At 35.4% G+C, this 53,104-nt stretch overlaps 5 protein-coding genes across 5 annotated transcripts; 2 read left to right on the forward strand and 3 right to left on the reverse strand.

Moving 5' to 3' along the window:
• The first annotated feature begins 1,383 nt into the window (after positions 1–1,383).
• On the forward strand, positions 1,384–8,606 carry LOC110930930 (PHD finger protein At1g33420). The gene is made up of 5 exons (XM_022174318.2): positions 1,384–1,851; positions 4,372–4,498; positions 5,225–5,440; positions 5,960–6,577; positions 7,603–8,606. The coding sequence occupies exons 1-5, from the start codon at positions 1,548–1,550 to the stop codon at positions 8,414–8,416; spliced, it is 2,079 nt and encodes a 692-aa protein (XP_022030010.1). The 5' UTR covers positions 1,384–1,547; the 3' UTR covers positions 8,417–8,606.
• Positions 8,607–10,882: 2,276 nt separating this feature from the next.
• Positions 10,883–13,933, forward strand: LOC110932634 (probable polygalacturonase At3g15720). The gene is made up of 9 exons (XM_022175956.1): positions 10,883–10,969; positions 11,042–11,176; positions 11,782–11,937; positions 12,044–12,070; positions 12,204–12,411; positions 12,564–12,645; positions 12,766–12,874; positions 12,987–13,109; positions 13,631–13,933. The coding sequence occupies exons 1-9, from the start codon at positions 10,883–10,885 to the stop codon at positions 13,931–13,933; spliced, it is 1,230 nt and encodes a 409-aa protein (XP_022031648.1).
• A 4,042-nt stretch (positions 13,934–17,975) lies between these two features.
• On the reverse strand, positions 17,976–27,030 carry LOC110930931 (ATPase family AAA domain-containing protein At1g05910). Its single transcript, XM_022174319.2, has 10 exons — positions 26,645–27,030; positions 25,098–25,196; positions 23,175–25,010; positions 22,370–22,558; positions 22,125–22,267; positions 21,131–21,376; positions 20,190–20,376; positions 20,044–20,109; positions 19,091–19,340; positions 17,976–18,486 (listed from the first exon to the last, which is right to left on the reverse strand). Exons 1-10 carry the CDS (start codon positions 26,900–26,902, stop codon positions 18,125–18,127), a joined length of 3,636 nt encoding a protein of 1,211 aa, XP_022030011.1. The 5' UTR covers positions 26,903–27,030; the 3' UTR covers positions 17,976–18,124.
• A 4,142-nt stretch (positions 27,031–31,172) lies between these two features.
• Positions 31,173–32,211, reverse strand: LOC110930932 (ethylene-responsive transcription factor 1B). The gene has a single exon (XM_022174320.2). The coding sequence runs from the start codon at positions 32,145–32,147 to the stop codon at positions 31,572–31,574; it is 576 nt and encodes a 191-aa protein (XP_022030012.1). The 5' UTR covers positions 32,148–32,211; the 3' UTR covers positions 31,173–31,571.
• A 12,693-nt stretch (positions 32,212–44,904) lies between these two features.
• On the reverse strand, positions 44,905–51,214 carry LOC110930933 (VAMP-like protein YKT61). The gene is made up of 6 exons (XM_022174321.2): positions 50,922–51,214; positions 48,132–48,229; positions 47,843–47,947; positions 47,677–47,742; positions 47,286–47,372; positions 44,905–45,122 (listed from the first exon to the last, which is right to left on the reverse strand). The coding sequence occupies exons 1-6, from the start codon at positions 51,115–51,117 to the stop codon at positions 45,072–45,074; spliced, it is 603 nt and encodes a 200-aa protein (XP_022030013.1). The 5' UTR covers positions 51,118–51,214; the 3' UTR covers positions 44,905–45,071.
• Positions 51,215–53,104: the final 1,890 nt, after the last annotated feature.

The raw sequence follows: 53,104 nt of genomic DNA on the forward strand, positions 1-53,104 counted from the left end.
TTTAATAAAAAAATGTTAAAAAAATAAAATAAAATAATTTGTGTGTTTTTTTTATTTTTTTAGATTTTTTTAGGTTTTTTGGGGGGGTTTAGTTTTTAGCATTTTAGCTTGGGTGGGTGGTGGGGGGGGGGGGGGTTAGGTTTTTTTAGGTTTTTGGGGTTGGGGGGGGGGGTTAGGTTTTTTTAGGTTTTTTTTTTTTTTTGGGGGGGGGGGTAGGTTTTTTTTAGGTTTTTGGGGGGTGGGGGGGGTTAGGTTTTTTTTAGGTTTTTGGGGGTAGGGGGTTAGGTTTTTTTAGGTTTTTGGGGGTGGGGGGGGGGGGGTTTAGGGTTTTTTTTAGGTTTTTGGGGGGTGGGGGGGGGGGTAGGTTTTTTTTAGGTTTTGGGGGGGGGGGGGGTGGGGGGTTTAGGTTTTTTTTGGGGGTGGGGGGAGTGGTTAGGTTTTCTTTAGGTATATTTGTAGAGTAACTTTGATAGTTATTGATACTTACAAAAATGCCACCTTGTCTTTTTGAGTTTTCCTTCAATTTGTATGTTTAGTATGTTAAGATTATTTGTACAAGAACTTTACCCTTACTCTTTAATATATAACAATGAGAAGTTACAAATACATTAAGCGAGATTTTTTTTTCTTTTAGTGTTCTTTTGTTTTTTTTTACTTTCACACTTCAACATTTAGCATTAACACTTATAACCCCTCAATATTTAGCATTAACATTTATAACCCCTCAATTTTCTAAAGAGTTTCTAATAAATTTTTACGTGCTTATTTTTATGTACGTATCAGTGTAAATTTAAGTTGTTTTACGTTTTAATGTAATTTATTTAATTTTTTTTGAAATGGGTAAGCTTAAATATAATATAATATGTTTATGTGCTTTTTTTTTACGTTTTTAGTTGGTTTACATTTTTAACATCAAATTCAAACAAATCAGGTCAAATATAAAACGTTTTCATTAGATAGTAAAAATTTGAGTTACTTTACGTTCTGACGCTACGACAATGCAATGTATCATTCTTTAACATAAAAAAACTTAATTTTCTTATGTACTTATTTTTATGTATGTGTCGGTATAAGTTAAAACTGGTTAACGTTTCAACGTAAATTTCTTTCGCAAATAAATCGGATCAAATATAACACGTTTCCGTGCTTATTTTTATGTACGTTTTTAGTTTCTCCACGTTGTAACTTAACTTTTGTTCAGAAAAAATCGGATCAAATATAATATGTTTTTATCATTAGACAGTACAAATTCAAGTTACTTTAAATTTCAAACCCGTCACAACGCTCCGGGAAACACAAAACATAAAATAATTATAAAATATTGATGTGATACATTAAATGTTAAACACAATCATTAATTAGTCACCAGAAATTGTCAAAACAGATAGATTCCAAACCAACCCCTCGAAAATATCCTTTTGACTCACTCTCTCTCTCTCTCCACATCCGAAACCGACTCCACTCCATCCAAATCTCACCATTCAATCATTTCACAAATCCCCTTTTCACTCACAAATCCTTCAGATCTGACGATCAAACCACAAACAATGGTCGTTAACAACCGGCCATTCAAAAACATGAAAAGGAGAGTAACCGCCGATCTCAACGACTTTCTCACCTTCCCTTCCGCCGAACACGCCGCCGGTAAACCCTTCAGAACCACCGTACGCGAGTTTTTACTCCGCCACGCGCTGCTACCGCCGCCGTCCTCGGTCCTACCGCACCTGCTGACGTGGCAGGTATTGTTTAGGGTTGGTGAACAGAACGGTGATGATTCGGTTTGTCTCGATGTGGTGGAGGAAGATGTGATCAGATCTAGATCTGTTTATTGTGATCAGTGCCGAGTTGTTGGTGAGTTAACTCAGTTTGACTCGGTCGTGTTGTTTTGGTTGTCTTCTAGAAATGTCTATTTGACAGCTGGCATGACGTGGATGTTAATTAGTTATAGTTATTAAGATGACGTGGATAATTTATTAATAGTAATATAATGGTTTTTTAATAGTTAATTTAATATATTAGGCAATTTTAAAGGTTATTGACATTTTAATGAAGATGATGTGATTAATTTAATAATGTAATATATTTTTTTAATAGTGGATTTGATATACTAGGCAATTTTAAAGGTTAGTGACATTTTAATTAAGATGACGTGGATAATTTAATAGTTAATTTGATATATTAGGCAATTTTAAAGGTTATTGACATTTTTAATTAAGATGATGTGATTAATTTAATAATAATCTAATATTTTTTAATAGTGGATTTGATATATTAGGCAATTTTAAAGGTTAGTGACATTTTAATTAAGATGACGTGGATAATTTAATAATAATATAATAACTTTTTTGTAGTTGATTTGATATATTAGGCAATTTTAAAGGTTAGTGATATTTTATAGAGTTAAAGGTAATTTGATGAGTACTATTTTAAGTAATTAAAAAAAATATCAATAATTGAGCAATAAAATAAGAATTAATGGTGACTCATATTACTTGGATATGATATGATTGATGGTGACTCGTAGTGGTGGGGTTAACCACATTCGTGTGTGTTCTTTTTGCTATGTGTGTGTCAATCACTTTCAATAAAGTGTAGAATATTATTTGTTTTTAATTTTTACAAGCATTAATTGTTTAATGTTATTCATCATATGATATGATATTTTTGTCAGAGTTAAATGTCATTTTGGTCCGTCCGTTTTAACAGTTTAGTTCAAAGGTTTGAAACGTTGCCATTTTAGTCCAAATAGTTTCAAATGTTGTCATTTTAGTCCATTGGATTAACTCAATCCCTTTATTCTGTTAAGTAACTAGAAGGGTATTTTAGTCGTTTTATATGTAATTCTGTTAACTAGAAGGGCAATTCGACCGTACAAAAGGATCGGATTACCCTTCTAGCTAACAGAAAAAATGGACAGAGTTAACCCAGTGGACTAAAATGGCAACGTTTCAAACCTTTGGACTAAACTGGCAAAATGGCTCAAACCATAGGGACTAAAATGGCGTTTAACTCTTTTTGTAAATATCTAACATGGTTCATAAGCTTTTTGAAGGCATTAAATTTGTATATGATATTTTGATAATATCTAAAATGATTCATAAACTTTTTGAAGGCATTAAATTTGTTTGACAAGGAGTAATTTCGTTGCGGACCACAAAAAAGTGGGAACCTAAGAAACGCTAATTTTACATGTAAAATTTTTTAGAGTGAATTTCAAGTTTTGTCCTTTATCTTTAGGCCACTTTGCAAGTTTTGTCCTTTATGTTTAAATTTGACGAGTTTTGTCCTTCATGTTTAAAAATCAAGCACGTTTTACCCTTTATGTTTAAAAATCAAACACGATTTGTCCTTTATGTTTAAAAAATCAAGCACGTTTTGTCCTTAAAAATCAAGCATAAAGGACAAAACGTGCTTGATTTTTAAACATAAAGGACAAAACTCGTCAAATTTAAACACAAAGGACAAAACTTGCAAAGTGGCCTAAAAATAAAGGACAAAACTTGAAATTCACTCAATTTTAAAAAAAAAAATGTTTTTTACATAGAAAAAAATCAGTTTTACATGATTTATTCGGAACTTTTTCATGTAAACACATATAGAAACCGTTCGAATAAAAAATTATTGAGTAAATTACTTTTTGAGTCCCTGTGTTTTAGTAGTGTTAACTAGAGGTGTACAAATCGGTTTTTTTTTGAAAACCGGTTACGGTTATTAACCGGACCGGTTTTTTTCGTTCAAAACAATAACCGGTTTTTTTAATAACCGGTTTCGGTTACTAACCGGTTTTTCAAGTCCAAAACACTAACTGGTGTAACCGGTTGGGACCGGTTTTTAACCGGTTTTTTTCAAAAAAACCGGTTTTTTACCGGTTTTCTTAAAACCGGTTTCGGTTAGTAACAGCGTTTTTGGGATCAATAATAGTAACCGGTCACCAACCGGCGGTTCGGTTATAAAACCGGACCGGTTATAAAAAAAACCGGTTAAAAAAAACCGGTTTCGGTTTTTTTTCCGGTTTCGGTTCTAAAACCGGTTTTTTTGTACACCTCTATTGTTAACCACTTGAGTCCAAAATCAAAAAGATTAACGCCCTGAGTCCCTAACCGTTTATTTTATAACGTTTTGAGTCCAATTTTTTACATGTAAAACGATTTTTATGGGGTTTTTTTTCATGGTTCTTCAGTTCCGCATTGAACCTTACACTTGTTTGATATTCATATATATTTTGTTTCTAGTTTATTTCTTTGTATATTTCAATGCTACGTCGTATTGATGTTTTTAAAGTTTAACCCTTGCGGCCTTACCTCTCCCCTGTTTTTTTTTTTTTTTTTTTTTTTTTTGTATATTATTAATGAATATACTTGATATATGAAGGATGGAGTGGGAACCCAGTATGTGGGAAGAGATACCATTTCATAATAAAGGCTGATGGGGCTTCCATTGGTGCCTACAATAAGCCATGTGCTGCTTGTGGTGCTTTTCTTCATTTGTCTGACCCAAGGTCTGCTCTTATTTTTATCCAAACTATATAAAGTAGAGTAAACTTCCGTTTTGCTCCCTGTGGTTTGGTCATTTTAACGGTTTTGCTCCAATAGTTTAAAAATAGCCATTTTCCTCCCTGATCTTTCGAGTTTGTCGCCAGTTTGCTCCCTAATCTTTTGAGTTTGTCGCCAGTTTCCTCCCTGATGGAATTAGAGGCTGGGAGCAAAATGAAGATAAGTTAGAAAAATCAGGGAGGAAAATGGCTATTTTTAAACTATTGGAGCAAAACCGTTAAAATGACCAAACCACAGGGAGCAATACGGAAGTTTACTCTGTAAAGTAATAGGCTTTAGAATGACATGTGGTGTTAAAGGTGTATGTAAAATTTTGGAATAGAGTAAACTTCTGTTTTGCTCCCTGTGGTTTGGTCATTTTAACGGTTTTGCTCAAATAGTTTAAAAATAGCCATTTTCATCCCTGATATATCAAGTTTGTCGCAAGTTTGCTCCCTAATCTTTTGAGTTTGTCGCCAGTTTCCTCCCTGAGGGAGTTAGAGACTGGGAGCAAAATGAAGATAAGTTAGAGAAATCAAGGAGGAAAATGACTATTTTTAAACTATTGGAGCAAAACCGTTAAAATGACCAAACCACAGGGAGCAAAACAGAAGTTTACTCTTTGGAATACAAAGTAATGGATTTGATGCCAAGCATTCGCTTTAATACGCATGAATCTTGAACATTTGCAGGTGCAAGTCATGTAACCATGTCATGACTACTGAAGATATCGAGGATTGGATGTATAACCAGTTGGATTATACCACTCATCTGTTACATGGTGTGGTCCATATGAACGGTTATGGTCACATCCTCCGTGTCAATGGTAGAGAAGGCGGATCTTGGCTCCTTTCAGGCCGTCATATCATGGACTTCTGGGATCGCCTTTGCAAAGTTCTTGGAGTCAGGTTAGGGATATTTCCATTACTAAAGGTTATTTTTGCGACTTTCGCGAGGGTTGGTTACTTTTGTGACTTTCGGCCAAAGGTTTGTTTTTGACTTTTTCCGCATTTAGATCTAAAAGGTTTGAAACCTTGCCAATTTCGTCCGGCTCGTTAACTCCATCCAATTTTCTCCGTTAACTGAGGGGCATTTTCGTCTTTTTAGACATTTTTTGTGATGATTAAAGGGTTTGGGTGGGGAGAAAGTCAATAGAGGTGGATCTTTATAACTGATAGTGTTTTTTATTTTAATAAAAATGTTTAAAAAGACGGAAATGCCCCTCATTTAACGTAGAAAAATGAATGGAGTTAACCAGTCGGATGAAAATGGCAAGATTTCAAACCTTTTGGATCCAGATACAGAAAAACAAACCTTTGGACGAAAGCCGCAAAACTGGCTAAACCCTCGGGGACAAAAATGGCATTTTATTTTATCATAAATTCATTGTTTCTAATATGTTTTTTTTTATTTTAATTTCTAAACAGACAGGTGAGTGTTATGGATGTATCAAAAAAGTACGGTTTAGAGTTCCGGTTGCTTCACTCAGTAATTAAGGGTCATCCATGGTACGGTGATTGGGGTTACGAGTTTGGTGGCGGAAGTTACGCGATTACTCATGAAGCGTACGATAACGCAATTGAAACCCTTGCAAACATGCCATTATCTACCTTGTCTTCTCAAGGGCGTAAACCTAGAACACGTTTACACGACTTGATTGCGTTTTACCAATCATTGTCGGATCAGGAACTTGTAACTAGTAGAGATCTTTTCCGTTACTTAACTACATTATTACATGACGCGAACAAAAACCGGACAATGGTTGATTATAGGACAGCCAAAAAGGTTAAATCGAGTGATTCGAGGGTGGTGTGTGTTTGGAACATGAGTGATATTGTTCGTGTTGAAGAAGCAATGTTTAGAGTGTTGAAAGCAGTTAGTGGGTCTTGTTGGGTGAGCTGGGGGTCCCTACGTGGGGCCGTTTGTCGAGTGGGCCGTCCTGAGCTTTTGGATTATTGTCTTAAGGAACTTAAAGGCAAACGGGCAGCTGATGGGATGGTGGTTAATGCACGATCTAATCCGGATTCCGGTACTCTTGAATACAGGTTAACACTTCACTCTGATATATGTTTTCATAACCAGCTTATGTAAGTCCAGCAAAAAGCATTAAAGCTCAAATCTTGTTCATTATTATTATTACTAATATTATTAAGAGTAAATTACGTTTTTGGCCCCTGTGGTTATATCACTTTTACTATATTAGCCCAAAATAAGAATTTTTAACATATCTGCCCCCATGGTCTCTATAACTAACCATTTTGGCCCCCATGATCTCTAAGACTTAGGGGCCAAAATGGTTAGTTATATAGACCATGGGGGCAGATATGTTAAAAATTCTTATTTTGGGCTAATATAGTATAAGTGATATAACCACAGGGGCCAAAAACGTAATTTACTCTATTATTAATATTAATTAATATAACAAAAGAGTGTGTTTTAGGAATAATACCTAAGACACAACTCTATTTTTATTGTTTTTTATTTTGCCAAATTTACAACAATGCCGTCTAACCCATGGTTTTTTTTTCTTTTTGTTTACCCCCCCCCCCCCCCCCCAAACTTTGGGTCAAATATAATACGCTTCGTGTTTATGTACGTTTTTGGTTGGTAGGTTTTGTTTGGAAACGAGTCGGGTCAAATATAATACGTTTTCACTAGGCGATATAATTTTAAGTTACTTTACGTTTCGACTCCGCTGGAACGCGTGGTACCATTCTTTAACGTAAAAAAAACACTATTTTCTTACGTGCTGAGTCATGTCAAATATAGTACGTTTCCGTGCTTATTTTCATGTGCGTTTTTCAGTTGGTCTACATTTGACGTACATTTTGTTCGAAAACTGGTTAAATATTTAATGATATAAGTTTGAGTTACTTTAAGTTTTGACGCCGCCGCAACACGCGGCAGGTCCAAATGCTAATTAAAACTATTTGAGGGTGAATGTGACCTAGCCCATGAGCCCGTATTAAAAGTCAACTATTAACAAACTTGTCTGACCAATCCATTTTGCTTGCTATATCCTAAATGTGTATCGTGGGTCTAACTGGAATAATTTCGTCGATCAACGCAGGCTTGAACCTGGTAGCAGTATAGATTCGAGCGATGACATGAACAATTGCGCACTCACAAGTTGCCCATCTGAAGATACGTTAATGCGAGATCTAAAATACTTATACGAAGCTCTCCTCCACCCTCAGTTAATGGTAAATTATATACCTTTAACAAAGAGGGGTACGATGGTAAATTCAGCTAGCAAAATTCTAGATTGCAAGCAGTTCGTGAAGAACTACCACCCGGAAAAGTCATTTTCAGAAGCCAACCCGTATTCCATCATACTGTCATGTAAACCCGTACTCAGTGAACAAACCGAAGAAAATATTATAAACGCACCTCCTGAACACGTAATCCTCCCCCCTGATGCGACTGTTCAGGACGTAAAAGTTGAAGTATCAAAAGCTTTTCAAGAAGTTTATTTGATTCTGAGACGGTTTCAAGGGGAAGAGCTTGTTGAATATAGAGGTGTTGATGAATCCACCCAAATCAAGCTTCTGGTCGGGTCAAACACGGAGACGGCGGTCAACGTTCTCGGGAAGTGTCTAGGGAAGAACGGGTTAACTAGGTTTAGAATGGAACGAGGGGAGGAAACGTGGACGTTGGATTGTAGCTGCGGGGCTAAAGACGATGATGGTGAGCGGATGTTGGCATGTGATGTGTGTGGTGTATGGCAACATACGCGATGCGCTGGTATTCCTGATTGTGACGTCGTGCCTGCGCAGTTTGTTTGCGGCAAATGTGGTGGCGGCGGTGGTGAGATTTGTGGTGGTGGCGACGGTGATGTGGTGGATTCGGTTAGGGATGGTGGTGGTTTGCATTTTAGTGGCTGATTTTGTATATGTTACCGATGGTTTTGTGTTATTTTGGTGTATGAGGCTTTATATGTTCTAATGTGGAGTGAAATGGTGTAAATATTTTAGGTTAGGATTGATTAGCCTCTAGAATAAAACACTAGCCGTTGATCTTCTTACCATATTATCAGAAACAAATTAATAAAAAAAACTTTAAAGAGCATGAAAATGGTTTATTCTAGATTGTAGATGATTTTAGCTTTTGAAAATACGTTACTGTCACCCTTCGTCGCCGATCCTCCAGTCATTTCCCCCCACCCCCCCCCCCCCCTCCGTCCTCTGCTGCGGCGTCCTCTCCGGCTAGAAACGGACGATGGTGACGCCCCTCCCCCTCTCTCACACACCTATGCATACAACTTATATATATACATTTTACGTCTCCATCCTCTTTGCTCCATTCTCACACCCGATTTACGTGACGTCTACGTAGTAGATCATCCTCCAAGGGAGGACCATCACCATACCGCATAGCCTAACTCCACACTCATTTTCCCTCGCACTCATTTTCATTGTGATAGCTACAATACACTGTCCAAATTACAAAAATGCACTTATTTTAACTTAAATTATTATATAGTAAATACAAAATAAGTGCTTCAAAAGCTATTTTAGTAGTTTCACAACTTTTATAAATAAACATTTTCTTACACAACTTCTAGATTAGTTTACAAGTGTTAATTCACTAGTTTTAATTCGCTACATATAGGTTGTTTATCCAAACTTTCTCTGACTTTTGTAATTCTAGATTAACATTATTTTGTTATTATGTTCATTACATTTTATGTATTTAAAACTAAAGTAAACAAATCACAATTATTAAAACTATATGATATACTTTTCTTTAATATTATTTTTGTTCTTTACGGTGACGAACCAAAGTCAAGGTCTTAACAATTTCAGTAGTGGTATTCATACCGTTTTACGATAAACTATATGAATTGTATTCACGATGGGGAATATTTTTTTACATCGCAAACCATAGTGAATATTAATATTGTGACACCGAATTGCTAACATCCTAAGAATATTGGTACAACAAATTAGAAACTCGATATTCTTTTTAACACAACACGACTTTTTTTTCTCTTTCGATTATGACAACTTTATGCTTTTGGGTTATATCTTTCGATTGTCATACCGAATATTGCTTTCATACTGAATCGATTAGATACCAACCGAATTACCGTCGCGAAGTACGTTGGAAACCTACTAGTTATAGTAAAAATAAAACAGCATTTTTAATTAAAAAATAAAGGTAAAATATTTGTATTAATTTTTTTAGTAAAACAAAACTGAAAAAAAATAAAATATCTCAACAATTAAAAAATATATTCAGTACTTTAAAGGTTTATTTTGAATGAATAATGAATTTAAATAATCTCAACTACTAACTGTTGGTTGACAACGGACCTAACTTAAAAAATAACCAGTGTTAGACTGGTAGTCCCACATTTTCATATATTCTAAACCAGTGGACTTTTAATAAGAGAAAAAGAAAAGGAGACAAAAAGAAATTAAAGTTTTGTTAGTAAAAGTCCATTTGTTTACAATATGTGAAAAGGTAGAACCATAACTAGTTGTGTTTGAAATTGGAACTCTTGCCGCCCAACAGCTACAGTTGTAATTATTAAAATCAATTATTCATATTTTGAAAATGATATACGAATTTATCTTGTTACACAAACTAAATAATTTCTTAATAGAATTAGTTTGTATGTTAAAACAATCTTATCCAATATTATAAAAGGTAACTCAATCGATTATAAATATCTTTCCAAATTTATTCACTAAAGTCGGTTGTTATTACATGGAATACAAAACGATGCTTATTATATTATATAAAATATTAAAAGCCAACCAAAATTTATGTTATTATGTGCAGTTGCACATATATACTTCAATCACAAATATACGTACATATATGCATAATTTCCTTGTACAAATATACATACTAGATATATTTCTTTTATCTCAATCTTGTCATTTATATATGTTTTGAAATTTTATCTCTTGTAACTTTGCAAAAATTAGATAAAGAAAAGAATAAAAGGAAAATGGATCTTACAATTTTTAGTCTTAAAGATTTTTTTTAACGAAAATAAGTTTTATTACCATTTTTAAATGTCTCTCCATAATCTATAAATGTCGGAACCAATTCATATTTTTTCATCAACTCAAATCATTCTCTTTTCATACTCGATCTCTCATGGTAATATGTGTTTCTGTTCTTCATAGCTTCTTGCTACGTTAATTTAACTAGTTTTGTTTTATTAAATTAAATAAATTGTTGATTGTGTTTCTGTTCTTCTTCGTAGCTTCTTGCTGCGTTTCCGTTGCCGTTAAAAAAAAAATAGTTACATGTTTTTGTTTATCGATCGAATGTAGGCTTCTTATAACTCAGCAGTCGCGGTTACATTCATTCTCAGTCTCGTCACAATCGGATACATGGTTTTCAAGCAGCCTCGGATTTTTTCTACCATAAAACATGAATTTGATGTTAAGGATGTTGAAGGTGTTGGAGGTGTTTCTTTGGTAATAAATTAAGTTCTGTTTATTATACATACTTCCAACTTTAATTTATTTAATTTCAATGTGTATTTGTAGGAGCAAGATCTGCTTAGTAAATGGTATGCAGCATGTCATTCAACCAACGGTCAATTTACGTTGTCCAACATTCATATTGGGCCTGTGACTTTCCAAGGCCCATGCCCTGCTAACAGAAACAAGATGGTTGTCAATGTGAGTAAACAAATATCAAAATTCATATACACGATATTATTACGGGTAAATTACAAAAAAAAAAAAAAAAAAAAAGTCTCATGTTTACATCAAATTGCAAAGTGTGTTCTTTATTTTAAAAAATTACAAAAAAAAATGTATTTTATGTTTTAAAATTCTTGCATGGTATGTCCTCTAGCCATAGCTCTGATAATTTTCTTGGTTAATTCTGACCAAGTAAACCCCACATGAGGGTATTTTGGTCTTTTCCCATCCTAATACAAGAAAACAAACAAAACTCACATGAGGGTGTTTTGGTCTTTTCCTATTCAAAATACCTTCATGTGGAGTCTATTTGGTCAGATTTAATCAAGAAAATTAACCGAGTTATGGCCCCAAAAAACATAACATGCAAGGGTTTGAAAACATAAAGTAATTTTTTTGTAATTTTTGAAGGTAAATGACACACTTTGCAATCTGGTGTAAACACAAAAAAACGTTTTTTTTTTTTTTTGTGTAATTTACCCTATTATAATTCGTATACTATGAAAAACAATATTAATTTTCATGGGTGCGCTTTTTTTTCTAACATGTGAGATTTGAACTTGAGACCTACGTGATAATAGGTTGTGGGGAGCGTTGTAGCGAAACCGAAGAGCGCATGGCCACCTAACAACAGCGATACATGGATTAAGTTTGAACATGTCGAAAACCTTGTTATAACTGGAACCGGAAATTTTAATGGGCAAGGGTTAGATTGGTGGAACTCATGTGGGGGGAAGGTATTTAGTACTTAATTACTTTAATTTAAATCAATCTTCTTATAAATTAATCATAACTTTAACCATGGAATTTTTTTTATTTATTCAATCTTCTGTTGATTTGCAGCTTCGCTCTTGTGAAACTAATCCCACGGTAAGAGATTAATTAACATTTAAAGTTAATAACTTTTTATTATAATGTTGATGAAATCGGTTTATTATTATTATTCTTATTATTATTATTATTATTATTATTATTATTATTATTATTATTATTATTTTTGTAGGCATTGGCGTTTAATGATTGTCGCGGGCTGTTGCTCGACAGAGTGACCTCAATAAACAGTCCGAGAAATCATATATCTATAAACGCTTGCAACGGCGCTACCATCTCGAACATCAATATAATGGCACCAAATAGTAGTCCTAACACCGATGGCATCGATATTTCGAATATTAATGGTGTTAACATTAACGGTGGACACATTGGGACCGGTATGTATGTACACTCTTTTAAGATTTTTTTTTTCTTTTTTTTTTACTTCAAATATAAATATATTTTTTAAACGGCAATTTTCTTTTTATTCTAGTGGTATGTGGGACTTGAACCCACTTCAAATATATAATTTTGGTTGTTTAATTTTCAGGCGACGATTGCATTGCAATCAATGGTAATAGCTTCAACATCAACATTACTAATTTAAATTGTGGCCCTGGCCATGGCATAAGGTTAGTTTTATTTTATCACATTAATTTAGTTGTAACTAATTAATCTTTTAGTTATTATGATTTTATATCATTAACAAATTAAACTATATATTATGCTTTGGGTTTTTTTTTTTTTTCAAGTGTTGGAAGCCTAGGAAGGAACGGTGCCAAGGATGTTGTACGTAACATCAGGGTCATCGGCGCAACCTTTAGCGGTACTCAAAACGGAGTTAGGATCAAGACCGTGCCGGTATATTAAATAAAGGGTATTTTTACATATTTCCCCGTCTTAAAAGGGCTCTTTTAGAAAGGGGAAATGTGTAAAAAAACCCTTAAATAATTAATTATAATTATTCTTTCAGGGAGGATCGGGTTCTGCAAGCCAAATAACATTTAGCAACATAACAATGGTGAATGTGCAAAATCCGATCATACTTTCTCAGTTCTATTGCCCTCATGTCGATCCTAAAGATTGCAAAAACAAGGTGTGTGTATATATATATGTCGTATATCTTGTTACATGTACATTAGTATGTGCATTTCAACTAGTAATATGACCTCACGCGTTGAGGCGATAACTTGATTGTATTGGTCCGTTTTATTACGGTACCAACAGTTTGTATAGTGACAAAAAGAGACAACGCAACATACGTAACTTTGTATAAGAAAAACAAAAAATAAACAGCGTTGATAACCTTTGTAGCTTAAAGCGCAGAGGGTGTAGGTAACTTTATTAAAATTTAGAGGATGTAGTGTAAATTTGCAAAAAAACGAAAATATATTTTTATTAAAACTGAGGGATCGTTTAATAATTTATTAAAATTAAGAGGGTGTAAATGAAATTATGAAGTAAAAGACAAAAGTTATTTACTACTCTGAACACATAAGAAACAAAGGTTGTACTCTACGCTTATAAAATTATAAATCACAGTTAACAAAAGTTGATAATTGTATGTTAGTTAATTAACGTTTTTTCTTATAATAATTTTTTTTAATGAAATTGCAGCGACAAATGGTTCATATAAGTGGCGTTTCGTTTGAAGATATCCATGGGACTTGTACCACACCGAATGCTATTGACATCAACTGCAGCGAGAATCTGAATAGTTGCGTTGGCATCACTCTCAAGAAAATCAACATACAAGCTGCCAACGGGTCTTTCAATGCTGGATCGAGATGCGTAGATACTAATGTCCAGATCATCGGAAGCGTGTTTCCTCGTGTGACTTGTATTCGAGCACCACACATTATTGAGATGCCACTGGATTATGACTACATCGAAAGCGAACCAGCATTAGCAACAAACTAGTTCTAACTAGTAGACTAGAATTAAGCATACATGTTTTTTAGTTATGTTGATACATTGATTGATGATTAGCCTATGTAAATAGATAATAGTCTCTTATAATATATTTATTAATTGGTGAAAGAAAGCAGTTCAACAATATTATTCTGTTTTTACCCTTCCTCAAATCAACAAAAAACTTTTATGGTTTTTCTTTACTTGTTGTAAAAATACCATGCATTTTATTGGGGCAAAGTGGATTTTAATAATTCGAGCTGGCTCTTTTTGGCCGATAATAATCCCAACTCAGTTAATTATCCACAATAATCTGAACTCTTCCATTTTGTTTATAAAATAGTCCACCGTTAAAAAAACATAACGGAGTTAAGTTTTTTTTTTCCAAATTACAAACCTATGTTTTCGGATTTTTTATAAGAACGAGGATACGAGTCGATTGATGTAGACTTACCTCAAGACAATGCTCTAAACAACGAAAATGGTGCTTCAATTCGGGTGTTTGAACTTCTAATTAACAAAAATCAAGTTCTTTAGAGCACTGTTTCGAGGTAAGTTTTACATAATCGACTCATATCCTCGTTCTGAGCAAAAGGCCGAAAACATTGGTTTGTAGTTTAGAAAAAACTTAACTCCGTTATGTTTTTTTTAACGGCGAACTATTTTACAAACAAAATGGAAGAATTCGGATTATTGTGGGTAATTAACTGAGTCGGGATTATTATCGGATAGCCCGTTCGAATTATTAAAATCCAATTTGTTATTTTATTTTAGTATTTTTTTCTTAAATATTGCTTTGTTATTCTTAATTGTATAAATATTTTTTGTTTCTCACTTGGTTTTGTAAAGTAACATTTTTTTTTTTAAAGAAGGAATTATTAGTAAAAAAGATTTAAGTTGAAAAATTTATCACCGTACTTGCAATGTGTTCAACATCGACAATTCGACCTCAATCTTTGATATTACGACTTGTTTCAGGCTTAGTTTTTGTGGGGTTTTGACTAGTTGGACCCTAGTCTAGAGTTGCCAGCCCACAAGTTGACCTCACGTAACCCAAACACGACCGGTGAGCTAAATAGGTTCACAAGTCAACAAGTTTTAGAGAAACTAAAAAAACATATGCAAATGACTGGAAATTCGATAAAAATTTAACTGAGTTTGAAGTAATGCGTTCGGGCTATAAACAGAAACGACATGTGACTAACACGGCTAAAATTGTGTCTTAATTAGTTCAACCCCTCTACCCATTTATGGAACGCATAACTTATATAACTAAATGTGTTAAATAGGTTGACTTAGACCTTTACGTGTATATGCAGGGGCGAAGGATTTAAGGGGCGGGGAGGGGTGCCCGCCCCCCGAACTTTTCGGTCAGTAGTATTATATGTGTACGTTTCGTATAGGATTTTGTAGGTATATACGTTTTCGACCCCCCGGTTTTATAAAAAAAAATTAGGTATTTATGTTTTCGACCCCCTCGGTTTTAATTTTTTTTATTTATATAGCCCAAATAAAGTATTTAATTAGTTCAAATATTATAGCCCAAATCATTATATTTGGTAGAATAGTAGAATATATAATATATATATAACCCAAATCAAATCATTATATAGCCCAAGTTTTAAAGCCAACCATATCCAAAAAAAACCAAATTCATTTAATTTAGGACATCGACCAGAAGAACAGAAGCCACAAGCCAGAACTACAGAAGGGGGGGGGGGCGTAGGTTTCAGAACTGTTCGACTTCAGCTTCCTGTTCGAGAACAAAAGCCAAAACACTGCTCGTTGTTGTGGTATTGTACTCTTGTTCGACTTCTTCAATCTTTATAACGTTAAAGGTATGTGTTTTTTTATCTTTCGGTTTAATTTAAGGCTGCAATTTATGTGATTTAGGTTAAAATTATGGGTGAAATTTGTCCGAAATTTTTGCCCTAAACTTGTTGAATCTTTTTGTAACTATGTCTGATTTTATTTGTTTAATCTTATTGTAATTTAATTTAGATAGAAATTAGAGTTTGAAATTTAGGGTAATTTGTTAACTTGTTTTGTTATCAGATTATGCCATGTGTAAGAATAAAATGATAACTATTTTATGTTTGAGAACGTTTTTTATTTGATATTAATGTTTGACCCGACCCGAATCGAATCACCGACGTCCGACCCGAACATACACCTTGAAACTACGCGATAGAAAATTTTTTTAGGTCTGTTACTTTCCGACCCCCCGAACTTTTTTTTCAAGCTTCGCCACTGTGTATATGGGTGGGTGTATGTTGTATCTAGCTCCTTGTTAGATACTTTTTTTTTTATTTTGTAAAATGGGACACCGTCTTTTAAAAGATAAAAAAAAAAGTGATGTCAATAATTGGGAACGTATTGTTTAGTTCATGTTATTGGCCATTAGCTGGAGCCTGCATGATAGAGGCTCTTGCATCTTAGGAAGAAAAACAATGTTCAACCTCCTAGCATGCTAATAAAGCGTGTAGTGTTTGGTTTAAATAAGCATGTTAAATGTATCGTGTTTAGCCGTTTAAAATGTGTCATGTTTAAAATGTGTCTTGTTGAACATAACCCGTTTAATATAAGATAAAGTGTTTTCAAGCCAACCTGAAAACAGATATACCATTAGCTTGACTCGCATATTTTGCTACCTCGAGGATTTATCTAAAGAACCAGAATGAAATTTCAAATAATAGTTTTTGATATCTTATCACTCAACAACCCACATAGCAATCATGTGTTGAATTGTATTTCTTATTTTGTTAAGGTTTATAAAGTAACATGTAAAACAAAAAAAAAAAATATAGAAATTTCAACGCTACTCAAGTTTTGATAAGTATAAAGTAACATGTAAAACAAAAAAAAAAAAAAAAAAACAATTAAAGAAACATAGATCCACAATTTAGGGTTGTTCACAAAGCTCACGGCTCGCAGCTCGCTCGAAAGAAGCTCGAGATAAACTACCTAAAAAACTTGAGTTTAAGATGACGTGAGCTGAGCTGGCTTATTTTGAAACCGAGCCAAGCTCGGCTCGTTGGCTCATTCTTAGGCTCGTTTAACTCCAAGCTAGAGCTTTAGCCGAGCCAGCTCAATTAATTTCAAGCTTGAGCTAGAACCCACCCTGGCTCGACTCGACTCAGCTCGTTTACAACCCTAATCCACATGTTGTGGCGTTCGTTAGCCGTTTGTGTGAACTGCATTTTTTCTTCAACTGCCATTGTGGTGCTCTTATAAATCCAAATTTTGTGTTATGAAGTGTCAACATTAGTTTTATATAGGGCTGTAAACGAACCGAACGAACACGAACGAGACCTTGTTCGTGTTCGTTCGTTAAGGAAATAAATGTGTTCACGAACGGTTCATGAACACTTACCGAACGAGATTTTATGTCCGTGTTCGTTTATTAAGGAAATGAGCCTGTTCACGAACGGTTCACGAACACAAATAAATTTGGCGAACGCGATGAAGGATAAATGTGGATGGCCCAGAGAGTAGCACTAGAACTTGAATCCCTTATTGTGGAACGGAGGTAGATCATATTCGTCGATGTAAATAATGAGAAAAGAAAGGGAAATGGAGCATAAACAAGGTGAAAGAGGGTTTCCTAGTTTAATTGTTAGGGTAATGAAATAAATAAAAGTTTAATAGTATAAAAAATATAGATAAAATATATGAAAGTATAAAAATATTTAATTAAAACACGAACATACAAACATAAACGAATGCAAATGAACGAATGTTCACGAACACCTTACCGAACCTTCACGAACACAATTAACGAACGAGACCTTTGTTCATGTTCGTTCATTTAACTAATCGAACGGAATTTCTTGTTCATGTTCGTTCGTTTATTAAATGAATGAACATAAACGAACTTCCCGCCAAACGGTTCACGAACTGTTCGCTGAACGTTCGGTTCGTTTACAGCCCTAGTTTTATAGATCAGGTCTCATACTCATACATAACATTACGTTTTTCTAACCATAACGGCAAAACCTATGGTATCAAATAATTTTAGCTTGAACACTTCAAAGAGAGAAGGTACAAAAAGCCATAAATTTAATAATGAATGAGAAGTCAAAAGACAAAATGTAGTAATTGTAATATCCCACTTCGGATTGGATTCATATTAAAAATTTCCAATTGTCTGTTAAAACATGCAAAATCTAACCAGCAAGAAAGAAAAAATGATGGTTCGCTTTAAAAATTAGCCTCGTTTTCAGCGAAGCGTAGCAGAAAGTTTGAAACAGCGGGCTTGAGATTGTCGGTTTCAACATTTTTCAACTCAAATACACCTTTTACAATTCGGGTATACAGCCTTTCTAACTCTGGAATCCCATAATCGGTAGTGCGCTCCAACAACAGCTTCTTTGCGGATTCTATTTTGCCGTCACTTTCAACATCTGCCATGATGGTATCTTGTGATTTTGGTTCGGTAACCTCGTTGGAAGGAGTGTTGACGTCAATGCAAACAGGCGGTGAGCTTTCACCAGGGTTTGGATCATCTTGAACTTCGGCTGCTGGTTCTTGAGGCTGTTGAGATCCTTCTTCGGCTGTTGAAGCTGAAAAATCACAGTGTAGATTAGATTAGTCCAAATGAACGAACATGAAGAGAAGTCGGGTTCGTTCATTTATATTCGTGAACGTTCGATAACACGTTCGTTTATGTCCGTCCGTCCATTTATGTTCGATAGGTAATTATGCTTTTAGATTTTATATTTATTTTTTATTTTTATTTGAGGTATCTGACACAAATAAACCCCTATTCTAGTATTCCCATGTTCATTAGTACATATTGGGTGGATCATCTTAATGTTTATGATAAAAAATGCCTATTTAATTCGAAATTTAACACATATTCATTTTTGTTCGTTTATGTTCATGAAAGTTCGTTTGTGTTTGTGTGTTCATCAAAACGTTTGTTTGCGTTCGTTTGTGTTCGGTACCTAAAATTAACAAACGAACACAAAAACGCTCATTTCCTTGATGAACGAGAACATGAACATAAAATCTCGTTCGGTAAGTGTTCATGAACTGTTCGTTAACACAATGTATTTCGTTAACAAACGAACACGAACAAGGCCTTGTTCGTTCGGTTCGTTTGCAGCCCTAACTATAACATATCCACGACTAAAAACTACGAATCAATAACGCAGGATATGAAACCTGTATGTGAAGGATCAGCGGTCTTCTTGGGTCGTTTTAGTGCTACATAGCTTTGATCTAAATTAACTTCGGGCTGGACATGACGAAGACGTGCGCTAGCCCTAGTCGTAGTTGCCATCTGAACAACCGGAACATCCTGGAAAGAAGATCCCGCTACATCTTCAGGCAAAGACACCGGGCCACCATTTTCAGCAATCTTTTCGCAGAAAGCGACCAATGCGGGGTCCATCTGCGATAGCATCCCATGAACCTATAGAAAAACAAACAATATTTGAATCATATCATAATTTGAAAAGAGTAAAGTACACAGATGGTCCTTGTGATTAACCAAAATTTTGAATTTAGTCCCTAGCTTCCAAAAGTACATGGATGGTCCCTATGGTTTGCACTTTGTAACGCATTTAGTTCTCAACTTTTGCCAAAAGTACACAGATGGTCCTTATGGTTTGCACTTTGTAACGCATTTAGTCCCCAAGTGACTAAATGTACTAAATGTGTTACAAAGTACAAACCACAGGGACCATCCGTGTACTTTTGGAAAGCTAAGGACTAAATCCAAAATTTTGGTTAGCCACAGGGACCATCCGTGTTTACTCTTTTGAAAACTATAACATACATGTGAGTTTATACTTAGGGGTGAGCAAGTTTAGGTCCGGACCGAAAATAACCGAGAACCGAACCGAAAATATACCCGACCCGAACCCAAATACCTAGGTATTTAGATCGGTTCCAATTTGTCATATAAAATCGGGTCGGGTCGGGTCGGTTATCGGTTCTTTTCATGGTGAAACCCGACTTGGACCTATGGACCGGAACCGACCCTATATTTAGGGTAGTGAATCGGTTCTGTATTTTATGTTTGATCGGTTCTCGGGTCGGGTCAGGTAATGGTCGGGTTTTTCCTTTTGCTCACCCCTATTTATAGTTTATTACTATTAAAAATAATGACATACCGAATCTCGAAGTTCGTAAGCCCTACTGACAATCCTAGCTCCATTGTAATCATCCCTGTTATATATCTGCATGTACAAATAAAGCACTATCTTTACAAACGGTTTCAATATTTTAAAACACGTACACGTTAGAGCGGGATATGAACCTTTGCATTTGCCAAAATGAGATCAAAATCTTCTAAGAAGGCCTTGCAAGTTATGTATTTTCCGGCATCAACACGTTGTAGAAGGGTAGCCATATCCATTGGGTTTTGAATAACCGCATGATAGTTCGGGGCGTCTTCATCCAACACGGGGTAGTGAAAAGCACTGAAACGCTTATCATACAAAACCCTGCCCCATAACAAAAAACAAACAAACTAGTGTCTAAGTAGATTTCTGACATCTGTCACATGAATAAAGAAAAATAAACATAGTGTTGTACTATAGGTTACCAATGCTCTCGTAAATAGAATCAAAACCACCTTTATTCTAGTTCATAAAGGTGTTGGAACATCATATTTAAATAAGTAAAATGCCGTTTCGTCCCTGAGGTTTGGCCAGTTTTGCGACTTTCATCCAAAGGTTTGTTTTTCCGCATCTGGATCCAAAAGGTTTGAAATCTTGCCATTTTCATCCGGCTTGTTAACTCCATCTATTTTTCTCCGTTAAGTCGGGGGTATTTCCATCTTTTTGCTACCTTAAAGGGCAATTCCGTTTTTTCAATTTATGTAAAAAGACCAAATTGCCCTTTAAGTTAATGAAAAAAAGACGAAAATACACCTCACTTAACAGAGAAAAATGGATGGAGTTAATGAGCCAGATGAAAACGGCAAGATTTCAAACCTTTTGGATCCAGTCATCGAGATGTGGAAAAACAAACATTTGGACAAAAGTCGCAAAACTGGCCAAACCTCAGGGACGAAAATGGCATTTTACTCTATTTAAAAAATAGTAGGTCATCGTGAAAGAAGAAATTCATGACTTGTGACACCTCATATATAATAACGATGATAATTGGTATACACATGTAGGGTTAGGATTTGGCGTAGGCATGAATCACGCCATAAAACGACAATAAAAAAAAGTGTAGTCATGAAAAACTAACCGGTTGCAAACATCACGGAGGCACATTCTCAGTCTTCGGAGAGCATGACCCTCGGCTTCTGCTTTAGCTTTTAGTTCGGAGACCTTGGGACCCGTGTCTACCTTTGGTGCCTTGCTGAGTTCGGGAACAGCAGCCGACTTCTGGGACTTGCTTTTGGGTCCCTCTGATGATATTGACAAAGCAGCTTCAATCAGACGGTCAAAAAACATACTTCTATCTTCCATTAATGGTCTGTCCATCTGGTAGCTGTTACAGGTACATAACAATCACGGGTTTGGGTCAGTTTCGGGTTGACAATGGTTAACACTTTTAACTAAATGGGTCGGATCCAGGTCAACCTGGTAGGACTGCCCAGCTTACTTTTATACTTTTTTGAAAGGTATTTTATGTCATAACTTAAAATTGTTTAAATTGATGTCAAAATTTAGCAGTTAAAAAAGAAATGTGCCTAAACGCAATTGTTTTATAAACATTTGCATTTTTGCTGTTCATTTATAATTTCAGTAATAATATGAAATATGAAATATAAATTATAACAATTCAGGTTAAATGGGTCATGTTTGTGTCAAACTACGAATACGTGAGTCGTGTTCGAGTTCATGTGTGTCCAACACGATTTTCGGGTTCGTGTAAAACTTTCAGATTCGCGCCGGGTTCGACCTACAAACACGATCCGATTAACACCCGTAGGAATAACTATAACCGTTTAATATAATATACCTTTTAACATACCTGAGATTAATTAACTAATGATATACATTCAAGTTTAAGTTAAAACAGAGTAACAAGAAGTTTCAGAAAAAAACTGAAGAATATAACTAACGAGTAACGAGATTTATTTTTAGTCTCATTTTGGAACACTATTGCACTTAGAACGCTTCACAATGCAAGCAACCTTATTCATGATATACTACTTGAAGTTTTAAAAGCACATCATATGAAACATCAAACTATAGCTCTATGAATTTTAACAGAATAAATAAACCGGACATACATGTTACGTGAAGGGAACACAGAAGACGGGTCCCCATCAAGCTCATCGAGCTGAAGTGAGGACGTTCCAAGAAGTAGTATAGGAGAATCCGATGGCAGCTCTGCCAATAATGTCAACAGCACAGCTCTAAGTTGCTCATGTGCCTGAATTCACAAACAATGGCATACAGCATTAGAAAGAAAAAAAAAACAATTCTTGAACGAAATCAAATGAAAAAATGTGTAGAGATGTGACAGTGCGCATACATTTTCCCACCAAAGATGGAATTGAGGTAAATAGAGTATAGAAGGTGTAGTTCTCCTTGCTTCACCAAACACATGTACCAAAGCTTCCTCTGGTGTCTTAGCACTCGGATCAGAGAGAAGAGATGAAAGCCCTAGAGAATGAACCGGAAACTTTTCCAGTTCGTGTAAGATAGCAGGTCCCAAGTGATCCTACAACAATGTACTTGTAAATTTACTTACAATATCACATTTTAAGATAAATAGATTTTGTACCCGCCGCGCGTTGCAGATGCGCCGTACGCAACGTGATAAATTATAGACTACAATCAACCCGACTCGTTTCCGAACTAAATTTACGTTGAAACATAGAGTAATCCGAATTCATATAGTTGAATGAAAACGTATTATATTTGACACGACTTGTTTCCAAACAAAAATCACATCGAAACATGTAGACAAACTAAAAGCATACATAAAATAAACACGTGCAGTGGCGGCGTACGCTTTCGAACTAAAGTTACTTCAAAACGTATAGTAACTCAAGTATATACCGTCGAATGAAAACTTAGGGAGTTAAAATGGCATTTACAAAATTTAAAGGTTACTTTTGACACTATACAAAAGTTTAGTGGTTGAATTGGGTCGTTTTAAGGTTATATAAATAGAGGTGGCAAATGGGTGGGTCGGGACTCGGGTGACAAGCCAAAAACGGCGATTCTGGCACAGGTCATGTTGGGTTGACCAGACACATTTTGAGTTGTGACCAAAATAAACCTTTTTTATAAGCAATTAATATATAAACATCTGAATCTAAAAAGATAGTTACCAGTCCGGCACCCTCCGCGCCACACAACAAAAGCCTCGGTCTGTACACAAGAGGAAGAGCAAAACCGCAAACAAGCATAGATAATTTCTTGGATTCAGACGAAACATCAAGAGCGGGAAAAATATCGGATATAACACTCATTGCCTTCTGAAGATGCCGTTGTAAACACGGTGCAACAACTGGAGATAACGGTCTAGAATGAACAATTGCGCCTCTATGTGCAGCTGGAGTTATTGTTGACATAGCGTCCATAAAATGTTTCTTTTCAACTTCAACCGATTCAACGTCGATAAGAAACTTATCGTCACTAGTGTAAACCTGAGGATATTTTTCGCGAAAAGCCTGAATTGCGGCTTCGGTACAGAGAGCTTTTAAATCAGCACCACAATAGCCGACACAACTAGCAGCAAGCTCTAGTTTTAACTCCTTTAACGGAGGTCGTTTCCATTTTCGAGTATGAATGTCTAGTATTTCCGCACGTGCGTCGAAACCGGGTAACTGAAACGTAAACTCACGATCGAATCTACCGGGTCGTCTTAATGCTCCATCAATGGCGTCAATTCTGTTGGTTGCACCGATTAAAACGACCTGACCCCGTGAATCGAGACCGTCCATTAAAGCAAGTAGCGTTGAAACAATGGAGTTATGAATCTGTTCCTGTTTACTTGACCTAACAGGGGCAAGACCGTCAATTTCGTCGAAAAAAATTATAGATGGTTGATTCCTTTGAGCTTCTTCGAACAGCATCTTCAATTGTCGTTCGGCTTCACCAACCCATTTGCTAAGCACGTCAGCACCTTTTCGCATATAGAAGCTTACTTTCTGTCCGGCTTTCGAAGCTGCACAAGCTAAAGCGCGTGCGATGAGTGTTTTCCCAGTGCCAGGTGGACCGCATAACAACACGCCTCTCGGAGGGGTAATATGGTAACTAGCGAAAAAATCAGGGTACAGTAACGGGAAAAAGACCATTTCTTTCAAAGCATCGATATAGCCCGAAAGCCCACCGATGTCATCAAAACTTACACTTTCATCAACCTGTAACGGTTGAATGTCGGCCCCACCCTTGGAACTGGGCCCCGCGGTTTGAACACCGGAAGCTAGGTTAGCCAAAACGTCACCCTGATGACCCCAACCGGATGCAGCAATGTTTAACCCCCAAGCCGATGTCCCGTGCATATCTGGTCCGGATAAAAGCCACGGTGGTGCACCGGACCGGCTCGCCCCACGTGACCATGGCATAGGCATGGCTTGGTCCAGCTCATCGACGAGAAGTGAATCGTCTGAATCGTCGGCACGTGATATCCGATGGCGTTTATGAACTCGGGACCCACCTCTTCTAACGTCCCGACTGTGTTTTGTACCTACTCCTTGTTGAAGTACTCTTCTCGGAGATCGTGGTCGTTGTTTACCTTCTTCGATGGATAACCGTCGGACCTCTGCGCGGTTTCTTAAATCGTATCGTCTCCGACCGTCCTGTTCTTCTTCAACGTCTTCATCGTCACCGTCTTCCTCGTCTTCATCTTCGCCTTCATCTTCGCCTTCATCTTCGCCTTCACCTTCATCATCACCGTCACCCTCAGCACCGCCCTCCTCGCTTTCACCGTCATCCGCGTCGTTATCCTCAATCTCATTGCCATTTTCCGTTGCGTTTTGACCGTTATCCTCCTCATAACCATCTCCTCCGTCCTCTGATTCAAGAATTAGTTTTCTTGAACCTGTATTAGAACGAGGACGGAGACGTGATCTCATTCCATAATTTTCATCACGTGGCGAAAACTTCTCTTTATGTCTAGCACTGCTAGAATTCCGGCTTCTAGAAACTTGGTACTTGGGACCCTGCAAAATGTGCATATTTTTAACGATAAAAAAAAGTTCATCTCAAAAGGCTTGTAGAAGACTTAAGAAACTGTATCAAGAACTCACCATTAAGTCATCATCCTCACTACTGTCATCTGTGTAGCCGTCAAGACCTGCCGGAACTTTCCGTTGTCTTGTGGAACGTCGAAGATGTTCTGTAGTAGACTGCACTAACAATAGGTACATATTACAAAATAGGATGAAAAGCATGGATTTTAGTTTCGGAAAATCATCATAGCAATCAGAAAGAAATACTGTATACTGAATGAAGTTGGCCATATTTAAGGTAATTTTGATTCAAGTTTTGTTATCTAAGTTAGCTAAGCCGAAAAAATACAAAATAAACAGGTTTAGAACAATATCGAACGGCAACCAACAGACCAATAGCTTATCATCAATCTCATCATCAGCAGCAGCATATGAACAAATAACCTAACACCATAGAGATAGAAAGCTACTAAATACCAAAAGGACTAAAGGAGTGAAAGAGTAACTTAGTAAGATAAAAACAAAGACAACTATAAGTCTATAACATCATATAACAACACATAGACATACACACATGAAGATAGTCACATGCAAAGTCCACCCTTGGTTTTAAAAAGCTCGTATGAGGCGCGGCTGCTGGCACCTTATGTAGGCCGAAGAGCACATAAAACATGCGCAAAAAAGCGCATTTTTGGAAAATTTTGAGGTTGAGGCGCCGCCTCTTGTATTTTGGGTGTTTTTATTCATTACAATAGGTTTTTTGGCTTGTACATGTAGGTAAAATCATACATAAACCTTATTTATTGCTATATTTTGGATAAAGAATGCTAAAAACCTATGGGATATATAATCACCTTGCGCCTCGATTAGCCCGCCGCCTTTGCGCTTTGTGCCTCGGTTTTAGACCTCGTCGCTTTAGTGCGATTCTTGCTTTTTTAAAACCAAGAGTCCACCTTAAGTGTAGTAAAAATCTAGGCCCTAAAACAAAGCTATGCCACAATGCCACATATGTATCATTTATCATCCCCTAATTGTCCTTAACCTTAATCTTATATTAATTGCTATTTATTATATTAAAAAACAAAAAAAATAAAGGTCACTAGCATCGCTATCTATCGGCATGGTTGCAAAAGTCGCTAGGCGCTCTCTAGTCGGATTTGAGAGTACTCGGGATGTACTCGGCCTAGGCGGAGATTACTCGGGGAGTAATTGGCCTAGGCAAACAATACTCGGCCTCGGCAACCTACCTTGTAGCGAGTACTCGGAGCCTAGGCGGGACTTTTACAACCATATCTATCGGTACAAAGGCTATAGCGAGACTAGACCTATACGCTATTCGCTATAGCGAGCGTAGCGATCATTATTGACAACTACGGTCTCGACGAACTCCTATACCATGTCCTCAACGCGGTGCAACCCTAACCCTAGCAAATCAAGTTCAAAATGCAGTACTAATTTACCTCCATTTCTAATTCCAATCCACAAAACTAAACATGATCACAAACACATTCAACAAAATAATCAAACAAACACAATAAATCCTCAAACACACATATAACTAACTATAAACTAACCCTAAAACTACTTAAACAGTTAAACAACCAAACAATAAACCGAATGACTACCGAATTATTCTGTTTACTGTCTCCAGACATCCTTTTGGCAATCTGAACAGCTGAAGCCCTAGTTTTCGTCTTCCTCCGTGTCTTACTCCGAGTCTTACTCCGTTTCGAATTCGGATACACAAACCGATTGAATGATTTCGGTCTTTTTCGGAGCCTATCGCTGGTGCGAAGCGGTCTCGGTGACGAAACAACAACGGCATCGACGTCAGCTTCGGCACCGGCATCCTCGCTGTCTTTGCCGGAGTGTTTCGAAACCATAATTTTGGTGGAATTTGAGTGGATTTGTTGGTTGATTATCTCATTGTGGAGGTGAAATTGTTGAGGGTTCAAGCTTTCACTGGTGTGAGAAAGGGTTTGTGTTTTGAGGGTTTTTTTGTGTTATTTGGGTTTCGGCTTGGAAAGGTTTTGATGAGAGGCTACATTGGTCCCTTGACTAATTCGCTGGTCAAATTTTCTCCCTTTGATTTTCGCTTTTGGACACCGGTATCAAATTTCCCGAATCAATATGATTTTTTGGTATCGAATCGGTGCTGACATTTAGCATTTTTGGTGTCGGTTCGGTATCAGTTTTTACCTTCTAATACCGGTCCGTACCGGTACCAGTACTCATTTTTTGGGGATTTTCAATACCAGTATATTTTCGGTATCGGTACCCGTTGGTATCACAATTTTAGACTTAATCATTACCACGTCTACTATTTTGTAGCCCCACTCTCTTAGACCATGGGTAGTCATCTTGGATGTGGCCGTTTTTTTGCCCGAAAACGCCAAACAACGCCCGGGTCTCAGCCCTCGTGGGCCTTTTTCTTGGATTTTTTCGAATGGCGTTTTAAAAACACCGCTCGAGCCCCTTGTGTGTTGGCCAATGGCTGTTTTAGTAGAATATTACTTGTTTTAATAAATAAAAAAACTAATAATTGGGTAATTATGGGAGTGCCACGTGTCGAACAACGCCCAAGGGTGGGGGCTTTATCCCACTACGCCCATTTCTTCAAAACGCCCATTTGCTGACTAGGACGACACGTGACGGACAACGCCCAAAGATGGGACATTATTCACCATAACCACTACGCATGGTATTAGTGCTAACGTGCCGTGCCATATATACAAATATATAAAAATCAAACCTCAATCCGTAAAAATACTTAAATCAATACAATATATAAAAAAAAAATTACAATATAAGCTCAATGCCTTCATATTAGCACGTTCATAATAGCACCATTCTATGGACATTTGGAGTTAACCATTTAAGCACACAGTCTCAGTGACAATTCCACATTTCCACTTAACAATTTTTTATTAACACATCAGTAAATCATTTTAGTGCATAGTCTTGTTAACAGTAGCAGTTTTAGAATATCAGTTTCAGTGTGCCATAAAATAACGAATTTTAAATAGTGAAATCATAATGAGTGTATATATGGTTGTCCGAAACCGTACCATAACCGATAAGTAGATAGCGAAATAACGGTGGTCCGGTCCAGTAGCAAGGCAAACCTTTTAGAATACTTAAGTGTGAGTAGGGCTGCAAATGAACCGAACGAACATGAACAAGTGTTCGTTTGTTAAAAAAAAAATATATGTGTCTACGAACTGTTCATGAACACTTACCGAACACGATTTGATGTTTGTATTCGTTTGTTAAGGAAACGAACGTGTTCATGTTCGTTTGTGTTCATTTGTTAATTTTAGGAAACAAACGAAAACGAACGTTGATGAACACAGACTAATGTTCATGAACACAAATTGACATTTATTAAATATATTATTTGTCAAAATTTTAAAGAACAAAAAATTACTTTTTGAGTCTCTGTGTTTTAGTGGTTTTAACCAATTTAGTCCAGAATCAAAAAGTTTAACGCTCCGAGACCCTAACCGCTTATTTTATAACATTTTGAGTCCATGTGTTTCAGTAGTTTTAACCACTTGAGTCCAAAATCAAAAGTACAATTGTTAAAAAAAATTGAACTCAAAAACGTTATAAAATGAGCGGTTAAGGACTCATGGCGTTAAACTTTTTGATTTTGGATTCAAGTGATTAAAACCACTAAAACACAGATACTCAAAAAGTAATTTACTCTTTAAAGTATGTAAATAAAATATAAAAACTAAAAACACTAATGAGCATAATTGAACATAAACGAACACGTTCACGAACATAAATGAACGAACGTGTCCTCTATCCATGTACATGCACGTTCATTTAACTAAACAAACGAAATTTCTTGTTCATCTTCGTTTGTTTGATAAACGAACAAACACAAACGAACTTCCACCAAACAGTTCACAAACTGTTCGCCGAACGGTTTGGTTCGTTTGCAGCCCTAAGTCTGCCATCTTAGGTTCAAGTCTCATAACACGAGCATTGTTTCAATATAAACTGTGATTTACAGTAAAACTGATACAAGATTTAAAAACGTATTATGTAAATACCAGAAACGATTGTATAAAAGAAATCATAACATTATAATTTGTGTTAGAACGAAATTCATATGCATGAAGACGTTGAAATGCGGGGGTACGTAAGTTTTGTAAAGGATCGAACGATACCTCAGTTGGATTGATGCGACGCCGTATCGTGGGCTGAATGTTTCGTTTGGCGGTGGTAGAGCGGCGGAGATGAGGGAATTCCGGCGAACCGATTGAAAGGATTCAGGGTTTTGTAGGCAATAAGGGTTGAGGGTTTTGACACATAATAATGATGAGGATTCGAAATCCCGAAGTTATAGGCAGGCAGTGATTTGAAAGTAAAAAAAGAAACGGGATATTTGAGATTTGGGTGTGAAGTTGCAAGCGGGAGTGAATAATACAAGAACACGGGTCGGAGTTGGATCGGACGATGGTAGTGTTGTAGTAATCGTTAGTCGCTAGTGAGGAGGTGGGATGGGTACTAATTGTGGTTAATAGATGCCTAGGCGTGATCTTTACAACCATGGATGACGGTGAAAAATTGATGTATTATGTTGGGTGGCGTTTTGTCATAGAGTTTACCTGGGTGGTCACGCTTTGTTTGACGTTGTTTGGAAACGCTAACTTCCTTAAAACACTATTACAATTTATTTAATTTTCTTTAAGATATTTATTATGATTAAATTTGTGATAATTCATTTTCATTAGACTAAATGGTGTGGGAGCGGTAAAATGGTGTGAAGGCCTCCTCCACGCCGGAACACCATGGGCGTAGCTTAAGTAGGGCGGGAGGGGGCGGCCGACCCTCGGAACTTTTAGTTCAGTGGTGGAGAGTATGTAGTTTTCGTATAGAAATTTTTGGGTATATACGTTTTCGACCCCCTAGTTTTATAGAAATTTTTAGATTCAGTGACTTTCGCCCCCCCCCCCTCCGGTCGGAAATCTCAAGATTTGCCACTGCGGAACACCACCCCATGCGGCATGGTGGAGGTGGCATGGTAATTTAGTATATATATATAAAAGCTTATAAAAATCTTTCGGGCCCTATAAAAATTTGAGCCTTGGGCGTCGGCACGGGTTGGCCGGCCCAAGAGCCGGCCCTGAGTGAGACCAAAGAATAATAAATACAAAAGGATGGAACACTGCTGCAAAATATGGACACTTAATGTAATATAAGAAAAGAAAATGGTTTGAATAATCAGGGTTGAGATCCTGTACAAACATTGCTAATTATAAGAACCGTAAGAACAGATCTGAACCATTGATAATTTAAATCAAGGGTTGATATTGATTATAAAAAAAACCCTTATAATTAAAAGTTACTACTAAAAAATTAGGGGTAATTTTGTAAAATTGCTAGTCATTTGACCATTTTCCATTAAATACAAATTCCATCAAGGTTTTTAAACTAAAATAACTTTTATATACTTCATTATTTTTTAAAAAAAAAATATATCATAAAATCAAGTATTTTTTTATCTTTAATATGAGTACCATATTGCTATACTTTTTTGTATTTATAAAAGTGATTTTTAAAAAAGTTAACAAAAGGTGTTTTATAATTGTGCTGATAAAGTGCTGATTATGTGTTAATTACAAAATAATACAACCAAACACCAAAAGTAGATATAATCAGCACATCTGGCGTGCTGATAATGGAGAACAATTGAGGTTGTTGTGCTGATGTCGTTTATGTTGATAATGGAGAACGATTGAGGATGATGTGCTGATAATGAAGAACAATTAAGCATGTTATGCTAATTATATAGTGTTGTGCTGATTATATTTTTTGTAATTATTTTTAGTTAGTTTTAAATAAATATGGTCAAAAGGTCTAAATTACCCTTAAACTAATTTTTTTATTGATAGACACTTGTCAATTATTTGTTGGTTCTTACGGTTCTTACAAACTTAAGTGTTTGTATTTGATCCCATTCCTGAATAATCATGTAAAAATTGGAGCTTGACGTGCAAAGCTTCTATTTAAATCAAAACCTCAAGCAAAGCTTCAACTTAACAGAAACCGTATAAGCAATTTATGTGCATCATGAATAAAAAAAAAAGTCTTTTGGCATTAAATATAAAAAAATAAAGTACATTACTATGGTTTTATTTTCAAAAGAAAACTGCGAGCTCATTAGTGCAAGTTAATGAAATAAAATAAATTATCAAAGAAAAAAAAGGTACAGTAAGATTTGAACTTATATGTAACTAAAGGGCTTTTACCATATCACCCCAAGCACTTTACATATAATGCTTCAACTTCAAAATGTATAATACATATGTCACCGGTTACCAGAAAAAAACCATCTACCGAACCGTTCAATCCGGTTTTTCAAACCGTAACCCGTGAGCCGAACCATTGATTTGAGACAGTTTAACCAGTTCAGTCAGTTTTAACGGTTTTTAACACCATAGTTGGGGACTTGGGGTTGCTCTTATTCTTTTGTGCAAGTCTAAAACAATATTGTCAACTTTTAACCCTTTACAAAAGTAAACATGTAATGCAAATAAACTAACTCTTGTGCTCTATTGAAGAAGTCAACAATTCTTCCAAATAATCAACCCCTAAATCCTCAAACACCACCACCTTCTTTTCTCTTCTATCTCTTCTACTCTTCCTAAGTGCATCTCTCATCCTCAATGAGTGTCTCTTCTTCAACGCCATCGCGGGCGAACCACCGCCTTCCACCGCCGTTACCTTCCCACCCATCATCTCATGCAAAGATTCCCTCACTCTATCAACCGGAAAATTCAATATCGCGGACGAACCCCTCATCAACAAAGCGGCTTGATCATAAGCCAAAGCAGCCGCTTCTGCGCTATCAAATGTACCCAACCATACCCTTACTCCATTCCTTGTTGAGTCCCTTATCTCCGCTGCAAACTTCCCCCATGGCCGCCTTCTAACGCCTCTAAATGCGGCGGTTTTGGTGGGTGGTGTTGAGCTAACTTTGTTCGAATATGTGGTGTTGAAGCCGGTTGTTAGGAGGCCGAAAAGAAGCATTTCTTGTGAATCGTTTTCGTTGAATGGAAGGAGATCATTGTGGGAGAACTCCGGTGATGAGCAGTTGGAATGAGAAGAATTCATTATGAATGTTTTTGATTGTTTGTTTGTGTTCTTTGCTTCCTTAAATACCAAAAGGAAGGTTCCAATATGTATGGGGGTCTATAATGGAAAATAAAACATGTGTCCAAAAGTTCAATACCAATATTAGTAATATTCGATGTGGGACTAGCTCATTTGTTACAGAAAAATGACCTGACTCTTAAAGGAAAGGTCCTAAGTTTAACCATAGGTAGCAAAGTAGTTTAAAAGTATTGGTGTAAAGTAGAGTAAAAGTAACAATAATAATTAATAAACAACAGAATATCTTTTAGTTGTTATATCGAGTATCTTTATCATACAAGTATTATAACGAATTGAACTAATACATACTGACCAAAAACCCGCCATAAACGTGTTTATTTTTTTCCCTAGACATCTGGTAAAATGTTTGATGGAAATGGGTTGTATTAAAAATAAAATATATATTTTTGGTATCCTAAGCTATACGAGCAGCGTTATTATACTCGTACCATGAGTCACTGATGAACAGAACCGATTTCGACCAAACAACATCGATACCGATATTTATATTTTAGATTCGATACTGTTGTATCGACTTCAAATTAAAAAAAAAGAGTTGTATACAAAATACGATGTATTTTTCGTATTGTATGCTATAGCGAGTGACAGTTGCGTACCAGTGTGTGTCGAACCGATTCCGACCGAACATCATCAGTACTGATATTCGTATTCTCAAAACCGTTACTGATATTCGTTTTTGTGATTTTTCGTCGATGTAAAACACATTTTGTCATTCTTTTAAGTATATCACGACTTCACATTTTATTTTGTATATTCTCTTTCAATTGTTATACCTAGTGAAAGTATCGTATCTACACCCAAACCGATACCAATCGAATTTATGATAATTTTCTTTGTTCTTCGAAAATCCCTTACATCCCTTATATGACGTAAGGAGTATGGTCAAATGGAATGGCTGGCCGATGTGAAGACTTGAATAATTATCCACATAAAAAAAATAAAGAACTCAAAAGAATCTCGTTCAAACATGGACACCCATACTGGTTTATTAAATTACTATATTTTTCTTTTTTCAGTTGACAATTTTTTTTTTATAAAATTCTAATTTATTTAACCTTTTTGTAAGTTTAACATAAAGTTAATTCATAAATAGTTACCATCCTTTGAACAAGATTATTAAATTGTCAACCAGTTATTCACAAAATACTTTTTGTTTTTGCACATAGTTGTTCTTACATGTTACCCTTCACATGTGGCTTAGTGGCTACACCAACCGGTCTAAGTTCTAACCTTGAACACCTTTTTCGACTTCGAAACTTTCGGGTCTCTTGCCTCTGAAGTTGTCGGTTTTCTAAATAGAGTACAGAAAGTCGTGTACAACAGTTTCTTGTCGCCGAAGAAACAGAATTTTGGTTTTGATAGAATTGGATTTGCTATTCGAAAGGGGGTTCGGGGCAGCTTGTTGCCCACCTAACTCCTAAAAATTAGAAAAGAAGAAAGCCGATCTGACTTGTCGACTTGCCTAGACCAATCGGCTCATTCGCAAACGCCTATAATTGTGTACAGTCTGGTCCAACCCTAAAACCTATAATTGTCTACAGTACGGTCCAACCCTAAAAACATTTCTTGTTCGTTAGCAAACATCTACCATGCCCTATTCTTTTCCACAAAAGATTAAACACAAAACTCCGATGTTTTATGAGACTCGCGAGTTTGTCTGAATCATATATCAACAAACCCATATCGGTAAATGAACAGTAGTGTCATGGTTAATAAATAACCAGCTTTTTTTGAACGACATTTTTTTTTCTGCAGTCTGTGAAACTTGAACCCAAGACCTCCTCATCTTAAGATGTTTAAAGGTTTTGTCTTTGTCAATGGACCACCACACCATTGAATAAATAATAAATAACTAGCTAAAAGATCATTTTATGAAAACTAATAATAAATATATTGATACATCTTAATAAACACAAAATATTTATTATATTGAATCTTTAATTGTGAAGAAATAGTACAATCCAAGACATACCTAAAACAAAAGATATCATAAATCTTTTGTTTTTCAATGTATAAAAGTCAAAAAAACATAAAGAGTTGAAGGAGAATTCAATTGAGACTTGTCTTGTAAATAAACCTGTATAAGTTTTGTCGACCTAATATCATTTTGACCGTAAACAAGACAATCAACGATGAAACACACATGATGTAGTAAGGATGGGGTGACCGTGAATATTAGTCACAAGGGTGTAAACGATCAAGTCGTTTTATAAGTTATTCAAGATGGATTCGTTAAAGGTTTTAATGAGTGGAAGATCAAGTGTAACTAGAGTCCATTTTTTAAATACAAATTTCTTTTAATTCATGTCGTCTGTCGAACTTGAAACCAAGACCAATCACTCCTAAACTCAAGTGTTTAAAGGTTTTGTCTTCGCCGGTGATGGTAACTAGAGTCCATTTAATATGGGTCAATCTATTTGGACACCTTATCTGCCTATTTAGACACCCTTTGCCTCGTATAGGCCTCGTATAGGCCTATACGAGGCGTATAGGGTTACATCAAAATCAGTGCCTGACTCATGTCACTTCTGGTTTGACCCCTTCAAGACGCCTCGTATAGGCCTATACTGGGCGTATAGGACCCTTCGTATAGGCCTCATATGTGACCCTTTGCCCCTTATATGCCTCGTATAGGCCTATACTGGGCGTCTTGAAGGGTTTTTTTTTTTTTTTTTTTTTTTTTTTTTTTTTTTTTTAACAAACATTTTATATAATATTAATCGTTTTAGCAAACTTTTATACAAAAACAAGTTTTTTTATTTTAAATAATTAATATTAGGACCCCTCGTTGGTTTTTTTTAGTTGAAAAATAGATGTTTTGGTATGGTAATTTGATTGTTTTTTGAGGGTGATGTTTTTTGAGTAAAAAAATGGTGTATAGTATAAGTCTAGTATAGGTCCCATATAGGTCTTGTATAAGCCTATAGGCCTAAACGGGACCTAAACCACACCTATAGTCCTATACGAGTGTTGTATCTTATCCAATAGTCTAATATCGTATTGTATTGTATCGTATCATATCGTATCGTATAGTATAGTATAGTATAGTATAGTGTAGTATAAGTCTCGTATAGGTCTTGTATAAGCCTATCGTGTTGTATCGTATCGTATAGTATAGTATAAGTCTCGTATAGACCTATATGGGACCTATACGAGACTTATACTATACATTGTACGATACAATACGATACCATACTATACGATACAATACGATACTATCGTATCATATAGTGTAGTATAGGTCCCTTATAGGTCTTGTATAGGCCTATCGACGTATACGGGCGTTGTATCGTATCGTATATTGTATAGTATAAGTCTAGTATATGGCCCCTATAGGTCTTGTATAAGCCTATAGGCCTAAACGGGACCTAAACCACACCTATAGTCCTATACAAGTGTTGTATCTTATCCAATAGTCTAGTATCGTATTGTATCGTATCGTATCGTATCGTATAGTGTGGTATAAATCTCGTATAGGCATTGTATGGGCCTATGGATGTGGTATCGTATCCTATAGTATTGTGTTGTATCGCATCGTATCGTATAGTATAGTGTAGTATAAGTCTCGTATAGGTCTTGTATAAGCCTATCGTGTTGTATCGTATCGTATAGTATAGTATAAGTCTCGTATAGGCATCGTATAATTAATATTAGTGTTATTATAATTAATATGAGTTTTTTATAATTAATATTAGTGTTATTGATATTAATATGAGTTTTTTTATAATTAATATTAGTGTTTTATAATTAATATTAGTGTTATTGATATTAATATGAGTTTTTTTATAATTAATATTAGTGTTATTATAATTAATATGAGTTTTTTATAATTAATATTAGTGTTATTATAATTAATATGAGTGTTATTATAATTAATATGAGTTTTTTATAATTAATATGAGTTTTTTTATAATTAATATTAGCGTTATTATAATTAATATGAGTTTTTTATAGTTAATATTAGTGTTATTGATATTTAAAAAGAGAAAACAAAAAAAAACCCTTCAAGACGCCCAGTATAGGGCTATACTGGGCGTCTATGTGGACCAAAAGACCATTATACCCCTGAATTAGGCCTATACTGGGGGCAATTCAGGGGTTTAATGGTCTTTTGGACCCTTCGTATAGCCCCAGTATAGCCCTATACTGGGCGTCTATTTTTATTTTTTTTGTTTTTTCTTTTTAAATATTAAAAAAAGAAAACAAAAAAAATAATAATAATAGACGCCCAGTATAGTGCTATACTGGGCGTATACGAGGGGTCCAAAAGACCATTATAGCCCTGAATTAGGCCTATACTGGAGGCAATTAATGGTCTTTTGGACCCTTCGTATAGCCCCAGTATAGCCCTATACTGGGCGTCTTGAAGGTTTTTTTTTTTTTAACAAACATTTTATACAATATTAATCGTTTTAGCAAACTTTTATACAAAAACAATAAAACTTTTTAAAAAAAAACAACTTAAATTACCCTACCAAAACACCCATTTTTTTACTCAAAAAACATCACCCTCCAAAAACAATCAAATTACCCTACCAAAACATCCATTTTTCAACTCAAAAAAAAAAAACCAACGAGGGGTCCTAATATTAATTATTTAAAATAAAAAAACTTGTTTTTGTATAAAAGTTTTGCTAAAACGATTAATATTGTTAAAATGTTTGTTAAAAAAAAAAAAAAAAAAAAAAAAAAAAAAACCTTATATACGCCTAGTATAGGCCTATACTAGGCATATAAGAGAGGCAAAAAAGACCAATTTACCCCCAGTATAGGCCTAAATCAGGGGCTAAATGGTCTTTTTTCCCTAGACGCCCAGTATAGGCCTATACGAGGCGTATACGAGGCAAATAAGACAAAATATGACATAATCAGAGATTCTCTTGGAAATTGAAAAAGGCTATACGCCTCGTATAGGTCTATACAAGGCGTCTTGAAGGGTGTCCAAATAGGCAATAAGGTGTGTAAATATGTAGACCTTTTAATATTTGGCTTTGAGCCCGCTATTCATACACAAGGTTTGATTATGTGTGCGAACCTATTACTTTTACTTGTGTAAAAATAATATATATTATAATAGCTAAAAGTTTATAAATTATAACCAAGGTTTTAGTTACTTAAAATTATGATAGTCAACAATTTCAGCCCAATCATATGAAAAGTTGAAAACGTTTCATATTAGATAGTGGTTTATTAATAACGATTCAAATATATTATAGAAATAAAAAAGAAATTGATCACTAGAATTAGAAAAAAAATTAACATAACTTAATAACCTACTGAATCATTTTAGTATTTAAAGGAACACATTCTTATTTTAATAAATCCTATTTTATATGTTAACATCCGGGCGTCCTAAGAATCCTAAAAATTAGGTCTAGAGCGAGTAGAAAATATGGACCCTTATTTTAATAAATCCTATTTTATACGTTAACATCCGGGCGTCCTAAGAATCCTAAAAATTAGGTCTAGAGCGAGTAGAAAATATGGACCCTTATTGAGCCAATTTAAAAGGGTTTAAACTTTAGTTAGGTTTAATGTTAAACCTTTTTAATGGGTATTGATAAGTAAAAGAGCAATTCACTTAATTTAAAATGACTTAAAATAAATAATTTAAAACAATTGGCCTTAACGTACAAGCATATGCGATGTAAATTCCACACGTTATAAACCCCTAAAACGAAACCCCGCATATACAAACAGACATACAAATCAACAAATTCGCATGTTATAAAAAGGCAAATCCACATGTTTATAAAAATCCAAATCCGCATGTTATAAGTAGCAAAAATTCGCATGTTATAATTGCATCTCGTACGCATCGTTCGTTAAGCACAATTGTACATTAACTAACCCATATATATATATACGAGTTGTGCTTATGTCATCAGCTTAGAGAACTCGGGCAAAATGAAAACTTATACGAGTTGTGAGAACTTAGAGAACTCGGCCTTACGAAAGGTTTTTTCAAAAGTTTTTTTCTACCAGAAATCCTTAAAAAATTAACTTTTCCAAAAAAAATAAAAAAAACCTGTTTTTTTTTTTCATTTACGGTAGCCGTAACTGTTGTACAAAGTTATGTCATGCTTATGTCATCAGCTTTTTACAGCTACTGTAAGGGGCAGAAAAACATCACTTCAAATTTTTTTTTTTTACTTTTTTACGGGCAGTCTTTCTAAACATTTTGATCTGAGGGTGTGAAAAAAATAGGGCAAAACTTGTACGGAAAGTCCGAGTTCTTGTGTTCCCGAGTTAAAAATCTCTCCCCATCCCTCCCCTCCCCTCCATGTCTTTCCAAATTGGAAAGACTATTATCAGGCAAAAAAAACCCCATTTTCCCTCCCCTCCCCTCCCCTCCCCTTGTTAAGTGGATCTCTGGAACACAGCATAAGTTCTCACAACTCAGAGGGATTTTCCCTTAATCTTGAGACCGGGCCTCTGGGCCATCGGCCACCCAGCCCTCCCTCAAAGTCGGGACTGGTTAAAATTATAAAACTTAAAGCAATAGATAAAAGTTTGGAACGGATACTCATAGCGGGTATCCCCAAGTTTTAATGAATAAAAGTCCAGTTTGTGTTTAAAAAAAGTAGATAAAAGTTTGAATAAGCTAATGCGTATCCTTTTTCTCTCTATTTAACAAGTTATTTAACTCTTGTTATCTCTAATCTATATAAAGTACTTATATTAAATAAGCTATGTATAAACCAAAAAGTTATGTGTTATTGAAATGAAAACAACATTTTCTATTAGGTCGTTGATAATTAAATAATTGGTTTAAGGTTATAGTTAATTTCTAGAAAGTCTAGAAGTTTGTGGTGATGCAAATTCAAGTAGAAAATGGAAATTAGCATATGGTCCCAAATTATTGAGAGATTTCTTATGGAACTTAACTTTTCCCATTGAATTTCACTTAAAATCCATGACATTTTATTTGATGGTTTGAAAAGTTGGTTTTGTTAATTTAGAATAGAATAAACTGCCACTTTGGTCCCTGTGGTTTGATCACTTTTGCCACTTTAGTTCAAAACTCAAACTTTTTGCGTCTGGATCCTTGTAGTTTCAGTTTTATTGTCATTTTGGTCCAAAAATGAAATCAGGTCATATTTGTCTTATAAAATCCTGCTATTTTGTCATTTTTCGCAGGGGCAAAATGATCATTTCTTTTTTATAAATAAATACCATATTTTATAAGACAAATATGACCTGATTTGCCCCTGAGGAAAATGACAAAATTGCAGGATTTTATAAGACAAGTATGACCTGATTTCATTTTTGGACCAAAATGGCAATAAAACTGAAACCACAGGGACCCAGATGCAAAAGATTTGAGTTTTGGACTAAAATGTCAAAAGTGACCAAACCTCAGGGACCAAAATGGCAGTTTACTCTTTAGAATAAGAAAGTTCAGGTGAAAGATAACAATTTTTTCTGTCATAATTTTTTTTGAACGGCGAAAATCTATATAAAAATATAGACGGGCCAGCAAGAAGCTGTAAAACCCAAGGAACGGTTACATGAAACTATCTCGTAAATTGAAGTTACACCATCTACCCCAATTTATATCTTCAAAATTTTGATCTACACCCTATCAACAAGTGTTCCTTAATAATATCCGCTGTTTGTTGAGTCGGTATAGCCCTTTTGATCTCATTTCCAGCCTTCCATATTTCCAGTAGTTTGGAAAATAGCATTGATGATCTTCTTCCATTTACTAGAGCCCACCATGCTATTAACTCTAATGTATCTTTCTTTTAGAGGTAAAGACATAACTCTTTCCCAAATATCTGTCATATATACTCTTGTATTTGTGATAAACAACACTTAGAGATACTACTTTATTATTATTTTATTTTGATAAATAATACTATTTTATTATTATTTTATAATTAATTCTGAAGTATATTGTTATTATTACTAACATTATTATATTAATATCAACAAATGTAAACCAAAACATGGTATACAAAATTTGATGTGGTATAATCCAAGTGGCGTAATACTTATTATGTTACTTTAAAACTGTAAAATAATAATAATTACTATAGTTCATTTTTTAATAGCCACAAATCCCATTTTTTAATAGCCACAAATCCCATAATAACTCTAGAACATAACGTGATTTGTTTAATTGTTTGGTGAGTTTTTTCTTTCTGTTTTAGTTAAACCACGTAGCTAATTATGAGTCGTGACTATAAAAAATTAAGCTAAAAATATTGGCTTAAAATTTCTTTTATATATACACACACCATTGTAAGTTTTGTATATTAAAAAAAACATAATGGAAACAAATTTGAGTATTAATGCAAAAAATATTTCTTTATTATTAGAAACTGTACTACAGTACGTGGTTACATAAAGAAAATATTAAATTATTAGCAATAAAGATTTAAAAATTATAACTTGATATTTTAAGATAAAATATAAATGAAATTAACTTTCTTAAACTAAGAAATAAATTACAAAGGTTAAAAATAAATTCGAATAAATGTCTGAATGGTTCAGATATTTGTCTCTGAATGATTAAGCATTATACTGAGTCTGAATGGTTAAGACTGAACGATTAAACATTATACTGGCTCTTAATAATTCAGAACTCTTATTGGTTCACCACTTAATGGTTCAGACCTTTCACTGATTCAGCACTTATCCATTCAGAAGTGGCAAAAGTGCCTCTTATAATTAAAAACATTATTAAATATTGAACTCCTATTTTCGGATGTATGAAAACGAATGTACAGTGGTTAGAAAATTAATATGTAGACCTTTAACATGTTCTAGATATCGCACTTGTTCTAGACTTTGAAAAATAAATTGCACTTAATTAATTGTCATTTTTAAAAAGTTTTGTAAGTTGGTACAAATATAGTACTTTTTGTATAAATCATCAACGTTGATAATTTGAAGAGTAAATTGTAATTTTAGTTAAACCATCCGTAGTGGGGCGTTTTTTTTTTTTTTTTAAATTGAAAAAAAACGCCTTAAAACGCCCATCCCCCCATTACATGGGGCGTTATTTTTTTAAAAAAATTGAAAAAATCGTGGCGTTTTAATCATAACGCTGCACGGGGTTGGAAGGAAAATGGATGTGGCCAATGGAGTGTGAGGAGGACTTTGACTAGCCAATGAGGAGGACTTTGACCTGCAGCAACTACTTTTCTTTTTTTCTTTTTTTTTAATAATTGGAAGGGGGCATTATAAGACATGCTAACTGACCTGCAGCAACTACTTTTCTTTTTTTCTTTTTTTTTTTTAATAATTGGAAGGGGGCATTATATGTCCACTACACCACTTTTGCAATAATGTCCCATGCTAACTAGGATGACACGTGTCGAATAATGCCCCATGGTGGGGGCATTATTTTGTTCCACCACTACACATCATGGTCTTACCGAGGTTTCATCAAATTTGCTACTTTAGTCCAAATAGTTTTTTTCTTGTGGTTTTGTCTAAATAGTTTTTTTTTTCTTGCCAGTTTAGTCTAAATAGTTTGTTTTCTGCCATTTTAGTCCCTGACTTTTGTCATTTTCATCCAAACCACTAACTCCATTAAAAAAAAATTAGCTAACTTAGGTTAATTTTGGTCAAACTGCATTTTTCTTTCTTTTTTTGCAGGTGCGATGCTATGGGGATGGTGTTGTGTCGGTTTACAGTGAAGATGATGGCGGTGGTTGTTAGTTTTACGATGATAGCGGCGGTGTTGGTTGATGACGTGGGTGGCGGAAAAGTGGCCGGTGGTGGTGGAAATGGTGGGTGTTGATGGTGGTGAGGTGGGTGGGTGGTGACGGTGAAGGCAGGTGGAGGCGATGAAAGAAGGTTATGATGGGGTGGGTGGTGGGAGGAGGTGGCGGTGGTCGATGAAAATGGCAAAAAATGACAAAAGTCAGGGACTAAAACACCAGAAAACAATGGACTAAAATGGCAAGAAAAAAATTATTTGAAATAAAGTGATAATTTTAGTCAAACCTTAAGTACTAAAATCGCAATTTACTTTAACTAGTTTTTTTCCGCCCACGCGTTGCGGCGGGACCCAATGACTATAAAGGCGTGTCAGCAACGGCAAACAGATACCGAATATCAAAACATAAATAAAATGACGTGGTAAGGATAATCACTCCGTCATAAAAAAAACAATTTTAAATAACCTAATATATAATAATAGGACCCACACGTCCTACACGTTGGAAATTCGATTGTTTTCAGTTTAGTTATTACGGTGCTAACACGTTAAAATATGGATGAGCTCGGTACCGGTAACGGCGGCGAAAGTACCGATCCGGAAAATCATTGAAATTAGGTGCCGGCACCGAAAATGCTCGGTACAATACGATATGGTATTGGAAGGTAAAAATCAATAAATACAGGTATGGTGCTAGACCGGTGTCGAACCGAAAGTAACGATTCTGGAAACGCCAAAAGGTGGGTACCAAATTGGTACCGAAAATGATTTGGTATAGTAAATTTGGTACCGATACGATGCCGATTCGTTTACAGGATTTGATACGACTTGCTCATCAATATTCTAAATATGCAAATTAATTTTACATGTTACAATTCATTCATTACAGAAAAAGACAAAAAAGAAAGTAAAATAAGTTGTTGTGTATATAAAACCTCATTTAAACGAAATACAGTTTACTTACTGTGTGTATGAAAAGTAATCTAAATGGTGCAATTACTTGCATTGCTGCGTTGCTACAGGATTTGATGAGCTCGGTACCAACCGGTACCAAAAATACCGTTACCGAAATCCTCAAAAGTGGGTACCGGTACCGAATATACCTAGTATGGTACGGTTCGGTACCGGTCGGTACTGGTATGGTACCGGTATTTGAGGGTAAAAACCGGTGAATACCTATGCAGAACCGGTACCGAAAATACACTAATTTGGTAAATTTGAGACCGGTACCTATACCCGATACCATTTGTTGATCTCTTAATGATGTATTCCATTCTAAATTTAATTTAAAAATAAATTATAAAGCACTGTTCCTGTTACCGAATATACCTAGTATGGTACGGTTCGGTACCGGTCGGTACTGGTACGGCACCGGTATTTAAGGGTAAAAACCGGTGAATAACTGTGCAGAACCGGTACCGAAAGTACACGGATTTGGTAAATTTAAGACCGATACCTATACCACGGTTCGGTACCGGTACGGCACCGGTATTTAAGGGTAAAAACCGGTGAATAACTGTGCAGAACCGGTACCGAAAGTACACGGATTTGGTAAATTTAAGACCGATACCTATACCAAATACCATTTACTGATCTCTTAATAATATATTCCACCCTAAATTAATATATATATTTAAAAAGAAAGTGAATGAACCACTGTTCATTCGGTTTCTTTTTTATCATATGTTAATGTTAATTTGAATGATCGACTCATGTATGAAGGCAACCTTTTGCGTAATATAAGTTTTCTCTCATATTAGTTTTGACTAAAAGTTCACTAGAATGTATTTTTTCTTTAATTAATACTTTCCGATGTATGATACATGTTATACAAATACAAAACATATAATAAAACAATTTTGTGCAGCTTTTCGAACCACATTTAAGTTTTTCTCATATGTACAAAGGCTGATATTGCTTATTAGGTCTATATGTCACTCTTATATACAATTTAGATATGCTCTTGTGAACAGTAGATTAATTGCACTAATTTTGAATGTTAATCACAATAATACCATTGAGAATAATAATGAAATTGCATGTACACGTGTGTAGAGATGAAACATGAATTGCATGTTTATGCCTATGAACTCTGTGCATTTTTTTCATCAATCAAAACTTTGAATGATAATATGTTAAAACTTTGAAAAATCTTAAGTGGTGTTTTAAAATTGCCATAACTTTAATAGGCCATAACTTTAATATTCATAGCATTTACTCTTTTTGCTATCTTGGTAAATATAACATATTTTATCTATCTTTCGATAAAAGTTTTATTCAAATTAAACAGGTCAAATATATTTAAGTTTTTTTGTTCTTTATTGTGACAAATCGAATTAATATCGTCCAAACGATATCGTTAACGATACGAATGTTCATTATTATGATTTTTTCGTCATTCCTACATGTGACGTGACGAACCGAACCGGTTACAACCAAATAACACCGGTACTTGTACCACTATCATCTGACCCAGTATTAGTATTCTTTTTTATTTCTTTTGATGAAAATAATACACGTGTTGATATTCTCTTGTGCGTATATCTCTCAGTTGTTATACCGAGTGTTAGTACTATAACATATCAAACTGATACCAACCAAATGGCCGCTGTAACATGCAGATAGCCCCACTAGTTAGTTACTAAAACAAGTCAAAATTTTAAACCCACACAAATAACTTAGGGAACTGCTTGTTTCAGCTCTTAATGGTTACGTTTTACTGGTTCAACACTTAATGGTTCAGACTATTTGTTTCGCGAACATATGTCTAAATAGTTCACACATTTGCCTTTGAATGATTATACATTATAGACATTTGTCTCTGAACGGTTAAACATTATACTGGCTCCTAATGGTTCAGAGACCTCTTACGGGTTAAATAGTTACTCATTCAGAAGTTGCCAAACACTCCATTAATTTATATAATCAAACACAAACTATTTATAAAGCAACTTATTTTGTCCCAAAAATAAACATTTCCATCATCCAAACACCCAAAAGCATTTATATGCATTTTTTAACACATTAAATAAATGGGCCTATTAAATAAAAAAGAATATCAAACACCCCTTTTCCACCACATATATTACAAAGAGTATCAAGCATAAATCACAAAAGAACTATTTATAATAGTATAAACATTAAACAGCAAACAAACACATCCCAGTGTACCTTGCATCCCATTTAACATTTCACAATATTGTACAACATTGGTTTGTTTTCTTCGCTTGTTTGTAAAACATCTGTTAAACATAAAAAAGAGATCTTATAAGAGCAACAAACAACACAAAGTAAGACGTCAAATCGTCTGGTCGCAACTACATAAAAATGGTCGATTAGAATTCAAGAACTGGATTAGGATCAAATACAAATGATCCTAATTGTAAGAAGTGTAAGAAGGATTTATAGAGTGACAAGTGTCCAATAACCTAAAAAAACCCACTACACAAAAAAAAAAAAAAAAAAAAACCTTAAACATCCACCCCCCCCCCCACCAAAAACCTAAACCCCCACCCCCCACCACATCACCCCCCCCCCCAAAAAAAAAAAAAAAAAAAAAAAAAAAAAAAAAAAAACTTTTTTTGCCGGGTGGGGGTGGGTGTTTAGGTTTTTGGTGGTGATGTAGCGGGTTTAGTTTTAGCTTATTGGATACTTGTCACTCTATAAATCCTTCTTACACTTCTTACAATTAGAAGCCTTTAGGTAGCGTTTGGTATGAAGGAATAAGAGGTGGAATGGAATGGACCATTGTGATGGAATGGAGAAAAGAGTGTTTGGTTTGTCGATGGAATGGAATCGTCCATTCCAAAGTTCATTCCATTCCCTCAAAATCATTCCATCCGCCCCCCTGTTTTTTTTCCATTCCATTCCTCTTCACCCTTCATTAACAACACCACAACCCACCACCGTTGCTACCACACACCACCACCACCACCGTCACCCACCTCCGCCGCCACCCGCCACCGGCGCTGCCACCCGCCACCGCTGCCACCCACCGTCGCCACTGCCACCTTCGATCATCGCCACCACCCACCTTCGATCATCACCACCACCATTGACACTGCCACCTCCAATCATCGCCACCACCCACCGCTGCCACCGCTATCAACCGCCGCCACCGCTATCAACCGCCACCACCCACCGCTACCACCTCCGACCACCGTCGTCGCTGTAACCACCTCCGACCACCCATGCCACCACCATCGCCACCGCCGCCACCTACCTCCACCGTCATCCACCACCACCGCCAACCACCGCCAACCACCTCCGCCGCTACAACTGACACCTACCACCACGCCCTATCATCACCCATCACTGACCACCGCCATCTGATTTTATTCCTTCTTCTTTTTTCGCATACGAAACAACAAAAAGTAATTGTTCATTCCATTCACACATGTAACCAAACAAGACATGGAATGGTAATGATCAATTCCATTACCTCATTCATTCCATTACCTCGTCCATTTCATTCACTCGTCCATTCCATTACCCCATACCAAACAGACCCTTATAGAATAACTTGACCCTTCAAGAACTATATGTATTATATACGGGTAACTTAGAATTCCAGGGTGTACCATTTCAATGAATCGTGTAGGGGTTGTAAACGAGCCAAGACGCTTGTGACATACTTGGATCAGCCCGCTAAAAGCACAAAACAGTCCGAGCTTCAACAAGCCCAAGTTTGAGCTTAAAACTTAAGCTATGTTATAAACGAGCTCGGGCCCAAGCTGAACTAGGCTCATGCGCCTAAACGAGCATGTTACTATAAATAAGTAATTTTATTTTATATAATAAATATATTATTAAATAATAAATATTATTTTATAAAAATAACTAAATAATATAAATTGTATTATATGCATAAAATTATAATAATAGAAATATAGAAAAATAAAATATACATATAAACATATAATATTCAATTAATAATAAATGAGGGATGAGATCGGAACCAAACCGATACCATACAGAAATATACCGAAAACGAGTAAAAGTATAAATTGAATACCGTACCAATTTTGTCGGTTTGGTACCAGTATCGTTGAAAATACCAAAACCAAAAACATGAAAAATGAATACTGATGTATAGATGGTGTTCTACAAGCTACAGCTATTGATTTTTTTATAAATTTAAAATTTTATTTGTAGAAAATTATGAATAAGATGTTTGTAGAACTAACCGTTTGACAATGCTAAAACCGAGTATCATGAGATAAATACACCAAGAATACGTGTGAAAATTGCAGTTTTGTTTTTAGTTTTACTAAACGTTTGAAAGCCACAAAAGGATGTATATATTGCTTTAAAGTAGGAGAAACAGGAAAAACAACTTTTAATATATAATAAAATCAAGAATACCAGGGGGAAAATGAAATAATTAAAGGAAATATATTTCATACCTGTGAAGCTGCACTGAGATCTGAACTTTTTTCCACTAAATTGTCCAGCTTTTCACCTCTTTCAAGGACACTATCAATAGTCTTGTACTGTAAAAGAAACATATTTATGCATCACCAGAAACTTACAAAATAGTATTCATTTGATCAGTTATGTAATACACTAATACATAAATTATATGATATAAATGTTTATGATTTTAGACTGATGTAATCCAGTGATTAACACATATTGTATGTTTTGAAAGTCAAAAAATTTTAATAACTAATAAAGCTTGACCTTTTGTATATATGTTGTGTTACAATATGCAATAATCACGTATATCAGCGTGCATACATCATAAACATAACTGTAACCGAACGTTAGTTCACAAGTCTGTTAAAAATTACTTACAAGTATGATTTTTGTTTCATCCAATTCCCTCTGAATTTTCAGCAGCTTGTCTGCCTGGGCAGGATCCTGATAGTTTGAAGGGAATCAAATAAAAACGAAAAACAATTTAGTACATGTTATCAACTTATGAAACAATTTAGTTTCGTTATAAGCATATAACTAAAACCTGAAATTTGGTCAAAGCTTCATCTAAATAAGGCCACGGTTGGCTGCAATCTGCTTGCACAGTTTTCCATGAATCACCGAAATTCTTTTGGTATTCATCTACCACCTAAACCAACAGTTAATCAACTTGGTGAACATAATGAAAGCACTTGGTGAACATAAAGAAACAAAGTTTAACAGGTCAAATGTCATTGGTAATACATGTACAAATTCAATTACTATAAATAAAGTATTAAGGGTGAATGGATATAATAAAAGAAGATGAAGGTTGGATAAACTTAGTAACTTACTTGGTTTAACAGAGAAAATGCACTTCGAACAGGATAGTGGTCATCCATAAAGCCCAAAGCGCAAAGACCATTTCTATTGTAGGAATGCACCTTGTATTCTGATTAACAAACGGACCAAACAAAACCTTACTTTCTGGTTCATCGAACATCATATCAAGAAAGCAATTATCCACGAAGAAGTAGTTTGAAAATACAATACACTAAATCACAAGCAAATAAACATGTAATGATTGTTACAGAAGTCGGTAATACCTAAATGTACACAAGTTGTGTTAAGTCATGGACTATACAATGGAAAGCGATGACTCAAGCTTCAGTGAACAAACTTCAACACATAATCAATCACATTTATTTACAGACAACTAGACAAGATATATAGAGAGAGAATTATACATTAAAGCATACCAATATATTGAGACATTATCTTATCATCTATACTAGAGTGAATTTCAAGGATTGTCCTTTATCATTATACCCATTTTCAGGCACTGTTCTTTATGTTCAAAATTGATGAGTTTTGTCCTTTATGTTTTCATATCATACACGCTTTGTCCTTTAGGCCTAACCCAGTTAGTTTTTTCAGTTAAATTTGGTCATATGCTTTGCACATGAGGGCGTTTTTGTCAATTCAAAGGTAAGTTCAACGGCAGATTTACAGCTCAAAGCTTCTGCAACCTTTGAATTGACAAAAATGCCCTCATGTGCAAAGCATATGACCAAATTTAACTGAAAAAACTAACTGGGTTAGGCCTAAAGAACAAAATGTGTATGATATGAAAACATAAAGGACAAAACTCGTCAATTTTGAACATAGAGAACAGCGCCTGAAAATGGGTATAAAGATAAAGGATAATCCTTGAAATTCACTCTCTATACTATTATACATTTATACTTGCCCAACATACAACGCAATAAACAATTGAATACTAAAGTGTAAATGTCTAGAACCATAATCAAAATTCAAAAAACACGCTCTCATCATCGGTTAAGGATTTTTCACAATCTAGCCTAGTTCATTGCATAAAGACTTCACAATCGAAAATTCAAAGATCACTTATCAAGAAAACATCTCGATCCACAAGTAATCATTGATTCCTATTTTGCAATTCGCTGATTTAAAGGTCGATTCCTATTATAGACTGTCGAAATTGCTCGAGAAACTCGCTTGACGCTCTATCAAAAAATGCTTAGATCAAAAATACAATCGTTCAATTTCGACTTGGTTGTAAACAAGCAGATCGGCTCCGTTCGGTTTGTAAACGACTAAACGAGCCAAGCTCGAGCAAAGGTAATCTCGCTTGTGAACAGCCCTAAACACGACAAATAGAGTACAATCGGTCCAATCTTTTGTCAAAATTCAAGATCTATAAGATAAACCTAGATACGATTCGAATACCGAATTCACGAAACTGAAACCGTAATCCACCAAACGAAACAACATACCAGAAATTGAAGTTGATCCAGTTTAGTAAACAGATGTTTCACATCTAGCAATTATAAAGCAGAAACATCTTTCCTTAAGACTTAGGGCTTTTCTAGTGTTAGATTTATATCTTTATTTTTTTCATTTAGCAAAGTATTTTTAGATAAATTCATCTCAAAGACAACAAATAAAGTAAAATCAATCCAATCTATTGCTAATATTCAAGCTCTATAACAAAAACCTAGATCTGAATCGAATAGTGAATTCACGAAATTGAAATCGTAATCCACCAAAACAAACTACATACCAGAAATCAAAGTTAAACCTAAATTGATAGTACGAACAGATTGATCCTAATTTCTTTTTCGTATACTCATAAACTTTAATAAAATAACCTAAATTCTCAACTAGATTCAACTCAATCAAACTAATCTATTCACATAAATCAATCCGTTAAACAGAAACACCAGATCCGATTCAACTAACTAACTCATACAAATCACAACATCAATCGAACAAACAAAACACACTACATAAACTAAAAATGAAGTTTCCTGATCGTTTATTCATATACTTCAATAGAATAACCTAAACTCTCAACTAGATTCACCTCAAGCAAACTAATCAACTAAATCATCCTAATCTATTCACACAACTCAATCCGCAAAACACAACAACAGATCCGATTCAACTAACGAACTCGCATAACTCACAACATCAATCGAACAAACAAAACACAGGACAGCAAACTAAATTGAAGTTTCCGTTTCGTAAACTCGTATACTTCAATAGAATAACCTAGATTCACCTCAATCAAACTAATCAACTAAATCATCCTAATCTATTCACACAACTCAGTCCGTCAAACAGAACAACAGATCCGATTCAACTAACGAACTCACATAGCTCACAACATCAATCGAACAAACAAAACACAAGACAGCAAACTAAAATTGAAGTTTCCTTTTCGTAAACTCGTATACTTCAACAGAATAACCTAAATTCTCAACTAGATTCACCTCAATCAAACTAATCAACTAAATCATCCTAATCTATTCACACAACTCAGTCCGTCAAACAGAACAACAGATCCGATTCAACTAACAAACTCACAACATCAATCGAACAAACAAAACACAATACATAACCTAAAAATGAAGTTTCCTTTTCGTATACTCGTGTGCTTCAATATAATAACCTAAATTCCTAACTAGATTCACCTCAATCAAACTAATCCTCTAAATCATCCTAATCTGCTCACATAACTCAATCCGTCAAACAGAACAACAGATCCGATTCAACTAACTAACTCATAACATCAATCGAACAAACTAAAATTGAAGAAACAGAAGAACGAACAACGGTACCTTCGTGTTGAACAGATTGACGTTGAGACGGAGGCGTGCGTTTGGCGACTGTACGGCCAACGAAGACGATGAACTCCTTGACGCTAGACCGCTGGAAGTAACCGAAGTGGCTAACGTCGGTGGAGTTTGCGAGGATGATCGGATCTGATGAACCGTCAGGGTTGCATTTGAGAACAAGCAACGCTGTGATCTTCATGTTCTTCTGCGAATTGGGAGAATCTTGGAGCACAAATAACTGGTTTTTGATGGGGGTTTGGGAATGATGGGTTTGGGGGGATGAATACCTTTTGACTTGCCTAAATTGCTGGAAATATTTATATTTATTAATATAAAAAAGAATATTTTTATATAGAAAATATTTATAAATATTAAAAAAAGAGTATTTTTGTTATAGAAAAGATAAATTAAAAAGTTATGAAATTATAACTTCTTTGTCAACGTTACAATCTCGTATATTACACAGGTTGATGTGATGTTATATAATTATTAATAAATCTTTGTCAACGTTACAATCTCGTATATTACACAGGTTGATGTGATGTTAGGGTAAGGATAGTGTAAAAAGGGCCTAAAGTGTGAGAAGTGTATTATAACACTATATATAATACTATATAACACCATATAAACACCGTATAACAATATGTAACACCATATAATATCATATAACACTATGTAACACCATATAACACTATATAACACGGTGTTTATATGGTGTTATATAGTATTATATATAGTGTTATAATACAGTTCTCACACTTTAGGCCCTTTTTACACTATCCTTACCCTAACATCACATCAACCTGTGTAACATAGTGTTATATAGTATTATATGGTGTTACATATTGTTATACGGTGTTTGTATGGTATTATATGGTATTATATGGTGTTACATATTGTTATACGGTTTTTATATGGTGTTATATAGTATTATATATAGTGTTATAATACACTTCTCACACTTTGAGCACTTTTTACAGGATCCCCTACCTGTGATGTTATATAATTATTAATAAAAAAATATGCTTTAAAACATATGAATTTCATACTTGAATAAACCGTGTATTATACTAACTGAATAAAATATATTGTAATTTGTTAATATATACAGTCGTCAAGATATGTATTTAAAAAAATAAATACTGACGTGATAGTTATAACCTTTGTTAAATTAATATTTCAAAGATTATTTCTTTCAAATGGGCATTAATTATATACTAATAAAATTAGAAGTGAATGAATAGTGAACATATATTAATTAAATAGTGATCTAGGAAATATAAGAATATGGGGTATGGGGCGAGGGTTGTGACGTGGGTTGGGTATAAACGCCTAAGTCACCACCTCGGGTGGGCTTGGGTTTCGGCGTGGCCCCTTAGGCGGGGGTTTCAGCTCGGGCGTTGGGCGGGGCTATCAAGATGACATGGCGTGATCTCATTGGCCAAGACAAGTAGCCGTTTGGGCTAGCCGTTTGCCAACGACTATGTGTTTAAAAAAATCTATGAAATATTAGAATATGTGGTATGGGGCGGGGGTTGTGTCGTGGGTTGGGTACAAACGCCAAAGTCACCACCCCGGGTGAGCTTGGGTTTCGGCGTGGCCCCTTGGGCGGGGGTTTCAGCCCGGGCGTTGGGTGGGGCTATCAAAATGACATGGTTGGATCTCATTGGCCAAGACAAGTAGCCGTTTGGGCTAGCCGTTTGCCAACAGCTATGTGTTTAAAAAAAGATTTAGGAAATATTAGAATATGGGGTATGGGGTATGTGGCGGGGGTTGTGGCGTGGGTTGGGTACAAATGCCCAATTCACCACCCCGGGTGGGTTGGGTTTCGGCGTGGCCCCTTGGGCGGGGGGTTTCAGCCCGGGCGTTGAGCGGGGCTATCAAGATGACATTGCGGGATCTCATTGGTCAAGACAAGTAGCCGTTTAGGCTAGCTGTTGGCCAACGGCTATGTGTTTAAAAAAAAGATCTAGGAAATATTAGAATATGGGGTATGGGGCGGGGGTTGTGGCGTGGGTTGGGTACAAACGCCCAAGTCACTACCCCAGGTGGGCTTGGGTTTCGGCGTGGCCCCTTAGGCGGGGGGTTTCAGCCCAAGCGTTAGGCGAGGCTATCAAGATGACATGGCGGGATCTCATTGGCCAAGACAAGTAGCCGTTTGTGCTAGCCGTTTGCCAACGGCTATG

Source organism: Helianthus annuus, chromosome 3 (genome assembly GCF_002127325.2).
Source record: "Helianthus annuus cultivar XRQ/B chromosome 3, HanXRQr2.0-SUNRISE, whole genome shotgun sequence".
Taxonomy (NCBI): Eukaryota; Viridiplantae; Streptophyta; class Magnoliopsida; order Asterales; family Asteraceae; genus Helianthus; species Helianthus annuus.

Bases quoted from the DNA above. Each gene is read 5' to 3' on its own strand.
- LOC110930930 (XM_022174318.2), top strand. From the start codon at position 1,548: ATGGTCGTTAACAACCGGCCATTCAAAAACATGAAAAGGAGAGTAACC. The intron at 4,499-5,224 runs GTCTGCTCTTAT...GAACATTTGCAG, and splicing joins CTTCATTTGTCTGACCCAAG to GTGCAAGTCATGTAACCATG. The intron at 5,441-5,959 runs GTTAGGGATATT...ATTTCTAAACAG, and splicing joins TGCAAAGTTCTTGGAGTCAG to ACAGGTGAGTGTTATGGATG.
- LOC110932634 (XM_022175956.1), top strand. From the start codon at position 10,883: ATGGTTTTCAAGCAGCCTCGGATTTTTTCTACCATAAAACATGAATTT. The intron at 12,412-12,563 runs GTATGTATGTAC...TTTAATTTTCAG, and splicing joins CGGTGGACACATTGGGACCG to GCGACGATTGCATTGCAATC. The intron at 12,646-12,765 runs GTTAGTTTTATT...TTTTTTTTCAAG, and splicing joins GGCCCTGGCCATGGCATAAG to TGTTGGAAGCCTAGGAAGGA.
- LOC110930931 (XM_022174319.2), bottom strand. From the start codon at position 26,902: ATGGTTTCGAAACACTCCGGCAAAGACAGCGAGGATGCCGGTGCCGAA. The intron at 25,011-25,097 runs GTGAGTTCTTGA...CACATTTTGCAG, and splicing joins GTGAGGATGATGACTTAATG to GGTCCCAAGTACCAAGTTTC. The intron at 20,110-20,189 runs GTTCATATCCCG...TTGTACATGCAG, and splicing joins TCATTTTGGCAAATGCAAAG to ATATATAACAGGGATGATTA.
- LOC110930932 (XM_022174320.2), bottom strand. From the start codon at position 32,147: ATGAATTCTTCTCATTCCAACTGCTCATCACCGGAGTTCTCCCACAAT.
- LOC110930933 (XM_022174321.2), bottom strand. From the start codon at position 51,117: ATGAAGATCACAGCGTTGCTTGTTCTCAAATGCAACCCTGACGGTTCA. The intron at 47,948-48,131 runs GTAAGTTACTAA...CTGTTGGTTTAG, and splicing joins CATTTTCTCTGTTAAACCAA to GTGGTAGATGAATACCAAAA. The intron at 47,743-47,842 runs GTTTTAGTTATA...TCAAACTATCAG, and splicing joins AAGCTTTGACCAAATTTCAG to GATCCTGCCCAGGCAGACAA.